Source organism: Myodes glareolus, chromosome 20 (assembly GCF_982192425.1).
Source record: "Myodes glareolus chromosome 20, mMyoGla1.1, whole genome shotgun sequence".
NCBI lineage: Eukaryota > Metazoa > Chordata > Mammalia > Rodentia > Cricetidae > Myodes > Myodes glareolus.
In genome coordinates, this window is record NC_142045.1 from 62613202 (window position 1) to 62685290 (window position 72089).

A 72089-nucleotide genomic window follows, 5' to 3' on the forward strand; every position below is an offset into this window, starting at 1 on the left:
GTTTTCTCAAACTATTATGTCCAAAGAACTACTCCCTCACACCCTCATGTCCTGGGCAACATACTCCAACTGTGTTTTGTTTTTTTTTGTTTGTTTTTGTTTTTGTTTTTTTTTACCCTAGGACATTTACCCTCTCCTCTTGGCCTCTTCCGCCTTTTCACAATCCTTTGCTTGCTCTGTACTTACTACCTGCTGTCTAACCCCACTCTGTTTACGCTTCTCCGCATTTTACATTCAGAACATTATGTCCCCTGATTGCATCACATTGTCTCTCCACAGCTTAGCCTCTTGGAATTGGGGTTTCTGCAGCTTCCATTCCTTTCATCATGTTTCTGATGCCAGTGCTCTGACTTCTCATTTATATTCATATTAATCTTGAAAATGTGACAGGTCTTTAAAAGCCATTGAAAACCATTAACAACTTTCCAGCAATCGGAAGCAAAACTCACCATTCCCTTCCAGAGAAAAACATAGTAAAAAGTCTAAAAAGTCTTGCCAACTACTACACCACACACAGACACACACCTTCTACATACACCACCATCATAACATACACACATATAACACCACATCACACACATAACCTATCACATCATATAACATACCCATCACATATAAACCATCTCACCTATTATACTATACCACACACACACATACTACCACCACAACCACCACCAGCCCACACACAGTTAGCTAAGGAACTCCAGCAGCTGCCTCCTCTAATTAGCTTAATGCACTCTCCCGGATTCTAGTGCCTTCTCTAATTGTCTTTACTATCCCTTGATGTTTCTAGTGCCAACTGATTTCATTTAATGTGTTCTTTACATTGTATTTCTAGTCTATTCCACTACATTTATTTTCTACTTACTCATTTCTGCTTACAAATATCCATATACTTACAAATATCAAATCCACTCTACACATCAGGCCCATTCTTACTGGAAAAAAAAAGTTGATTCCTAAGCATTCTTATTCTATTGATTAATGGTAAATGAGATTGTTGTCTTAATTTAATTTTTATAGGACGTGGGATTGAACGGGAGTTACACGCTAGACGGTGCTGGCCTCATTGTTTTCTTGGTCAGAATCTACCAAATATTTACTAGGGGCGGGCTTAGAGGGAAGGCAAATCCAGCCTCAGAAACAAGGGAGCGGCAACGCCCCTTTATTGTAAAATTTGAACTGTCTGGGCTTAGATTCCAGCTGCAGGCAGCCTGGTTCCCAGGCAGCTGTGACAGAGACCTGACAGGACTGCACACAGCTCTCAGCTCCCCCTCGCCGGCGCTGGAGGTGGGTGGAGAGCAGCTGAGAGCCAGAGACTTGAAAGAAGCCTGGAACTGGACACCGTGAGGGTGAGTCCTAGACAATATTCTCCCGCCTTGGAAGGATCGCTGGCAGGAAGCAACTTGATTGCAAGGGTCCTGGGAACTGAGGGACTCCAGCACATTTCTTTCGGTACCCTCCCTAGAACTTCCCTTCCTCAGAGCAGAAGAGGGATTTCGAGGATGGTGTGCGTTTCTTTAAAGTTTGTTCCAGATTGTAATGTTTAAGAAACAAGCCAGCAAGTTTTCTCCTCCACCCAAGTGAGTCTAAACTGTAACCTAAAGCTTGTGTGGACACAGGACTGCCATGTGAAAGTTAAGCTACTTTTAGGTAAAGTTAAGGAAAGCTTTGTCCTTGTCCCCTGCTTCTAAGATATGCTTCCCCTCCTCCTTAGCTCTCTGTAAACTACCAGTGGGTCCTTGGCATCAGACCCTGAAAGTGCCAGGGACAAAATTAGGCCCTCTGAAGTATTTCCAGAAGCCCTTTGATTCACTGACGGAGATGGGGAAGCACAGACACTAAATCTAACTGCTGCAAGCTTGGCCTTTACACATCTGCAATTGAGGTGAAATTTTAGTCAAGGTCCATTTCTGGGCCCTCCATTCCTCTTTATCCAGCATCCCATTTGTCTGAACAGCCAGCCAGCTGTGCTCTCCAGGCTCCAGCCGATTTTCCCCAAGGGCTTTCTTGTCTTACTGCCTTTGAACAAGTATTAGAGACCTGAACATTGACTTCTTGTTTACTAACCCCTCATTGAGTCTCAATATCCCATAAACCACACATCCCTTCTGTCCCCTACAATAATATGCAGGATGTTAACTATATTTAGCTTAATCACAGGAAGAGAAAGTAACAGCAAGGAAGGCAAGAAGCCTCCCCAACCCGTTTTATAATCTTTGAGTCACTTGTGTCACCTTTAGAAGATACTTCAGACCCCAAATAATTCTCCTCGTAGCTGCCTCTGGAGAGGCTCCTTGATGAAGGTGTTAGTTTTCCTCCCATTTTCTGGGTTTTAAAACAAACAAACAAGCAAGTAAAACAAAAAACCACTTGCCATGTCGGCCATAGTGTTTTCCTAGCTATAAATGCCTCATCCATCACCCCTTCTCAGCAGGGTAAAGCAGGGAAGTAAAGGGATGAGAGAAAGAAGTCCTCTGAACTAGCTGTGTGATGGGAAAGATGCTTTTTTCAGCAACTCAACCCCTTTCTCTGCTCTTAAGGCCGCTTTTTAATTGTTAGTAATTAATAATTTTTAATAATTAATTTTAATAATTTAATTTTTAATAATTACTGTTAGGCATTCCAGATTTGGGATCTTCAAAACTCTCTAGTTCTGCTGCTATATTGTCTACTCAGGATAAACATTCAGTTTTCTAGTAATGGGTATAAATATCCATCCCCAAATTATGAATGGTAGTTCCTATAATGCAGCTTATGGTCCAGGCAGTAACACAGACATGGAGGTGTCAGCATTGGCTAAAGTGTCATAACTTTAAGTTTTAAGTCTACAACCTTGTCGAATAAACTGTATCCTTTGATCCCTTCATGGTGGCTTGATTTCTAGTTCTGCTCACTTTAAATTGAGGAAATGCCTGATGAACTCAAACTCAGGGGACTGTCTACTCTAGGCAAGGCCGTTTAACAGTCTAAACTCTAGGTTCTAGATTGCCACTATTGCAGTCTTTTCTCTGTCTTAATCTGGATAATTGCTCAAAGAATAAACTAATTTATGAATCACACAGCTCTCTTCTTTTGCCTTTCTACTTTGGAGTCAGGCTGTATTTATGTGTCCATGTGCATTTGTGCTGCAGGGCTCACCACTCTGTTACTACTATGAACAGTTAGTAGCAATAACTTATCTGCGTTGTATTTGAGGGACAATAGAAAGGAAATGGTTAATCTGCTACTTGCCAAAGCCAGGGTGAAACATTTAGCTGAGAAGGAATCTGAATCAGTTTCATCACCACCCATTAGTCTGCTCTGTGTTCTCACCGTGTACTTTTCATGAAAACAGCTGAGAGGTACTCTGTTTTACATCCAACCTTGTATGATCAGAAATTTAACCTCTCCTTCATTTGTATTTTTTGATTGCCAAGTGCAGACTCCAATCTTCATGCCTCATGATTACCACTGAATCTAGTCCTTTTGTTGCTTAATCCCAGCTGGTGAATATCAAAGAAGTTCCCAAGTAAGCTAGTAACTTAAACGTTTTTGTTTAAGTGTAAATATTGCTGTAATTAAAAAGTGACTTCAAGGCACATAATAAGACAAAACAATAAACACAATGAAAATATCAGAGATCTGTTTAGAAGTGTCTTTTAGTTTTTAATAAATTATTAATACTATTATTAATTTTATTTACATCCCAATCATAATTTCCCCTCCCTCCTCTTCTTCCACCAACCCCCATACCCCCATCTGCCTGCTTCCCTCCCTCATCTTCCATCTTGATCCACTCCTTTGTTTCTATTCAGAAAAGGGCAGGCCTTTCATGGTTGTCAACCAAACATGGTGTTTCAAGCTGCAATGAGAATAGGCACCTTCTCTCCTATTAAGGCTAGACTAGGCAACCAGGTAGGAGGAAAGGGTCCCAGAAGCAGGCAACAGAATCAGAAACTGCCTATGCTCCCACTGTTAGGAGTCCCACAAGAAGATCAAGCTACACAAGTGTCACATATATACATAGGGCCTAGGTTAGTCTCATTCAGGCTTCCTGGTTGTTGTGTCAGTCTCTGTGAACCTTTAAGAACACAGATTAGTTGATTCTGAAGGCTTCCTTGTTGTATCCTTGAACCCTCTGGCTCCTCCCCCTTTTCTTAGTATTCCCCCAAGCTCTGCCTAATGTTTGTCTGTGGGCCTTTGCTCCTGTTTTCTTCAGTTGCTGGGTGAAGCCTCACTGATGACAGCTGGACGAGGCACCAGTCTATGAGCATAGCAGAACATCAGTAGGCATCATCACATTGACTTTTTTTTTGCCAGTGGTGTTTGATTTTATCCTTCCTACGTCTCTGGGTTGTCCATCTTCTGAATCCTGGTGCTCTAGGCAATGTCAGAGGTTGGCTCCCTCTGGTGGCATGGGTCTCAGGCTAGACCAGTCATTGTTTGACTTCTCCCAGAAATTCTGCAGTTGGTTTGCCCCAGGACTTCTTGTAGGCAGGACAAATTGTGGGTTGAAGGTTATAAGGCTAGGTTAATATCCAAATCCCTTCACTGAAAATCTTGCCTGATGACAAGAGATTGCCAGATTAGATTACATATCTCCTACTGCTAGGATTCTTAGCTAGGGTCACCCTTGTAGATTCCTAAAATTTTAAATTGCACTAGGTTTTCATTTTCATTCCCCAAATGCCCTCCTTATCCAGTCCTCTCTTCTGGTACCACCCTCCATCACTCCTGTTACCCTCCTCATTCAACTCCAGTCCACTCAAGAAATCTATCCTATTTCTCCTTCCAAGGGAGATCCAAGCATCTGCCCCTTGAGCCCTTTTGGAATGTTTTGATTCCTTGTTATTTTGCAAGATGGACACATGGGCATTTCAATGCCTCACTGCTAGAAAGCACTATCAATTTTCTTCAAAATAGTTTAAAAGGTATTCTTAAAATTACCTGAAGTCATTGGGTGAGACGGCCTGCATTTAATCTTACATAGTAAAGCAGTGCACTAAAACTCTCATAAACCAAAGTAAGCTGTGTTTAATTTCTATCATATATTTACCTATGTGTACAATTTTTATTGCATTCATGGTTCGAATATTAGCTCATTAAAATAACTTTTTAATGAATTACTATCTAACACTGCTTTAGTTCATTTCTGTCTACAAAAATCTAAAGTAATATTCAATTTGACAAATAAGTACAAATAGTTTACCATTGTTCTAAAATACATAATTCAGTTATGGTTACCCATAAAGAATCATAAACAATTCAGATATTTCATTAAAGCATTGTTCCTTTAATGCCAGTTTTGAGAGTTGAAAAAAATAAAGGAAAAAAGTGAGTTAAAAACAGTTATTGGTATGCCAAATGGATATTGCATTAAAATTACACTTTTTTATTTCTCATCAGATGTTCATAAGGGAGAATGTTCCTTTGCATATGTAAACTAAATAAAATGTTGTGTGATTGCTTATTTTAGATTACTTTTATAAGTCAATTAAGAAGAATTTACTTTTGTTTTGGTTTTATTTGCTCAGTTCCTCAGTAGACCAAATAGTCTCACAGACAGGCTACTAAATTTAGAATGTTGTTTAGTTTAATTCTAAATATCAAAGATTAAATAGGTGTCTGGAGGACAGCCTCTTGCGTCAGAGTCGATGTCAAGAATCTGCTGGTACTGGTCAAGCTTTCTTCCCATATGCAAGAAAATGTTAAGTTGCTTGTCCAGTCTGCCTTTTAAATCCCTGAGGTTGCTCCAGCTGCAGTGTGCCATTTTAGCTCTACTGGCAGTGTCTTCCAATTTTAAATTGCAGAATTAATAATTCTTCATTTTGGGTCAACTTCTTCATGATTTCTTATCCATTTTATGTACATAAAATATACTTTGATCTTTACTAAACTATTGTAGATCTTCTTTAGTTCAATCAGTTTAAGTATCGGTGACTAACTAGAAGGTAAGAATGGTTGTGCGCTCATTCAGAGTTCATGATTGCTATAGTGTCCATGCTGATTTGTATTTTCTCATTTTATATTAATCAGAGTTCCTTTTCTCTGTTTTGAAAAATTGAACAGTTATACACGTGAGATCCATGTGGTACCCGATTCTTACAAAGGGAATAGTATAGATCAGATGACAAGATGACTCTCAAAGGAGAAGAGTGATCACACAGTTGTTGGACAAGCTAATTTCTAACATTTAGAAAGAAAAGCTCTTAAAAACCACCACTTTTCTTGTCCTACCTGGCCTAAAGCCAGAATTAATGTGTACTATGGTTGTCTTGTTTAGTTCCCACCACTTTTGTAATAACCATTGCTTCTTTTATATCTAAGATTGCCACTTCTTCAGTAACAGAAAACACAGCAGTGTATCCTCATAGCACCCTCACAAAGCTGCTGCTTTGCCTTTTGTTTGTATGCTGGTTATTTTCAGTGGCAGTCTGAAAAGTGTTCAATGCATTTCCAGGAGATAAATGTTACAGTAAAACTACCTTTCTAGTGCCGTCTGGGTATATTGTCCTGTTATGAACAATAAAATTGCTTAAAGCTGATGCTTCAATTTTACCAAAAGGGAAATTAGATATTGTTTATATTTTTCAGTTTGAAGAAATAATAGCAAAAGAAAAGCAAAAAGAGTAAATTTTCAAGGGGTATACGGAATGTCTCAACAGTTAAGAGCACTAACTGAACTTCCAGATGGACTAAATTTGGTTCCCAGCACCCATGTCAGGTGGCTTCCAACTGCCTATAATCCCAGGGGATCTGGCACTCTTTTCTGGGTTCTGTGAGCACTATACTTGTATGCATATGAACACACAGGCACACACATACCTATAAATAATAATAATAAATTGTGTCTTAAAGAATAAAACCTTGAAACATAAATCAGTGATTCTTTATATTGAGGGGCAAGTGAAGCAAGAATATCAACATAGTCTGGAAAGATATTAAATCTCCACTTATCATAAACACCTTCTTTTCTATCAGGTTTTTGTTTGTTAATCATGGTACGATATCACTGTTATAAACTTTGTATTAAAAATGATTAACTATAAATGTGTGAGTATAACTCTGATCTATTGCCATATTCTTTTTAAATTTAGTGTCCATGTCTCCAGAGAGCATTTAGAATAAAATGACATTGCTTCACAAAGGAACATTCATTTTGTTCCAGTTCTGTGTGAATATTTGAAAGAATGCTAACCAAGAAAAGAATTTCCATGACAGTCATTGAAAATATCTAAACTCTATATAAGGAAAGAACATGTTCTTAGAGTGTCATCATTGGTGGTTTTATTCTTTTACAAATTGTTCTTACCATGCAGTGATAAGACATTAGAAAACCACCACTCCTCTTGTCCAATCTTTCAATCCAGATGGAATGTGTACCATGTTTGTTTTTTCAGTTCCCACCACTTTTATAATAATCACTGCTTTTTTCCATATCTCCTAAGCCATCTACTCCATCCATATTAAGGACCACAATGCAGTATTAACACAGCACAAAAGCAAATTCCTTACCTTTCTGATCTGTGGGTTGGTTGTTTTCAGTAGCAGCATGGAAAGCATTCAATACATTTTCACATCCCTGTGTTATAGAATACAAATGTGATAGTGAAACTGCATTTCACATATCATCTAGATAAATTGTCAGTCAGAATGTGTAGCTACACTTGTTGTCAACAATTTTGAGCAACCTCCAAACTCTAGGACCATCAAACAAGGTGGGAATAGGTTCACATTTTTGAACCTTCAAAATATTTTTAAGTATTTCAAAAATTTTTATGAAGTAGCAGATTTCTTTCTGGCATTTTTATATATACTTGATTTGAGACACTTGCCCCTACTTTCTCTCTGGTAATTCCCTGTCTTCTCATCCCTGATTGAGTCTTTTATGCCAGGATCTTCCTTTTCCCCTTCATATCGAATGTGTTCTAGTACCCTCCCCTCTCCTCTTCCTTTAAGTCTGTTTACTCCCTTCTTTATGGGTCCCTTTCTACTTTCTTGACCTCTGCACACACTCACTGCCACATAAATCAACAGGCATCAGAATTAAAAGCTAGGATATGCATATTTGAGAGATCATGTATGTTTGTCTTTCTAGGCCAGGGCTACTCCATATGGTACTGTATCGGGAGGCCACGTGTTCTTTTCCTGGCTGCCCAGACTCCCCAAATAATCTTACAGAAACTATATTATTTAAACTACTGCTTGGCTAATCACTTAAGTGTATTGCTAGCTAGCCCTTCTATCTTTGGTTAACCCATTTCTATTATTTTATATTTTACTACAAGGATTGTGGCCTACCAGTAAGATTCCAGCTAGCAGCTCACATATTTCCCCTCTTCCTGCTCCATGGCTTCTCTCTGACTCCACCTTCTTCTCCCAGCATTCAGTTTAGTTTTTCCCCCAGCTCTATTCCGCTAAGTCACTGGTCAAAGCAAGTTTATTTATTAACCAATAAAAGCAACACAAGGACTTCCCACATCATAGTACTTCCAGTTTCATTTATTTTCCCACAATTTGAAGTTTTATTTATCTTTATGGTTCAATAAAATCTCATTGTGTCTGTGTATTATATTTCATTATCTGTTTGTGTTTTGATGGACATCTAGGCTGATTCCATTTCCTGTCTCTTGTACATAAGAAAGCAACAAGCATGGATAAACAAGTGTTTTTGTAGAAGTATTTGTGTCTTTTGGATTATATGCTCAGGAGTGGAGTGGTTGGGTCATATGACCCTTCCACTTTTAGATTTTTGAGACACTGTCATAGTGGTTTGCATAATGTCTGTATCACTTCATATTCCTACCAACAGCAAGTAAGGGTAAAATTATTCATGGATTTAAGACACTCCTCAACAAAATCTTGATACCATTTTTCATAGAAACCAATTCATATTTTGATAAAATTAAAATTAACTGAGCTGATGTTTTTACTTAATCTTCTTGAAAACTCTCTGTCTCTACTTTGTACTCATTTTATTATCTGAATACTGAAAATAAAATAAATAGTTCTCCTATGTATAAGAACTGATAAAGTCAAAATCTAGAATTATTGTATAATAATTCTAATCCTAAACCCTGTATTCTTAACTTCAATCCACTGTCTATTCTATACTGTAGGCAACCTTTGTTTTAATGGAAGCTAAATATTTGAAAATTGAAAGTTAAAATTTGAAAACAAGTTTTATTTTACTTATTTGGAAAAAGAAAAATACAAGATCAACTCTATTTTATTTAAAATATGTGATCTTAAGTACATTAATGAAAAAAATTGTTTTATTTGGAAAAATATTAAAATTGGACAAATCCATTCAAACTCATTGGTGACTGTACAGTTAATACATGGGTCAGGTGGCGGGGAGAAGAAAGAATGTGTATTCAACTGTTTACCTTAGTTTGACTTTTTGAAAAGGAATGGTAGGTGGCCCCAGTATCACATGTCTAGCTTACCTACATGGGAAATGGAAACTGGAAGATACCTTTAGTTCAATAATTAAAGATAACCCTGGGCAACTAAGAACAATATTCCAAAGCTATAAAAGGAAAAGAAATGATGACATAGTTTAAACATTTTTATTATCTCAACTTAAATTTACTATTTAATTTTTAAGGATCTGAGGTTATAAAGTTGCCACTTGGGCAAGTCACATAATCTGTTGTCAATGCCAATTTAAATTAACAATTGATTTTTTTAGTTGTTATTATAAACACTCATTTACCTCATGCATGATTTTATAATAAATAAATAAGCCATAGTTGGTTACAGCCCCTCAAGCAAGTGAAGTCTTATTTAAATTCAAGACTTCCCAATGTTCAGTCTCTGAACTCTTTTTCCTAGTACATGCAAAGTTTCTGGAAACTTTCAGATGGGCCTGGTTAAATGGTTCTCATTTTGAAATAGACTCCTTGGTAATTGTCAAAATACTAAACTTTACATAGATTCCTTGAGGTCATTACTGAGGAGAGAAGTGTGATTTCACACTAATTACTCATAATTTTCTTAAAGATAAACTTTAGCAGCTTTTGGATCTGGGACATTGGCATTCTGAAATCACTCATAAGTATGTAACAGTTAAAACTAAAAGGACCATCATGTTTTATAGGTAAACTGGGAAGGGAAATAGCACCAAGGAGAGTCTGTGAACAACAGGCAAAATTTCTATGGTATTAAGAAAATGAAAAAGCACAAATGATCATTCCTGCTTTGGCCACTTAGAATATCACTGGACTCACCAATCCCAATTTGTCATCATAGTTAAATACAACCTGTAGCAAGTTTATTTACCCCAACCAGAATGAAAATAAATTTATGTAGAAGTGATTCTTCCAGCAACTGTCATATACTTACAATATTTTATAGTAATTTTCTTTGTTTTTCTCTCCACTACTTCTTGATATTAAATTTCAATGTGCTATTACACGCTTCTAAATCAGTGTGGTATTTCTCTAGAATAGGAGCACTCCATTAACCTGGAGTCAATAACTGTCTCTCCATTCAAGAGATATCATTGTGCCTGAGACATACCATGATGTTCCCTAGCCCTTTACCTGTTCAGAGTTCACTGCTATCTTCTGAATTGGAAAAAACTTCTAATCTTCTAATTGTTTCCAGTATGACAACTTGAATGGGGTCTTCTAAGGGAAGTCCCGTCAACTGGAATAAGCAACTACAGTAATAAGCCATACAATAGAAATGTAAGCAGTTATATTTTATATAAATAAATTGATATCTCATATGACCTAATATCTGTTGTAGCTGCTTTTCTATTTTTGAGAAGAGATCCCATAACCAAAACAACTTAGAAAACATTTAAATGGGTTCTTGGTTAGATATTTAGATGATGAGTTTATGACCATCACAGTGGGGAACATGACACCTTACAGGAAGACGTGGTTCAGGAGCAGTTGTTGAAAGATTATATTGTATTCCAAAATTGGAGGCAGAGAGATTTACTAGGTTTGTTATGCACTTATGAAACCTCAAAGCTCACACCCACTGACACATCTCCTTCAACAAGGCCACACCTCTTAATCTTTCTTAAAATAGTTCTACCAATTAGGGACCAAATCACTACAATATTAACTGGAAAGATAATCATAAGTGAATAGAGCAGCATACAAAATAGAAGTCACAAGCAACACTCTGTTTTAGTGTGTCTTATAGATTCTTATTCAAGGCCTATTAGACTCTGACTTGGTGTTCTAGTGAAAGGAACTGAAAATCTATGCAAGTCCCAAAGTGCTTATGTACAAATATGATGCAATCACTGAGACATCTTTTATGACAGCTAAAGGAGAAATTATGGGAAAAGAATGAGGCTCAATATAAGTAGGTTGATTAAATAAGTTATCATCAAGAAAATTATCAAGAAATATAATATAATGTAAGAATCACTGAGGTTGCTTTTTGTATGCCAATGTTCTGTTAGATAGAGTGATAAGTGAAATTAACAAGTGACAGAAATGAGCAGAGTATTAAAATGAATAATAAGAATGTGTTCTTTCATCTTCTCTCATGTAGCTCAGTTGTAGAATATTTGCCTAGAATGTGGGAGTTCCTGAGCTCGCAGACACTGAGGTTGGGGAGAATGGAAACAGAGAGAGAATAATATGTGCATGAATTATGCATTTTAAAGTTCTGGAAGAAAAAGCAAGAGATTGCAAGTTTAAAGACCTATGCTTGGAAAAGGGAGACATTAACTTTTATTTTAGATTCTTCTATAACAAAATGTTATCAATGTTTTAAATGTTAAAATGTTTTAAATTCTTCTATAACAAAATACCACTTGAAGTTACAACTTACATGAAAAAGTAAGATAAAAATTTTTTTCAGGGATATTTTCAAATTATATTTTGATACCACTGTTAAAAACTTTGAGCTAAAAATAAAAAGAAAGCATTTAGCAAAATTTAAAAGTAAAGTTCCAATCATTTAGAATGTTTCTTTAATAACTTAGTTTCTGTCTCTCCAGAGAGTATATAGAATAAGATTACATTGTTATACCATGAAACATTTTTTTTCTTTTTTTGTAGTATTTGGATATTTGGAAAGATGCTGAACACAAGCAGAAAAAATCTGAGAGTCCAATGACAGCCACTTAGAGCTTCCTAACTCTACATCAAGAAAAGATATATCTTCAATGAGTCAATTGAGATTTTATTCTTTTACAAAACATTCTTGTTAGGTAGGGTTAATACTTATTTTGTAAATTGATATAAACCAGACCACATTTATGAATTATTTTAAGTTTTTTTCTTTTTGATTGAATATAGAATAGATTGATATAATAGTTTATCATTTTAATCTGAATAAGTCACTGTAACCACACAAGAAAGTCAGGATTAGGTGTTTTAGCTTTAACATTGTATCTGTTAGTCATTTGCTCCAATTTTTAATAGTGAGAGTAGCTTGAGAAGACACACAACACACACACAAACATGTGTGGATACCATTAAACTTAATAAAGGTTAGATTTGAAGAGAAGAAACCTCATGGAAAGGAGAAATGACAGCATCTACAATGATGATGACCAGTGGTGTGGGAGAATTGTCTGTATCCTGTCAATCGTTTTAAATAAAACGTTTTAAATAAAACGTTGATTGGCCAGGCAGGAGGTGTAGGCAGGAAAACCAGACAGGAAGTGGAAATGATGCAAGGAGAGCAGGAGAATTTTGGGAAGGAGGAAGCTGATGCCTCCCACTCCTGCCCAGATCACCGAAGTAGCAGGATGTGATCTGCCCCACTGAAAAAGGTACTGAGCCACATGGCTAAAATAGATCAGAAAAATGGGTTAATTAAGATGTGAGAGTTAGCCAGTAAGAAGCCTGACCTAATGGGCCAATCAGCTTTATAACTTAAAGAGATCTCAGTGTGATTTTCTCTGTTACTAAACAGCTGGGGGTCCGGGCAGGACAGAAAACCCCAACAAACAGAACCCTTCATGTTACACATATGCACACACAAACGCCTATACACTTATACATATATATATACATACACACACATATACCTACACATGCATTCATACATATGTACACACATGTGCATATACACACCACATATACATGCTCTGTGAAAGAAACAGAAAATAAAAAATTAAAATTTCAATTGCACTCCATTCTCTGTGGGAGGTCCTTCTGCCTATGTGTTACTTTTATTGGTGAATGAATAAAGAAACTGCCTTGGACTGTTGATAGGGCAGAACTTAGGCAGTAAAAACTAAACTGAATGCTTGTAGAAAGGAGGTAGAGTCAAAGAGAAGCCATGTAGGCCTGCCAGAGACAGATGCTAGCTGGAACTTTGCCAATAAGCCCCTGCGATGTGGAAGTACTCAGATTAATAGAAATGGGTTATATTACTATGTAAGAGTTAGCCAATAAGAAGCTAGAGCGAATGGGCCAAGCAGCGATTTAATTAATACAGTTTCTGCGAGATTATTTTGGGGCTAAGTGGCCAGGAACTAACTAGTGGCCCTATCACAACAATTCTCTTCAATACATAGATTATACATTCAATATACATTTCAGAGCTGTGAGTCTAGTCCCAATGAATACAACTACAAAATACTCCCATACCTAAAGAATTGTTTACATTAGAGAAGAGGTAAAAGAAAGACTGTAAAAGACTGTAAAACCTGTAAAAATTGGTTGACCAGTGTTAAATATCCCTGAAAGTATAAATACAAGTAACATTATGCAGACTAAGCAGGTTATACTTAGTAATATCACTGAAAAGAGGCCATGAATTTGAAGAATAGTAAGAGAATATGGTAGGGTTTTAAAGGAGGAAAGGGAAAAGAAAAATGTTATAATCATAATCTCAAAAAAAGCTTTTATATAATGTTAAATGTATATAATGTCAGAATTTATAAGATCCATCCAAGTGTACTGATGAAAAAATATGTGAGAGATAAACAAAGCTGTAGCAAAAACTATTTCTTTCTACAGGTGAATATTCTGAGAAGCATTCTTGTCACTGTATAACACTTGTCAAAACCAGCCAGTTAATTCTCTTCAGCAACCTATGTTACTCCTGGTAAATCACAGACCTTAACAGTTGACCTGCTTCTGTTCAGAAAATCTGCATGTCTCATAACTGTAAATTTCTCCTTTACCCCATTGACAAGATATGAGGAAGGTAACATCCAGTCAAAGGGGTCCCTGAAGCCTAGTACAGATTAACTTTGTGATAGACACCAGTGGTACAAGTCACATGTGAAATTCCCATCACCTGAGAACAACAGAGTGGCCTGGGACAGCTTTGTAGTTACATCCCATCCTTCATGAGTCTCTATGATATTTTTCATTAAAGGAATTTTATCTCGATTAATAAAATCCAGAGACACATATTTAACTTCAGACTGAAGTTCAGAAAAGCAAAACAGCCAGCCATTGGTTCAAAAGGCAATCCTGCCTTTAAGAATCTTAGATTGACTATATGTCTGAGAGAGGTCTTCTCCTGTTTTACATTTCTCTCTGGGCTGGGATTAAAAGTGTGCACCATTTTCATCTGCTTTCTACAGCAAACTAGTGTTGCTACTGGGATTAAAGGCATGTATCATCCCTGCCTGCTCTGTGAGGCTGAACAGTGGTGCTCTTTTACTCTCTGATCTTCAGGCAATCTTTATTTATTAAAATCCATATAAAATATCACTACATTTCCCCATTTGCCTAAAATCAAAAAGGCTATAAATAATATAAGAAAACTATGTCCAATAAATACAAGAACTATATACAATTTGTATAGGCAATAATTATATAAACAATACCTATTCCATTCTCATTTGACAAATATAGAGAAAATGCTCCATACATTATCTTGGTGAGTCCAAAGTCTTGTATCTAATTTTCTAACTATCATAACTTGCTTTCTGCAGCAGGTAAAAAAGAACAACTATAAGTATCTAGTCTTTAACTCCCTCAAAGAGCCAAGAAGGAAATATTAATAACTGAGTAAGTAGGAAGTGCAAGCAAGCAACTTCAAAAAATGTGAGAAATGACAGAAACAGCTGACTGTCAGAACAGTCACACAAAGTTTCTCTGTAAAGTTGGGGCATCTATCTTTGGCCTACAGGCGTACCATATCCAATAGATGTTTTTGTGAAACTGAATATTCTGAAGGGCTGTCCCTCTTTCTTTTGATAATGTTTGGCAGTCACATTCTTTTTATTTTGTTTTGTTTATCCAATTAGGACAGCACACTATCAACAGTTGAGGAAAAGGCATCTTCCTGCCCAGTGGTTTAATTTGCCACAAAGAAAATGAACTCCATGTGGAATTTCTTAGATGCCCATTTTCTTCTCTGAAGTAGATTAGTGCTGCCAAGAACAGACAGGTCTCATTATTATAAAAAAGTAACCTAGGTCATGAAAACATCTTAAATGACACATTCTGTTGATATCTGAAGTATCTGAAGATGAACTGTCTATCTAAGATATATCTTTGCTTGACTTTCTTATTGTCATAAACACCTGATAATAATAACTTCAAGAAAGTAGAAAATTGTATTATATTGTCAAATAAACTGTATAGGTACAATATATTGAACAAGATTAGAAATATGTACAGTATCTTTTAACAAAATTAATCTCAAATTTGTATCAATATACAAAATTTGAATACAATATACAAAAATCCAATACAATGTAAAACAGTTAAAATCACTGGTTGCTTTTTAAAAGTAAATTCAATAATCTACTTTTTTATTTTATAATATCTATATTCTTTTTTCTTTTCAGAGTAGATTCAATAAGCTACTTTTTTATTCTGTCATCTATATCCCCTTTTCTTCTTTCAAAGCAAGACCTTTCAATCTAATTTCCTTTGTTTATATTTTTCTGGATCATTATCAATAATAACTTGTAACCAAAACACCTAAATATTGACAAATATTCTTAATTCATTGACTGACCAAACACCACCCACCCCACCTGATAGGAATGTGGATGTTGTATTATTAAATTTACTTCCTGCTGTCTGGTGGTAAAGGTATGTTTAGGGGATCCTGAAAAGAAATATTTTGAGTGAATTGCCAAGTCCTGAAACAGGTAGCTTCATCATTTGTTGTCCGGGTTTCACTAATGGGAATGTTTGGGGTTTGTCTCAAGTTCTGCTATAGGGGTCTGTTAGGCAGAATTGTTTCAGTTAGCTACCTCAAAATTGTACTAACCAGATAGTAGTTCAAAGCCAATCTTTAAGTGGTGATATCAGCTGAATAATATCACATGAACCATGTGTAATCGTTGTCTGGGCCCATCTTCTTCCTGGAGACTTCAAAGATTACTATAGGAAAATTTATTGTTCACTATGAAAAACTAAAATATCATTTATATAAAAATGGAAAGTTTGAATTTTAATAGACATATATATTCAAAGTAAGGTACCAGAGAGATAAAAATGGGTATGGGGAAAAGAAGAATATATTTTTAATTTCTTTTTATTTTTTACCTTCTTTATTTATTATTATTATTTATTTATTATTATTATTAAAAATTTCCACCTTCTCCCCTCCTTTCCTTTTCCCTCCCCTTCCTTCCCTCCCCCTCCCTCTACAGGCCAAAGAGCAGTCAGGATTTTTTGCCCTGTGGGAAGTCCAAGGTCCTCCCCACTCTATCGAGGTCTAGGAGAATGAGCATTAAAACAGACTAGGCTCCCACAAAGCCAGTACATGCAGTAGAATCAGAACCCAGTGCCAATGTCCTTGGCTTCTCAGTCAGCCATCATTGTCAGCAACATTCAGAGAGTCCAGTTTGATCACATGCTCCATCACTCCCAGTTCATCTGGCCTGAATAAACTTCCATTAGATCAGTCACACCATCTCAGTGGGTGGGTGCACCCTTCGCAGACCTGATTTCCTTACTCATGTTTTCCTTCCTTCTGCTCCTCATTTGGACCTTGGGAGCTCAGTCCAGTCCTCCGATGTAGGTCTCTGCCTCTATCTCCATCCACCAACAGATGAAAGTTTTATGGTGATATGCAAGATATTCATCAGTGTGGCCAGAGGATAAGGCCAGTTCAGGTACCCTCTCCTCAGCTGCCCAAAGAACAAGCTGGGGACATCTCCTTAGACACCTGGGAACCCCTCTAGAGTCAAGTCTCTTGCAAACCCTAAAATGGCTACCTTAATTAAGATATCTACTTCCCTGCTCCCATGTCCAACCTTCCTTCATCCCACCCATTCCATTCCTCCAAGCTCTCCCCATCCTCCCCTTCTCCCTTCTCTCTCTCCATCTCTCCTTACACCCACCCCACCCACACCTTCAGGCTCCAAATTCTTGCCTTGCAATCTTGTCTACTTCCAATATTCAGGAGGATAACTACATAATTTTCTTTAGGTTCACCTTCTTATTTAGCTTCTCTAGGATCACGAATTATAGGCTCAAAGACCTTTAATTAAGGCTAGAATCCACTTATGAGTGAGTACATACCATATTCATCTTTTTGGGTCGGGGTTATCTCACTCAGGATAGTGTTGTCTATTTCCATCCATTTCCATGCAAAATTCAAGATGTCATTGTTTTTACTGTTGATTGGCACTCTAATGCATATATATTCCACACTTTCTTTATCCATTCTTCCATTGAGGGACATCTCGGTTGTTTCCAGGTTCTGGCTATTACAAATAATGCTGCTATGACCATACTTGAACAATGCTTTTGTAGTATGATAGGGAATCTCTTAGGTATATTCCCAAGAGTAGTATTGCTGGATCCTGGGGTAGGTTGATCTTAAATTTCCTGAGAAAATGCCACAGTGATTTCCAACGTGGTTGCACAAGTTTGCATTACCACCAGCAATGGATGAGTGTTCCCCTTACTCCACATCCTTTCCAGCAAAGGCTATCTTTGGTATTTTTGATTTCAGCCATTCTGACAGGTGTAAGAAGGCATCTCAAAGTTGTTTTAATTTGCATTTCCCTGATTGCTAAGGAGGTTGAGCATGACCTTAAGTGTCTTTTGGCCATTTGAATATCTTCTGTTGAGAATTCTCTGTTCAGTTCAGTGCCCCATTTTTTAATTAGATTAATTAGCATTTTAAGACTAATTTCTTGAGTTCTTTACATATTTTGGAGATCAGACTTTTGTCTGTTGGTGAAGATCTTCTCCCAATCAGTAGGATGCCTTTTTGTTTTAATGACAGTGTCATTTGCTTTACAGAAGCTTTTCAGTTTCAGGAGGTTCCATTGTTGCTCTTATTGTCTGTGTTACTGTGGTTCTATGTAGGAAGTGGTCTCCTGTACCCATGTATTGTAGACTACTTCGCACTTTCTCTTCTATCAGCTTTGGTGTGTTGAGATTAATATTGAGGTCTTTAATCCATTTGGACTTGAGTTTTTTGCATGGTAATAGATATGATTCTATTTTCCTTCTTCTACAGGTTGACATACAGTTATGACAGAACCAATTGTTGAAGATGCTTTCTTTCTTCCATTGTATACTTTTAGCTCCTTTGTTGAAAATCAGGTGTTCAAAAGTTTGTGTAATAATATCCGCGTCTTCTATTTGATTCCATTGGTTAATTTCTCTGCTTTTATGCCAATACCAAGCTGTTTTCAATACTGTAGCTCTATAATAAGAGTTTGAAGTCAGGGATGGTAATGCCTCCAGAAGTTCCTTTATTATATAAGATTGTTTTGGCTACACTGGGATTTTTGTTTTTCCATATAATGTTGATTATTGTTCTCTCAAGGTCAGTGAAGAATTTTGTTGGGACTTTAATGGGGATTGCATTGAATTTATAAATTGCCTTTGGTGGAATTGCCTTTTTTGCTATATTGATCCTACCCATCCAAGAGCATGGGAGATCCTTCCATTTTCTGGTGTCCTCTTCAGTTTCTTTCGTCAATGCCTTAAAGTTCTTGTCAAACAGATATTTCACTTGCTTGGTTAGAGTTACCCCCAAGATACTTTATGCTATTTGTGGCTATCGTAAAAGGTGATGTTTCTCTGATTTCTGTCTCTGCTTCTCTATCCTTTGTGTTTAGGAGGGCTACTGATTTTTTTGAGTTTATCTTGTAACCTGCCATATCAATGAAAGTATTTATCCACTGTAGGAGTTCTTTGGTAGAGTTTTTGGAGTCACTAATGTATATTACCATATCATTTACAAATAACAATAGTTTGACTTCTTCCTTTCTGATTTAAATCCCATTGATCTCCTTATGTTGTCTTATTGCTATTGCTAGAACTTCAAGAACTATGTTGAAGAGATATGGTGAGAGTGGACAGCCTTGTCTTTTTCCTGATTCTAGCGGAATGGCTTTGAGTTTCTCTCCATTTAATTTGACATTAGCTGTTGGCTTGCTATATATTGCTTTTATTATACTTAGGTATGAACCTTGTATCCCTAACATCTCCAAAACATTTATCATAAAGGGTGTTGAATTTTGTCAAATGCTTTTTGCACATTTAATGAAATGATCATGTATTTTTTTCTTTCAGTTTATTTATATGATAGATTACATTGATAGATTTCCGTATATTGAACAAGGCCTGCATCTCTGGGATGAAGCCTACTTTATTGCAATGGATATTTTTAATGTGTTCTTGGATTCTGTTTGCCAGAAATTTACTGAGAATTTTTGCATCTATGTTCATGAATGAGACTGGTCTATAATTCTCTTTCTTGGTTGTGTCTTTGTGTGGTTTTGGAATCAGGCTGACTGTAGCTTCATAAAGAGAGTTTGGCAATGACTCTTCTGATTCTATTATGTGAAACACATTAAGGAGTATGGATATCAGCTCTTCTTGGATGTTCTGATAAAATTCTCCATTAATACCATCAGGTCCTGTACTTTTCTTGGTTAGGGTGTTTTTTATGACAGCTTCTAATTCCTCATGACTTGTAGGTCTATTTAAATTGTTCACCTGGTCTTGATTTAATTTTGGTAAATGGTACTTATCTAAAAACAAGTCCATTTCTTTACATTTTCCAACTTTGTTGCATATAAGCTTTTGTAGTAAGACCTAATGATTCTCTGAATTTCCTCAGTGTCTGTTGTTATTTCCCTCTTTTCATTTCTGATCTTATTAATTTGCATGTTCTCTTTCTGCCTTTTGATAAGGTTGGATAAAGGTTTTGTCAATTTTGTTGACTTTTTTAAAGAACCAGCTCTTTGTTTCATTGACTCTTTGAATTGTTTTCTGTGTTTCTATTTTGTTGATTTCAGCCCTCAGTTTGATTATTTCCAGTCTTCTATTTCTCCTGGGTGAGTCTGCTTCATTTTCTAGATCTTTCAGCTGTGCTGCTAAGTCTCTAATGTGAGCTTTCTCCTTTTCTTAGTGTGGGCACTTAGAGCTATGAACTTTCCTCTTAGCACTGCTTTCATAGTGTCCCAAAGGTTGGGGTATGTGGTGTCTTTATTTTCATTGAATCCAAGGAAGACTTTAATTTCTTTCTTTATTTCTTCCCTGTCTCAAGGGTGGTTCAGTAGTTGACTACTCAGCTTCCATGAGTTTGTTCACTTTCTGGGAGTAGAATTATTGTTAAATTCTAACTTTATTCCATGGTGATCCGATAAGACAGTTGGTTACTAATATTTTTTGTGTCTGTGGAAGTTTGCTTTGTTACCGGGTATGTGTTCCACTTTTGAGAAGGTTCCATGAGCTACTGAGAAGAAGGTATATTCTTTCCTATTTGGGTGGAATGTTCTATAGATATATGTTAAGTCGATTTGATTGATTACCTCCATTAATTCTCTTAATTTTTTGTTAAGTTTCTGTCTGATTGAGCTGTCCATTGGTGAGAGAGGAGTGTTGAAGTCTCCTACTATTAGTGTGTGGGATTTGATGTCTGCCTTGAGTTCTAGTAATGTTTCTTTTATATAAGTGGATGCTTTTATATTAGGGGCATAGATATTCAGAATCGAGACTTTATCCTGATGAATTGTTCCTGTTATGAGTATAAAGTGTCCATCTCCATCGCTTCTGATTGATTTTAGTATGAAGTCAATTTTGTTAAAAATTAGTATAGCCTCACTCGCTTGTTTCTCAGGTCCATTTGATTGAAAAACCTTTTCCCAACCCTTTACTCTGAGTAGATGTTTATCTTTGTGGTTGAGGTGTTTTTCTTGTAAACAGCAGAATGTTGGATCCTGTTTTTGCATCCAATCCCTTAGACTGTGCTTTTATATAGGTGAATTGAATCCATTGATATTAAGTGATATTAATGACCAGTGGTTGTTAACTCTCGTTATTTATTTATTTATTTATTTATTTGGTGGTAGAGATTGTGTATTTCCCTTCTTTGAGTTGTGCTGGTGAAGTGTCTTTAGATATCTAAAGTTATTAAGAGTTATTGTGAGCATTGTTGGATTCCTTGGGTTGTGATTTTCCTTCTATTACTTTCTGTAAGACTGGATTTGTGGTTATGTATTAATTAAAATTGTTTTATCCTGGAATAATTTCTTTTCTCCATTGATGTTGAATAAGAACTTAGCTGGGTATAGTAGTCTGGGCTTGCATCCATGGTCTCTTACTTTCTGCAGCACATCTATCCAAGACCTTCTGGCTTTCATGGTTTCCATAGAGAAGTCAGGTATAAGTCTGATAGGTTTACTTTTATTAGTTATTTGACATTTTTCTTTTGCAGCTCTTAATATTTGTTCTTTATTCTGTATATTTTGTGTTTTGATTATTATATGGAGAGGGGATTTTTTTTTGATCCAGCCTATTCGGTGCTCTGCATGCTTCTTGAATCTTCATAGGAATATCCTTCTTTAGGTTGGAAAAGTTTCCTTCTATAATTTTGTTGAATATATATTCTGGGTCTTTGAGGTATAATTCTCCTTCTTCTACCCTTATTATTCTTAGGTTTGATCCTTTTATTGTGTTCCAGATTTCCTGGATGTTTTGTGATGAGAATTTGTTGAATTTGCTGTTTTCTTTGATCAGTGTGTTTATTTTCTCTATAGTGTATTCAGCATCTGAGATTCTTTCTTCAATCTCTTGTATTCTGTTGGTTATGCTTGTCTCTGTAGTCTCTGTTCATTTACCTAGATTTTCCATATCTAGCCAGCCGTCAGTTTGTGTTTTCTTAATTGCCTCCATTTCAGTTTTCAAGTCTTGAACTGTTTCCATTATCTCTTTGATTGTTTTTTCTTGGTTTCCAAGGGATTTTTAGGGATTTATTCATTTCTTCAAACTTTTTGTTATTCTTCTCATCCATTTCTTTAAGGGAGTTTTTCACATCCTGTTTAAGGGACTCTATTCCTTTCATAATGTCTATTTTTTCTATTTCTTCTGGATGAGAGTGTTCAAGTCTTCTTGTCATATGTTCGTTGGTTTCTGGTGTTATCATGTTGTTTTTCAAATTGGTGGATGAATTCGTGTATTGACGCCTGACCATCTCTTCCTTCAAATTCTCTTGGATGGATCTTCTGGTACAGGATCAGGGCCACTTGCTCTCCAGGGACCTTGCAGACAAAAGGACTAGCTTGCTGCTTGCAGACTTGGTGAAACAAAGGAACTCCTGCCCGATTGCACTCACCGCCCCATCCCAGCCCCAAAACAGGCTGATCTGGGGGATCTTATGACCCCAAAGAAGGGAAGGGGTGCCTGGGAGCAAGCTGGGATGGGATAGGAAGAGAGAGGCAGTAGCCAGGGAGAGAAGCCCCTGCAGAATGACCAGAACTTTGAGGGGTTTGAGGAATGTCTTTGCCCCGTTTCCCAGGCTTCTACCGGCCGGTCAAGAAAACACTCACCCCTCCGACGGATCTTCTGGTACAGGATCACGGCCCCTTGCTGGAAAGGTGCCTCACAGACAAAAGGCAAAAAGAAGAATTTTGAAAACAGAATTTTGGTAACCCTAGTCCCTAGGCCTGTATTTTCCTTCTATCCCATGACAGATGGCTCTCCTGATATGAGATAGAGACTCTGAATTTTTCTTTTAACATGATTTGATTTAGAGAAAGAAATTCACATTCCAGCTCCAAAGTCTGCTTTGATTTTTAAGCAGGTTGGGACTGCCATTATATTGAGAAGTTAGGAGATATGTACGTTTAAGTATTGAGAGTTTATCCTACAGAGGATATTTATATCATAAATCATACTTTGCTTGGTGATTCTTCCTGTATAGCTATTATTTCTTCTTTAAGTATCTAGATTTCCGAGGTCTCTTGATTTTTCAAAGATGAATATTTTCTATTTTCCTGATAAGGCAAGAACAGAACCCTATTCCAACCTTTGTGAGGTCTCCCTACGCCTTGTAGGATTGTCACCTCTGTGGGTTATCTCTCGTTTCTCTTTATCAAGATGTTTCTCCTTTTCAAACCAAATCTTCATTATTTTTGATAGTGTCTATAGATTTTTTTTCTCCTGTCGAAACAAAAGCAAAACCCCTTTCCTAGTGAAGCATGTCTCCTGGTTTCCATGCTGAGATCAACACTTCCTTGAAGTACTCCAGCTGATTTAATTCAGAAGGATTTTTTTTCTATTGGCTGAAGTCTCTCTGCAGCTGTTGTTGTTTCTTTCTCATTAGCATGAAGAAAATTCAAGACTAAAAAAGCATTTTGTGAGATCCAATCTAAAAGTATTTTATTTATTTATTTCTGTTTATAATGTATCCTTTGTAGTTCAATTTGATCTGTCTATAACTGTCTGACCTGTAGGATTGTTTGGTATACTTGAAATATACTTTATGTTATGATAAGCAAAAAACTGCTTCATTTTAAAGAGACATTTGCTGGAGCATTGTCTGTTTTTTTGTGCAGATATAACCAGGATGACCATAACTTTTAGCAAATGTGTTATTACTTTATCAGCCTTTCCCAAACTCAAAGAAGTTTCCCATTGAAAACCTGAATAAGTGTCAATGGTGTGGTGTACATATTTTAATTTTCCAAATTATACAAAATGAAACACACCCATCTGTCAGATTCCATTCATTTAAGTATCTTTTTGGATACTTCCTGCAGGTAGTCATGTTTAGTTGTATAAAGAACAAGTAGGACATCTCCTTATAGCTTCTTTGGCTTGTTGCCACATGCTTGAAAAGTTCATTTTAAAACTTAACTATTGACATGAGTTTTTTAGAAAATTCTGAGGCTTCCAGCACACTTCCAGTCAATAACCAATCTATTTCTGCATTACATTGTGCTACAGTATCTGGTAGACTCAAATGGGATCAGATATTTGTTATGTATATGTAATCAGATATGTGTTATGTACATTGGAAGATGCCTATAAATCTTGTACTTGAATAAATAATAAAGTCAATTCTATTTCAACTCATATAAATTCAGCAGCTTTAATACCCAAAATGTATAGTGAAGAAAGAGTCTTTTTATTCAATAGCTATAAGAGGTCATCATTTAGGCAATAGGAAAGGCAAAGGAATTCCAGATTATAGAGAACCATTCGTTGAATCACCTTACTAAAAGCTCTTAGATCTGTTACCTTTTGAATTTACAGATTTCTTTTCAACAATAAATACAGGAGAATTCGAGGACTGGCTAATTCTTCAATGTGTTTTGCATCTAGTCCCTCCTGTACCAGCTGTTCTAGAGTCTTTAATCTATCTTTTGTTAAAGGGCATTTCTTAACCCATTTAGGTTTTGTAGTTAACCATTTTAAAAGCAGGGCTGTTGGTACTTTGAGAGTTTGTCAGTTGTTATTCTGTGTTTTTGTACAGCCTGAATGGTCAGTTACTATTTTTAATAGTACCCTATAATATCCTTCCTAGAAACATGAGCTGTGGTATTGTCAGTTTTTGAGACTGAAGGCTTGTTAATCTGTGTTTTCCATTGTTGTAACAGAAGGAAACTCCATAGATTCACTGATATCCTAGCCAAATATGGCCTCAGGCTTCCTCTCCATCTTTCTTGTCCTATACATTTAACCCAAGTTTTTCTTTGTTGAACCTAAGGAATGGTTCCAAGTCCTAGCAATTGTACATCTGCATTTGAAGAGGCCAATTCAGGTGTCAAGATTCTGGAGTAATAGTAGTCACATGTGCAATTGTGTCTAATAATCCTTCAATTTCAATAATATTTATTTGGACTCTGAGCTTTAGTCTTTGATCATTTATAGAAATCTGCCAAAATATACATTTTCTATTTTCTACTAGAATTTTTGATTCATCCTCCATGGTTCCTCTATCATTCAGAGCAGTATGGTTTTCCACCACAGGCACTGGATTTTCCTGGAGACCTATGTCCTCCAGAGTAACCCAGAATGACTAGACCATTTTTGACCTAGAGACGTGCAACAGACTCCCAAGGAATTTTCCAATAGTAATGGGTTGCATTGTTTTCTTCTTTTTGATCTACATTCATTGGAAAATGTTGACATTTACCACATCTTTTGCATAATCCATAAGATTGGGGTATTCTATTTGGGTCATTCCCAGAAGAAATATTATATGGGGCAACACAACAACAACTCCACCTGGTAGATATGATGTAATGATGCTGATAGCACTACTATAAGACATATTTTGGGTACCAGCTGCTCAAGATGGTTCCATCTTGGTTTGCTGAAATGATGCACTTCTTTACAATGTTCTGGCCAGAACCCTAAATAGGAACCTCATAAAAACCCTACCAAATACTCAGAGATTATTTGCAATTATACCAAACTTTAATCTTGGAACTTAACCATCATTTTACTTTCACAGGATTCCATAGAAAAAAACATCATCCTCATGACAGCTGAATGTAATTCTAGAAAATGATGTCCTCTCTCACAACAAAGCTTGTCCTCAGGTTTAGGGATATCATTTAGGAGTTAATTAAAAATGGTAATTGTTAGTCTTGCAGGAACTAACCGAAAGAGTGCTCAAAGGAATGAAATCAAGCAAATGAATGTGTTTCACTTTGTAGAATTTGGGAAATTAAAATATGTACACCACACCATTGGCATTTATTCAGGTTTTCAGTGGGCAACTGCTTTCACCTCAAAAAAGCTGATTCAGTAATCACACATTCATTAGAAGTTATGGGCATCATGGGTAAACCTGCACAAATAAAGGCAGATAATGGTCCATCATATGTCTCTAAGAAAATTAGACAGTTTTTTGCTTATTATAATATTCAGCATATTACAGGTATACCACACAATTCTACAGGTCAGGCATTTAGAGAAAGATCAAAACAAACTATAAATGATATGCTAAACAAACAGAAAGGGGTGGAAAATACCCTCAGAAATAAATTACATAATGTTTTATTGACATTGAATTTTATTAATGCTAGAAGAGAAAGGGACAACAGAAGCAAAGAGACATTGGATAATAGAAAAGACTTCTGAATTAAATCAGCCGGTGTATTTCAAAGTTTGATTGACCTCACATGGAAGCCAGGAGATGTCCTACATTAAGGAAGGAGTTTTGCTCTTGTTTACACAGAAGAGCAAAAACTGTGGATACCATCAAAATTAATAAAGATTCTGTTTGAAAAAGAGAAAACTCTTGAGAAAGAGAAATGACACCCTATTCACAGGGATGACAATAATACAGGTGGTAAGGAAATCTCATAGGCGTTGGGGCAAGGTTTTGTTCTTGTCAAACAATATTCATCTTCAAAAGGTCAAAAGACTGGACATCTAGCTATTCTAAAGAGGAAAATATAATTATCCAGATAGGATCACCAAGCAAAGAGAATTTTAACTTATGAGGACAGGTCATCTGAGGGTAAGAATCTCAAAAACACAAGGAAAAATATTAAACATGATTCATTTAAAAATCAAAGCAACTTTGGAGTTGGGAACTGGCTCTGTCCTTCTCTAAATCCAAGCATGCTGTTAAAAAAATTCAGAGTTTCTGTTTCATGTGAGGAGCTATAATATGGGACAGAAAAATAATTTAGAAAAAAAATTCTTTCTTCATACCTATTTTTGTTTCTATCATACTTTCATTGAATATGTATTTTTGTATATGTTTATATAAATAATGTTTAAGTTTTCCACAATGAACAATGAATTTTCTTGCAGTAATCTTTGAAGTCTACAGGAAGAGGATGGGGCCCCTGGTTGACAAGATGTCATGATGTTGATAGCTCTACTATAAGACCCGTTTTGGGTACCAGCTGCTCAAGATGGTTCTAAATTGGTTAGCTGAAATGGTGCACTTTTTTACAACTTCCTGGTCAGAACTTCACATAGGAACTTCAGAAAAAACCCTACCAAACACTCAAAGACTATTTGCAATTATTCCAGACAGTAATTTTGGAACTTAATCATCATTTTATTTTCACAGGACCCAATAGAAAGAACATTGCCCATATGACATCTGGAGGTAATTCTAGAAGACAATATGCCCTCTCCTAACAATGTTTGTCCTCAGGGTTAGAGACATCATTTAGGGGTTGATTATAATTGGTATAGGGTTGAGGATTGGGGGAAAATTATGTAGGATCAGGATCTCTTTGAAATAAAAAGGGGAGATTGGATGAGATAATAAATTAGTGTAAGCTTACTCACACAAATAATAATAATGAGTAATAGAGTGAATACTTGTGAGCTATTATTTATAGGTAGTTTACACTGATAGAGATTCTTATATACTGATACAAACTTAAATTATATTGAGTGTGTTTCTCTTTTTGTCTACAATATTTGTATAGCTAGACAAAGTTATTTTGTCATATTATATACATGCTTCTACCTCTGCTTAAGACATTTTTGTATATTGATATAATTTTGCAGTATATTTATCATATTGCAATGTACATTTCTACTTCTGATCAAGATCCTTATACATTGTTTACATTTTGAGGTCATTGTCCTCATTTGTTGCACAGTTGTTTTCTGTATAATATTCTAATATGAAATCTTAGTCATTAAGTTATATCGGTATTAAGAATTTTAGATCAACAGTCATCTATGCTTGTCATACTTAGACTAATCAGGTTCTTTAGATACATAGAGTTTGTATCCTGCATAGGTAGGTAATCTTCAATCACTTCAATGACTTATAGAATATGGCATTTAAATAACTTAGGATTCTGTTGACATGACACATGATTGCTCCTGATAACTCCAATCTATTCCCAAGAGAATGTTGAACACCAAAGACACTCCAGTCAGAGTTTGTTTTCTTCTTGGTACAATTAGCCTCTGGGAATGGAACTGCCCATGCCTCAACCACTAACAAGGTATCCAGAAATAGATAAGCAGGACACAAGGAAAACAGACTGTCAAATCTTGCCAAGACAGGGTAAGATGTTTTTGAAAATTTTTCCTGCCTCTGAAAATGGTCTGTCAGTTATACTAGGTCTTAGCCAAAGTTGGTTGCTTCAACATTGCAAATGAGACTTTGGGTGATTGCCCAGATAGCCAATTGTCTTTGTCATTTGTTGTACATATTTCGAAGTTGCTTGATTGCACTTCTTGCTTACTCAAGTAATATTATTTCCCTTTTTAGATTTTCAATGGTGTTGAATACTAGATAGTTGTTACTATCTTCTCATGATTTGTCTAAGTTATTTGTTATACAAGACTTAAACTAGTTAGGATTGGTTAATTATTGAATATATTTGTTCTTATTGTTTATGATTTTATATTAGGCTTAGAACTCTTATTTAAAGAAAGGAGCAAGGTACTGTAGGAAATCCTACAGTCAGTAGTTACCTGCCCACTGGAGAATGGCCTCTTATACTATTTATGCTTATGTAAACCATGCATACAGCCTTTTTTTCCTACTGTGGGATTCAGTTTCTGTTCTCCGTTTCAACAGAGGATTCTAATTTGTGAGTCTACTCCTAAATAAATAGCCATCTATTATTCTCAATTCTGAGCTAGTGTGGGATTTCTTTTAAGCATCCTTCTTCACCTAGATATGCCCTCTCTATGGTCCCTCTCAGATAACCTATTCTACCACAATAAAACATTTGTTATTTGGTGTCCTTTTATACCTTTGGAAATCACATCTCCTACCAATTCATCAGTATTATAGTCAAAAGACTCAACATTGGCTGTGTGTAGAATCCATTTGTCTGTTGCTGCTGATCTTACCTCTAAGGGCCCAAGTATCTCTTTTGCATTCTAAATTAGCATTTTCAAAAGCCAGAGATTCAATGAGTACTTGTCTCGCTTATGGTTCTGCTACTCCCTTTTGCACATCTTTAGTTAATCTTTTTTTGAAAAGTTACCAAATGCTTCGCTTGGGCCTTGTATAACCTTAGAATACAATTCTTTTTTCTTTTTTCTAGTTCTTGAATCTTGTCCCAAGCATTCAAGTCTGCTATGTAGCATAGGGACAAAATGTGTTCATTGTATATAGCTTTGCTAACCATATCAACATAACAGTGCTCACCAAGGAATTGATCTTGAGAGGCCTCAAAACCTTTAATTCTACCTTGATGTTCAAGTAAAGTAATCTTATTTCTTGAAGTTCATGTTTTTGCCAACTGCCTTGTGTATGGTGAATGCATGCCATAAGATACTACTGCTTTTTAAAAACCTTTGAGATCTGTCATATGTATAGGCTCCCATTTACATGCTGTATATGCTTTTGAGTATGTACTGTTTGTTAGCTTTTCAGAAATAGTAGCAGGGTAAGTAACTAAAACCCTTGGCAAGTCATCTCTGACTCTGAGAGGTACTGTTGATGTTATGTCTTTACTATTGTCTTTTGTATGTACCTCTTCTCCTTGCTTATCAGTTTTGACAAGTTCTTAAAAGGTTTTAAATCTATGTATCCCTCTCTATTGTACAGTCTAAATTCCTTGACCTGTGAATATTTCTAACAAGTTCAACAAATCAATTAATTTCTGGGTCTCATCATATGTGTGTGTGTGTATATATATATATATATATATATATATATATATATATATATATATGATTCCAAGTATTCAAGTTTTTAATTAATGAAGTCTTCTCATTCTTAGAGAACATTTTAGTGGTATGTAGATTGAGGAAGTTCTATCTGCTAGCTTGTCATAGCTTTTAAAAAACTTTTGACTATCAATTTCAACAGTATGAATCCTTTCAAATAACATCTCATTGCCATTCTGTAAGATTTCATAACCCTTACATGGAGTGAATTTTGCTATCAAATTATGATTATCATTTTCATTGATATGAATCCTTTCAGTTAACTTCTCATTACTTACTGTAAAGTCTGTATCATTTCTAAAAGTTTCTATTTCTTGACTTTGTTATCAAACTATTTCTTTAAGGATATAATATAAGCATCAAACTAATAGCAGTTATGACCAAGAATGTATACACCCCAAGTAGGTCCTATACCTCTTTAGAATTCTCTCCTTGGTAGAAATAAAAAGGTTTTTAAATTCCTAGAAGGTGATATTGTCTAAAATTATCAGATGGCCTATTTAAATTAAGATCCTGGTTCAAATGAGAATGTTAAGATATAATAAAGATCTGGGTCAGCAGGTGTGGTAGTTATACCACTAAAAGAGTCCAGAGGCACTGAAGCTCTGGTCTTATTTGTACCATTGTTGCTAACCTTTGGATTTTCTCAGAAGAACTCAAAACCAAACTGGATTTATTCTTGTTAAGGAAATCCTGGTCAGAGCAGCCATGCGGGTGGGGGGGGGGTATGTGTGCTGCCGAAGCCATGGGAAGCTGTGGTAACCATGTATGAGCAGAATTAGTGGAAAGCCATGGAGACTGAGGGAGCTACAGGAAGCTGCAGGGGCAACAGGAAGCTATATGGGTACAGTGCAGGGTGGTGGCAGCAAGTCACAAGTGCTACAGGAAGCTTCAGACAGGAGAGGAAGCTAAGCTAGGGTGGCACTAGTTTTATTCTAATCCCAGGTGGGTATGCTTGGGTCTAACTCTGCCCTGTGCCGGTGGCTAAAAACCCTCAGGCAAATGGCCTTTTTTAGTAAGTTCATACTACCAATGTTGGGCACTAGTTGTATCTCGATTAATAAAAACCCAGAGACACATATTGAGACACATGTCTAACCTGAAGGGTTAGAATAACAAAACAACCAGTCACTGGCTCTTACCTCTACTCAGTTTAAAAAGGCTATCTTGCCACCAGGAATCTCAGGATGAGACTGTGTCTGAAAGCTGTCTCCTCCTGTCTTATATTTCTCTCCAGGGCTTGGGCTAAAGGTATGTACCACTACTGCCTGGTTTCTACCGTAAAGTAATGTTGTTATTGGGATTAAAGGCATGTGTCACCCCTACCTGGTCTGTAAGGCTGTTTTACTCTCTGATCTTCAGGAAGCTTTATTTATTAAAAGACACATGAAATATCACTAAAAGAAATCTTTGATGTTCCTGACCAGACGATTTAAGGGACCTTCAAAGATCAAGCCTTCAAGTCTTCATTGTCCTCAGAGACAGAGAACGTGGTGCATCTCACTGTGTATATTTTAATTTCCTTCTACTGAAGTTGAGGCTGGGCAGTGCTAGATAAGCTTGGAAGTATCACAGATGACTCTGTCCCTTGTTTGTCAGGATGTTTTTTCTATGGCCCTCTATAGTAGTGGTGAGAAGAAGCTAAAAATTAGTTTTTAAAAAAGGTAAAATTCCTTTAATATTGGCGATTAAAAAAATAGGTCATATTTTACAGGGTTCTGTCACTGGATAATTTTGGGTTTTGTTTTGGTTTTTATCTTGATGTGTGCATATGTTTTTGTGTTTTAAGGTATAGAAATGCTTGGAGGTCCTGTCATTGCATGTTTTAAATTTTAAAAATTTCAGTTCTGGCATCAATTGCAATAAATATATCAAGCATGCCTTAAAGTTAGAAAGGTGGTAAGAAAAAATGCATTATTTTTTAAATTCTGGTCCTTGAACCTAGGGCAATTGCCAAACCCCTAATTCTTCTCTTTTGTTTTTGATTTTGAAGCACACATATGATAAATGGGGTTATTCTGAGTAATCTTGTATGAGAACTGCTTGGACTTTAATTACTTCCAGATATTATCAGGCTGACAATCAATAAAGCCATCCCACTATCTCAAGCATAAGGTGAAAAAAGTGCAGCATCCAACGCTGGGAGAAAATGGTGACAGCTCTGTGCCTGGGGAGCTCTGCAAAGGAAGATTTGAAAATAGCATCACTTCTTGATTTTAAACTATTGTATGATATTCCTTTCTGTAAGAAATTCTTCCTTACTGTATTTTTTGAATAAGGACATTTTAAATAATTCTAAACTTAGGTAAGTTAAGAATCTAAAACTATTGTTTGGAAGCATTTCACATCAGAATAAATGGGTCACTTGAAACACTTTTTCTTCTTGTGTTTTCCACACACATGTTTCCTTCTCACCACAAGGTGACTATTAGTGTATAACTTACCTATATTCAATATTCACATATCTGAGCCTTAGAATATATGTGATTTGGATGATTTGGAACCAACTAGTTTCAAAATTTGAATACAGATTTTTTTTCTGGAAATAATATCTTGTTATGTATCCCAGGTAAACCTGGAACTCTCTATCCCCCCGTCTTAACACACTGGGTGCTGGAATGGTTGATATGCATCATAATATGTGGCTGAATCCAGAACTTTTAAAATCCAATAACCACTATAAGTTTAACCAATATTCAATAATATTTCTTAACTCCAAACTGTCTTATATTGAATACATTTAATAAAATTTAACCAAATTGTGTTCAGAGATCCATCAGCTGTAAATGAAGCCAAAGAAGGAGTCCTCTGGGGAGCCCAGGTCCCTTTACAACACTTTTCTATCCATAGACTTTGATCTTTCAAGAACTCCATTTACTACTCACTTTCTTCTGACATTTTTCCACTGTGCAATCATATTTACCTGATTCCACAAAATGAAAAAGAAGCTCTGGACATAAAATTGGGTTAATTTGATGGAAATGGGGAGGGTTAATTTCTGATTGCTGTGCTGATTTGTTTTATGTCAACTTGACACAAGGTAGAGTCATTTTGTAAGAATGAACTTTAATTGAGAAAATGGTCGCCACAAATTAACCTGTGGGCAAGCCTATGGTGCATTTTTGATTAATGGTTTATATAGGAGGGCTCACCTCATGTGAGTGATGCCTTCTCTGAACTGGTCATCTTGGAAGCTATAAGAAAACAGGCTGAGTAAACCATGGGGAGAAAGCTAATAAGTAGTACTGTCCCATGGCCTCTACATCATCTCCTATCTCCAGGTTTCTACCTTGAGTTCCTGCCCTGACTTCTCTCAGTAATGGACCTAGAAGCTGTAACCTGAAGTAAATGTTTCCCACCCAAGTTGCTTTTCATCATGGTGTTATTTTTAAAGCAATAGAAACTTAACTAAGGCAACTACCAGAATGTGGCTAGCTCGCTAAAATAAAATCTGAATTAAAAGGAGCATTTCTGGCAGAATTTCCATTTCTGCAATGAATAATTGTACAAATACAGTCATTTATTTATAAATATTCTGGGATTGATTCCTCAGTACCACACATAATACTGACATCAAATAAAGGCAGTCTTTTAAGACCGTAGAAAGTTTTGTGAATATAGTATATATTGTCGCGACCCCCCTCGACCAGCAAGGAAGACGCAACACTTGACTCTTCTTTCTGCAGTTTATTCATGAACCTTAAACTATCTCTGACCCCAGGGAAAGCCAACCCACAGCTTAAATAACTGTGGGCAGCCTCTGGGTAGCCAACCTCAACATGCTATGTGGGAAATGCAGATAGGTCCAGAAACGCGGAAGCAAGCCAGATCCTTAGCCTTAGCCATATATGGAGTTGTTTGTGACCAAGAGCACTCACCATTGGGGAGGTGGAAGGTGGAAACTAGCGCCATCTTTAAGGCATGGCCCTACACAACTCTCTACAGTTCCCCCTTTTTGTTTTAGATGCAACAGGCAAGAGTAGAGGCCTGATTTCTGAATATAGAAAGACATTGGGACCTTGTACTGATCCTCATTCAGGTGTCACCCACCTGAAGAGTATCAGACCAGTCTGACACCCTTTTTCAGAGGTGGGATAGAGGGTATCAACCCACATACAATCAGGCATGCTCTTCTCTGGGCCCAAAGCAGCTGACCCCGAGTGCAGTGCTTAGCCTTGTATCCTGAGCATAACAATCTAACCTTTCATGATCGCATGGGGAGACTGTCCTGCTTCAATGGCCGTAAAGGCTTGAATAATTATGGCTGCATCGCGTTGTTGAGAAAACCTGATCTTGCATATACACCACAGGCAAACCAGGGAGACCAACACCAAGAGGCCTGCTAACGTTCCCATGCTCGCCCACTCCTTTAGATGATTCATGGCAGCAGTAATCAACGATGACAATCCTGTGGCAAGTCCAGCATCCACTCGGGTAGAGTTCACCATAACAATGGCCACCCCCAGCTGCTCCATCATGGTATCAGATTCTCCAGTCCTGTTACTTAGGAGATAACTAGACAACTGTTTAGACAAATTTGCAGCATGGGTAATGTCCTCATATTGTATGCTAGTCACACAAAGTCCAGCACATTTCCATCAACAGTCAAGTTGAGCGATTTGCCAAAGGGTATTGATCTGCTCCTGCACGAGGTCAGTCCTCTGAGTGACCACCATCAAACCTCCTTTCAGTTGCTGAGAGGTTATTTAGGGTCTGAGCAGTCTGCACGGTATGGCTCATGGCTTTAGCTGCAACCGCCAATTATATCAAGGCATGGGGAGCATCAACAGGCACAGGCATGATTCTCCTCATGTTGAACTCTTCTAATCAAATGCTCCGGCACCCACACCAGATCTTGTTGGTCCTGTGGGAAAACACAAACAGACCCTCAAGCCCATGATTGGGCCCATGCCAGAGCCCTGTCAGGATATCCTTCCATTTGACCATCCCATTAGCAGGGCCATGGGGGTCCTGATGTCTATCAGCTGCAGAACGACCTTGAGCATCCAAATTTATAAAATTTAAAGTAAATAAAGCAAGGAAAAGTCTCTCTTTTGGGGTACAGCTATGGCCTATTCCCCCTTTTTGTTTTTGTAGGCATTCTTTTAAAGTGCGATGAGCACACTCTACAATACCTTGTCCTTGAGGATTGTATGGCAATCCATGAATAAGCTGCACCTCCATTTGTAGACAAAAGGAGGCAAAGATTTGACCTGCGTAAGCTGGTCCATTGTCAGTCTTTAATTGTTTAGGCTTGTCCCAAGCAGCCCAAGCTTCCAGGCAATGGGCAATGACATTGCATGCCTGTATTCAACAGGCCAAGAATGCATTTTCCATCTACCCTAAGCATTAAAACTGGCCGTTGGTCCAAGTCAAGGAACAAAAAGGTTAAGTCCATGTCTGAGGAGCCAAAACCTCTATTTCCCCTTTCTGCAGGGCATGCTTCAAACCACCCATGAAGACTGGGAAGGAGTACGAGCTGAGCAATCCGATCTCCAGGAGAAATTGCAGAAATGCCTTTAGGTGACTCTACCATAATTTTGACTATTCTAATATATTCTGGATCTATAATTCCAGGATGAACTCTTAGATCCCTCAATGTTGTGGAAGACCTTCCTATAAGTAACCCTACTGTTCCTGGATCAAGAGGCCCCTTAAAGTCTGATTCTATAAGCTGGACCCCCATTTGGGGCGTTAATATGAGTCTGGTGGTGGCACGGAGGTCCAGCCCTGCTGAGCCCGCAGTGGCTCTCTGCAGTCCCTCGGATGTCAGAGAGTAGGCCACACCACCTGACATGTGTCCTCATTCTGACTCTTGACTGCCCAATATATTTGTGGGCTCTAGGGGTGGGGGCCCCGCTGTCCATTTTTTGGACAGAAGCCCGCAGGCATCTGAAGCAAAGGCCGGCCATTTATATCCTTTACAGACTGGCACTCATTTGCCAAATGTTTCCGCTTTTTGAATCTTGGACACACGTCTGGCTGAGCTAAACGTTGGCCATCAGGCCCTTGAAGGGTACTTCCTCTTTCTGGACACTGCCGTTTTAAATGTACAATTTTGCCACACTTGAAGCAGGCACCTGAAGCTGCTCTTTTCCCTTGTGTAAGCTGAACCACTTCTGCCACTAGGCTGGAATTTGTAAGCAGCCCTCCCAGTTCTCTACACAACTTCATCCATGCCTCAAGGCCTCGGATTTTGTAAGGGGTTATAGCATTTCTGCATTCCTTCGTGCATTGTTCATATACCAGCTGTTTTATCAGTGGCATAGCCTTATCTGGATTCCCAAAACGTCTGCCTGTAGCCTCAACCATGCGAGCGACAAAATCTGAGAATGGCTCAGTGGGGCCCTGCAGGATCTTAGTAAGATTGCCACTCACTTTCCCCTGGTTGGGCAAGGCCTTCTAGGCACTAATACCAATTCTATTAACCTGTTCAAAGACTTGAACTGGGTACCCGGTCTGCTGATTGGCAAAGCGACCCTGGCCAATTAGCATGTCCCTGTCCCAAGCATGGTTTCCTGCTGCTTGATTGGCAGCTGCTTCCTCATTTGCAAACTCTATCAAAAAGGTTCTCCAGTCTAAATATTGTCCTGGGCTTAAACATGCACAAGCAAGCCCACTTCAATCACTGGGCATCATGCAATATCAGTTCAGGGCTTCTACTTGTGTCACCATGAAGGAAGCATGAGTCCCATAAGTTCTTACAGACTCAGCCAGAGATTTAATAATCTTAAAATCTAAAGGTTGCTCATATCTGTTCCCCTGTGGATCCTGAAACACTGGATAAGCCAAGCATAATTCTGTCCTTACTGTACTCCAGACTCCTGGGCAAAAAGAGCACCCCAAGCTGCCATTCCCTCCTTCTGCATAAAGAGGGGGTACTGACAGCATTGCTTGGCATGAGGAAAGCTCGCAGCACTCCTCCCCCTGAGGCTCCCCCTTCTCTCTTCCCTTTTCTCTCTTTCTTATTCTTGTTCTCTCCATCTGTTCTACAAGTGCCTGTAGTTCTCCTTCTAAATCTACGGACTCTGAATTTTCTATGTCCTTCTCACTGTCTGCTTGTTCTGACTTTTCCTCCTGTAACATCTCTAAAGCCACCTGTCCATTCTCTACTGCCTCACTACATCATTGGTCCTCAAGACAGCCTCTAACTAATTTCCAAACTGGCCTGACTCCACTCTTAAGGGTCCCTTGTTCAAAAGCAAAGTCTAGGTCTCTCCCTAACTTCTCCCATGATGATATTGAGAGACTTCCTGAAATGGTGAACCAAGGGGCAATGCTATTGCACTCATTCAGAAACCTCTCCAGAGTACTTCATCTTATCTTTAATTTCTTTGAACGTAGCAACTCATTTAGAGCCAAAAAATTGAGTGCAATTGAGAAACACCCATAACCAAATTATCTCCCTTTTTTTCTTTTTATTCAACAACTTGCAGAACCACTCTTTTGGTTTGACAACTTGCGAAACCGCTACTTTTGGTTCGTCAACTTGCAGAACCACTCTTCGCTCTCTCTCTACCTACAGAGTAGAGCGATTATCCCTGCTCTTATTGCGGATTCCCACCTTACCTGGGAACTTACCAGTGCACTGCCCTGACTGCAGAAAGTTCTGAGTCCTTGATGCAAGGGTTCTCTGTACAGGCCATCAATAGTGGCAACCGCCTCGACCAGCAAGGAAGACACAACACTTGACTCTTCTTTCTGCAGTTTGTTCAGGAACCTTGAACAATCTTCTGACCCCAGGGAAAGCCAGCCCACAGCTTAAATAGTCTCTGGGTAGCCAACCCCAGCATGCTACGTGGGAAATGCAGATAGGTCCAGAAAAGCAGAAGCAAGCCAGAACCTTAGCCTTAGCCATATATGGAGTTGTTTGCGACCGAGAGCACTTACCATCGGGGAGTTGGAAGGCGGAAACCAGTGCCATCTTTAATGTGTGGCACTGTGCAGCTTTCTACAATATATTACCTTAAATGATGAGCTTTCTCCTGACACTGACATGTAAAATGTCTTCACTTGACTTCTTATAGTGTGTGAACATCTCTGGTTACAGGAGACTCCTATCTCTTTTGCAAATAAAGTGCATCTTTGAAAATTGTTGTATAGGGACCAAATTGTCAACATTTAGTCCATGACCACTGAACGTCAGTATCTTGTCACTGTTCTCAGTGCTCATTGAAACAATAAGGCAGTTCTTATTCTAAACCCCAATAGTATGAGAAAGGCAAGGGGACTTCAAAAAATGCCTATAATTTAGGGCTAGAGATGGTTCAGTCATTAAAGACACATGCTACTAAGCCTGAGGGCAAGAGTTTAATCCCAGGAACCCATATGTGCAAAAAGAGAACTAACTTCTCCATGTTGACCTTTACACATGCACAAACCACACATATGCACAAAATAAATAAATAAATGTATAAAAATGCCTGCAATTCTATCAATATCACTCCTCTCATAAAAACTTTCTGGAAAAAAAATACTATACAACATTTTAAAGTAAACGAAATTCTATAAATCATGAGGAGTGGAATACTGAAAGGGTTTCAAATACGCATGTTCACAGTGTTTTCTTTCTGTTTCTTGGATCTGAGTTGATTTTCAACTTCACTTTTAAAAAATTCCTCTGAAAATGTCTTGTTTCTAGTTTAACTCTCATATCAATCACTATTTCTTTTGATTGAATAAAAACGTAAGTTAATATCATATTAAAGACAAAGATAAAATTTAAAAGAGTTTCTATAGTAAAGCTTCCTCACCAAAAATAAATAAATAAGAATAAAAATCTCCAACCCAGGAATGAATTGACTTTGATATCCTCCCAACTTGTGATCTAGTTTTTTATGATGAATGCTTTGGGAGAATAGTTAGAAAGGCAACTAGAACCAGGGACTGTCTTACATGCAAACTAGTATGTGATCATGGTGATTCCCACTGTATCAAAAAAGAAAATTTGACAAAAGAAATAGAAGAATCAAAATATAATAACTAGCAACATGAATTGGACACTTACTGGTGATCAGCATTGTATCTGTTCTGCCAATTCATTTTTGGCTCAACATTAGACACACAGGCTAAATTCTCTTATCATCTCCACTTTGAACAGAAACTGCACCTAAGTTGCATCTATTGTTAATCACATAGGTGTTCAGATTTGTGAAATGAACTTGGACTGATCCCAGAATCTTATTTCTAGTTACTTTTCTCATAGTAGAAATCCACCAAAGTCTGCAGTGCCCAAAATCTTGCTGTTACCTCAGCAGTTACTATCAGCAGCATTTGCTCCAAACAAGTAAATATTGTACTACTGTCTAAACATAGTTTATACTTATGGTGAGTGCAAACACACACCAACATCATTTGAACAATAGAACAGTCAAGGGCACAGAAAACAACACTGAGGCTAGTGCACACACACAAACTTAGAACTCTCTGAAACAGATCTTCCTGTAAATAGGACATCAGCTTCATCACACTTCTTTCTGCTTCCTACCAGTAGATGCAATGCTGCCAGTTGTCTTACACTCCCATCATCACAATTCTCTCACCATAATTAATTGCAAAATTTAGTCAAAATAATTCTTCCTTTCTTCATTTGTTTTTGTTTAGTATTTTGACATAACAAATAAGAAAGTAACTAATATGGAAAATTGTTATTGAGGTATGCTGCGGTAGTACCTTCTGCTGCTTCAGCCAATAGTCACTGAAGCACGAGCCCACAGTGCTGCGGGAGTACCTTCCACTCCATCAGCCAATAGCTGCTGAAATACCAGCCCACTGGGGCGTGGTATATTTCTCTTTTAAAAAGAGCCGCAAGTCTCGGCTCGGGCCTCTCTTGGTTCCGGCGCTTGGTTCTGGCTCCTGCACCCGGCTCCTGCTTCAGTGACTAGGCTCCCTTCCTGATGGTTTATGGTGTATGTAAGTTTAAACCCCCCAAAAAAATACCCCCTTAAAACATAACTGGTGTGGGATTGATTCGCCATTATCTGGTACCTGAACGTGTGGGTTTTCCCCCCTCGTGGCGGTGTGGGCCAAGCAACCAGAGCCGCACACCGCTACTGGCTCCCGACTGGCCCCGACCTCGGGCAGATAGGGGAAGGAACTTTTTGGCTTCTGCTACCCCTATCAGGCACTGTCTTCCCGCCGCCCAGCTGAGTCCAGCGCTTGACCTGCGCTGGAGCACACGATCTGTGAATTTAACCTCTGAATTTGAGTGTATATATTCTAGAGTTTACTTCCTGGATTAACGCATTGCCACGTGGGTTCAGGTGCACCGCTGCCACCTACTGGCAGGCACCAGTCATTACAGGTAAGATTTTTCTTTTCAGTTGAAAATACATGCATGCATACATACATACATACATACATACATACAAGTACAATTTCTTTTGATTGAAAATGTCAGAAAATATTACTATCCAAAAGTTCAATGGTTTTTTTTTTAATTGTGCTATGGAGGATATTCTGAAGGATGTCTCTGATATTCCTCTTTCTTAGTTATTCCTGGGATCTGTCAGTTTTCTGGTGTTTGGCTATTTTATAATAGGATGATACAGTCCTTACAGATAGAATCCACAATGCTGAGGGCAGAGATTAAAACTTTAAGAACAATTCAGACTGACACCAACCTCCTCAAAAAAGAGTTTGGAGTTTTCAAGCAGGAGACTAGATCAGAGTTTGGAGTTCTCAAGGAGACTAGATCTTTGTCTGATATGACTTGGTTGACTGACTTTGTCTGATATGACTCAAGACTGTATCAAGAAGAAACAATCTGATATAGCTTCTTTAGAAGGGAGCTCCATTGCTCTGGAGGAGGGGACAACCAAAATGACTCGTAACCTCCAGTCCATGACTGTAAGTGCTGAAACATTAGCTAAGAGGATTATAACCATTGAATGTGAAAATCGGACTTTATCAAAAGGGTATGATAGATTAATTGACAGGATTTCCATACAAGAAGGCACAGTACATGCCATGAGGATTATATCCAAGGAGGATATGGTATCTCTAATGGACAAGCTCCATGCCTTAGAATTATCAATGAAGGCGATTGTGAGCAGATTTAATAAGGTTGAAGAAATCATAGACTCTGATGAACAGGAGCAAAAGGTAGAAAGGCAACATTCACCTCAAAAAACTCTCAGTCTACATGTTATTTAGGTTATAAAATAGGTTTCCAAAGAATTAAGACTCAAAAGACACAAGCCTGGCGGTGGTGGCACACACCTTTAATCTCAGCACTCGGGAGGCAGAGGCAGGCGAATCCCTGTGAGTTCGAGGCCAGCCTGGTCTACAAGAGCTAGTTCCAGGACAGGCACCAAAAACTACAGAGAAACCCTGTCTCGAAAAATCAAAAAAAAAAAGGCACAAATCAGGAGAGATTGGTTACGAACTCTTAAAGACTTTCAAAGATAATTAGGAGACATCTCCAGCCTATGACCAGCTGTTGAGATAACACCTGATCTAATAATTCATTTAAACAAGACCTTGGATGGTGATAAAGACTTAAACAGCCGAAGCAAAAAAAGAACTGACAATGGTTGAAAAAAAATTACAGGAGGCTCATGTGGACAGGGTAAATCCAAAGCTTAGTTGCATTCTCATCATATTGCCTTCCAGAATTTCTCCTACAGGAATCTTGATGCAAAGAGATGATATTATCTTGGAATGGATCTTTTTACCACACAAACCAAGTAAAAAATTAAAAACTTATGTGGAAAAAGTCTCTGAATTGATTATAAAAGAAAAATTGAGACTTCGTCAATTAGCAGGTATAGACCCAGCAGAAATTATAGTGCCTTTCACTGCTGATGAGATAAAAAAAAAAGTTGTGGGAAGACAATGAACCATGGCAAAGAGCTTGTGCTAATTTTTTGGGAAAAATCAATAACAATTACCCAAAAAACAAGAGACTTAACTTTATAAAGAGAACTTCTTGGATCCTTCCTCGAATTGTCCATGATGCTCCAATAACCGGAGCCCATACATTTTATACTGATGCTAATAAATCAGGGAAAGCAGGTTACAAATCAGAAGAATTGAGTAAAGTGGAACAAAGTCCTTATGATTCTGTCCAGAAGGCAGAATTATATGCCATCCTTATGGTCCTTAGGGATTTTAAAGAACCTCTTACTATAATTACTAACTCACAATATGCAGAAAGAGTTATTTTGCATATTGAAACTGCTGAATTTATACCTGATGATACTGAACTGACCTCATTGTTTATCCAGGTACAAGACATGATCAGGAACAGGCTCTGCCCTATGTATATAACTCATATCCGATCCCATACGGGTCTACCAGGTCCTCTAGCACAAGGTAATGCAGATATTGATCACTTATTGATTGGTAGTATGCTGCAGGCATCTGAATTTCATAAAAAAACATCATGTCAATACCAAAGGCTTGAAAAAAGAGTTTTCTATTACATGGCAACAAGCTAAGGAGATTGTAAAGAAATGCCCTACTTGCTCTTTTTATAACCAAACACCACTGCCTGCAGGGACTAATCCAAAGGGTATTAAAAGGAATGAAATCTGGCAGATGGATGTGTTCCACTTTGCAGAATTTGGAAAATTAAAATATGTACATCACACCATTGACACTTATTCAGGCTTTCAGTGGGCAACTGCTTTAAGCTCAGAAAAAGCTGACTCAGTAATCACACATTTATTAGAAGTTATGGCCATTATGGGTATACCTGCACAAATAAAAACAGATAATGGCCCTAAGAAAATGAAACGATTTTTTGCTTATTATAATATTAAGCATGTTACAGGTATACCATACAATCCTACAGGTCAAGCAGTCATAGAAAGATCAAATCAAACTATAAAGGATATGTTAAATAAACAGAAAGGGGTGGAAAATGGCCCCTGTAATATATTACATAATGCCTTATTAACCTTGAATTTTATTAACACTAATGAGAAGGGAACAACAGCGGCAGAAAGACATTGGATAATGGAAAAGTCTGCTGAACTAAATCAACCGGTTTATATCAAGGATGTGCTGACCTCTCAATGGAAGCCAGGAGATGGGCTACATTGGAGAAGGGGTTTTGCTCTTGTTTCCACAGGAGAAGAAAAATTGTGGATACCATCAAAATTAATAAAGGTTAGATCTGAAGAGAAGAAACCTCTTGGAACGGAGAAATGACAGCATCTACAATGATGATGACCATACAGGTGGAAAGAAAAACATAAAATGGGGGCAGGGTTCTGTTCTTATCGCCACAGGAAAACACTCGCCTTTGAAAAATTCAAAGGACCCTGGATGTTTGAATATTGACAGATGGGAAATAACTACCCAATATGGATTATCAAGAAAACTGAATAGGTTCTGTGAGTATGAAGCTCTGGAATATACTAAATCATATTTCTGAATTTATAAAGCTGGTTTTTGAGTTGGACTCTTGGCTTGGTCCCTCTCTAATTCCAAGCCTGTTGTTAGGAGAAAAACCCAGAGTTTCTGGAGTTTCTGTCTTATGTCAAGAGCCATTATATGAGACAGAAAGAAATATGAGTTTAGAAAACATCTTTGCTTCTCTTCATATCTATCATACTTTTCTTTGAATATGTCTATCATACCTTTCATTGAATATATGTTTGTATATGTCTATATAATTAATGTTTAAGTTTTCCACAATGAACAATGAGTTTTTCGTGCACTGATTTTGAAGTTTCCAGGAAGAAGATGGGACCCCCATAACAACAACTCCACTCGGTTGATATGATGTCATGATACTGATAGTGCTACTACAAGTCCTGTTCCGGGTATCAGCTGCACAGATGATTCCAACTTGGTTAGCTGAAATGGTGCACATCTTGAACAACATTCTGGCCAGACCTCCACAAAATACTCAGAGTCTGTTTGTGATTTTAAAAGACATTAATCTTGAAATTTAACCATCATTTTACTTTCACAGGATCCTCCAGAAAGAACCTCACCCCCATGACAGCTGGAAGTAATTCTAGAGGACGATGTCCCCTCTTTCAGCAAAGTTTGTCCTCAGGTTTAGGAACAATATTTAGGGATTGATTATAATTAGTATACAGTTGAGAGTTGGGAAAGGAATTTTATAAGCTCAGGGATCTTTTGAAAAAAAGGGGGAATAATTGGATAGATAATAATGGTATTTGTGAGTTATTGTTTATAGATAATTACATTGGCATATATTGTCAGATAAATTCTTAATGAATATTTAAATGACTTCTTTTGTCTATCATGCATGAGTTGTATGTCCTGATTTCAAATGCCTTACCAAATGCTACCCATTTGGCTCCAGTATACAGAAGAAGCTGCATTCTGGTAGAAGTTCTGTGACCTTTTCATTTTAAAAACATGGAGGTTTCCTTACCACCACCCAGACCTCAGGCATGCTGGGCAACAACTTTATCACTGGACTATCTGTCTAACCCTGAGAGAACAGTAAAGATGGGACTGTATAATTCCTCCCAACTTACTGGTTTAAAAGGAGTAAACCATTATAACTACAGCCATAGATGTCTATTCTAATGATACTGCTATTTGGAATGTTTTCCTTAGTAATGCTCTTTGGAGAAAAAAATTATTACTGGATCAGAAAAGCAGTTCTCCATAGTAGATGCTAGCAACAGAAAATCAAGGTAACTAATTAAACTATGCTTGGCCAATAGACAATTTGTTACTTGGTATGTTTAATTTTCTCTTCCTCAATTTTCTCTAATTAGTTTCACTACAATTAGACATTACTGACATGTTATATTTAACAAGCTATTTTACATAAAATAACTTAAAAGTAAATAGGAGCCTGAATTTATATGTGAATATTTCAACAGTCGTTCTGACCTGACAGGTGCAAGACTCTGTGACCTGGAGTCACACTGTCAGGTGACATGGTGCCAGCAGAGGGCAGGATTTGACCTCCCGTCACACCATCCTTGTGGCAAACTTGGATCAGCACAAGACTTATCAAGACCCTTGAAGCACCTGCAAGCAAGTTGCTCAGGTCCCTCTGCCCATGTTTGAACACAGTATCACTGAGAATGCAATTTCTAGAATTATTTTGTGAGTAGGTACTTAGTCAATGCCTACAGAGTTCCTACTGTAAGTACCACAACTTCACCTCTGACTTTTGAGGAGTTATTCTAAAGGATCCGATCCCTTGGAGGAAATGTGTAATATTCCTGGGCAAATACAATATTGAAGTAAATGATTCTAAGAAATCATAGATAGCTTATTCAGTAAAAGAAAAAATAAGGACCATAACAGTGCTTCTCAGATTGGCATGGGGGGCACATATTTCTTTATGATAGGTGTATCCATCATCATAAAATAATTGATTAATGTAATATAATCATCTAGCCTCTAATTACTAAATTCTAAGTTCTAAATGTTTTCCTCCTTCAACTATTCTGATGTAAAAATGTGTGCCCCTATTACCAAATGCCCTAAAGGGCAAAATTATCCCCTGAGTACAAGCTCTAGATTAGTTATAAAATGATGATTTAACTGATATTGCAAAAATGATGTTATACTTGAAGTACTACTTTTAGAATAGCAAAATATAAGTACCTGCTCTGGGGACTTATTTATTCACGAGAAATATGGAGACTGCCATATTTTCCTCATAGGACTTACAATAATTGGGACATAATAAATGCTCATCTAATCAGAAATAATATGCTACTTTTAATAGGTTCCACTATTCCTATTAATTGTTCCTTGGAGCTTTTTAATCGAAATCAGATTCCTGAAGATGTTCATAATAGAATAAAGTAATTACAACATAAATAAACTTGATTGGATCCTTGTACATCCCTTTCTGCTGAAGTCATGTAGCTGACAAGATTAAACTGACCTATCTCATAGTACCATGGCTAGTCATCTTAAGGATACTCTGTCTTCCTTCATGTGAATGCCAAAAGACAGAAGCTTGTCCACCAGGAAGTATGAAGAATATCTAATGATCTGGGTATAACCTTTTACATGCTTTCAGAGCTTTCTACCTACAGATAAGTTTGTTGTAAATATTTCCCTACAAGGAGTTGTGATGATCATTTCCTCTCATCCTCTTAATTTTTACTTGTAACTTCACCCATCTTGCAGGCTGCAAAAAAATGAAATTAATTGGAGAGAAAAACATATAGATGATTCTAAACTGCCATGATATTCACCTGGAAGTGAGCAACTGCAGATGTTTCAAAATTGTCAAAGAACACGAGTTGAATATATACAAACACATATTTTTTGTTGGAAATGAGTTCTTTATTTTTATTTTAGTTTTTAAAATGTTTTTATTCATTTTAATAACAACCACAGTTTCTCCTTCCTCCCCTACTCCCTCACTCCACTTTCCTCTAACCCACTCCCCATTTACTCCTCAGAAAGGGTAAGACCTCCAATGGGGAGTCAACAAAGCCTGGCACATTCAGTTGAGATAGGACCAAGAAACTCCCCCTGCATTGAGGCTGAGCAAGGCATCCCACTTTCTCTTGTATGAAGTTTAGTGGGGTTGGTTTTCTATTGAGGCCTTTGATCCATTTTGAATTAAAGTTTTATGCATGGCCATAGATATGGATCTATTTTCATTCATGTTGATATCCAGTAATGCCAGCACCTTTTGTTGAATATGTTTCCTTTATTATTTAATATTTTTTGCTTCTTTGTCAAAAATCAGGTGTAGTAGGTGTGTGGATTGATATCCTTGTCTTTGGTTTGATTCCATTGGTCCTCCTGTCTGTTCTTATGCCAATACCAGGCTGTTTTCAGGACTGTACCTCTGTAGTAGAGTTTGAAGACAGGGATTGTGATTCCTCCAGAAGTTTCCTTATTGTACAGGATTGTTTTGACTATCCTGGATTTTTTGCTTTTCCATATGAAGTTGAGTACTGTTCTTCAACAGAAGATTCATTCCCACCTCCTCAAAAAATCCCTCACTTTTCAGTGGGGTTGGGAAAGAAGAGAAATGCTATCTGTTGATTTAGATTTTTCCTAAAGGTACCAGTTTGTACCTCAGCATTTGTCACAGTTTTTTAGAACAAATTATACAATTTTCATCATCCACATGTCACTCATCTTTAATTAAAAATCTTATTATAATTCTTACATCTCAGTCTGGTGAGATGTCTTAGTTAGTAAAAGTACTTACTGCCAAGCTTGATTATATGAGTTCAGTTCCTGGAGCCCACACGGTGGAAGGAGAAAACTGACTCCTGTAAAATGTTCTCTGACCATTACACGCAAGTGTTATGAACACAAAAATTTAATATAGGTAATATAAACACTAATAAATCAATAAATAATAAGATAATAATTATTAAGAGACTTAAAATTATAATAACAAATTCTACTGAGTTTAAAAATTAAAAATTTCCCCAACCTTTAAAGGCAAAACTGACTTTTCTTCAATTGACATGACATGCCCTTGAACAACCTTATAAAGGGTTGTATTTTCAATGTGTATTTGTCTTCCATCCTTCTCACTTTTTACCTGAAGGAAATATGAAACAGAAGTGAGAACAGGTGGTGACATTCCCAACTGTCTCAGCACCTTGTAATGATTAAGGAATGACAAAGCAGGAGATTGAATTGCTGCTTAGAGGTGGCTGAAGAGTAAGTAAAAGAACAGACTCTTTTCTGGAACTCCAGTCTGGTCAGACTTTACTTGGGCCTTACAACTTCCACACCATTTTAATATCTAAAAACAAAAGCAAAAGTTGGAACTAGAGAGAAGTCTCAGCAGTTAAGAGTACTTGCTACTCTTGCAGAGGACTGGTTCAATTCTGAACCATGTCAGCTCACAAACCTCAATAACTCCAGTCTAGTCGATATAACTCCCTCATTTGACTACAAGGGCTTGCACACATGTGATGCAAGTATATTTGTGCAGGCAAAGCACTCATACAATAAAATAAATAAAATAAGTCTAAAAGTTTAAAAGTTTATAAAAAGAACAATGTATACAAGAGCTTGGTTCCAAAACATGTACCTAGGATAAAATCATATAAGCTGAATGTCCTTCATTGCATTCATTCTTTCAGGACAGCAGGTCATGAAGTTCTCAAAATGCCATTGATTGAGTCCTTCAGAAGCCTCATCTTGTTGTGAAGATCCTTACTCATCACTCACCTCTGTTTTCAACGATGCAACTGAGACATATTAACTCACTGTAAAACTAAGAAGTTGTGCTTTGCCACAAAGAAGCCATGACTGTGCTCCTTTTCCTATGAGTTATTTTAATATCATAATGTGCCCAGCTTTGTGGGATAATATAATCTTGACTCTCTCTTGCAGTCCATTCTTTTAATCTTCTTTATCAATCAAAAACCATTATTTTCACACCCTTTCACCTTGTAGCAATATTAAATAAACAGGGGCTCCAGAAAGGCTCCAAGCTTTTAGCTATAAATGAAATGAAACAAGCTAATCCAGGTTGGACATACTTGTCACCTCAACTTCATTATCTTAAGACCTCAACATAGAAAGAGCTTTTTTTTAGTATAACATTATAAAAAAAGGAATGAAACTATTACTATATAGATTATATGTAGAACTTCGTTATTTATCTTGAAAGTCTTTTGATGTTTTTAATTAAAAGATGTCTTGTCTTCAAGTACAAGTTAGAATGTAAAATTATAAATGAAGAACTGACTTGATAATGTATTCTGCTTTCCAAGCCAAGCTGATTTCATTTTCAAAAGATGCATATCCTTTAAAAACAAATCCAAGGAATCTCTTAAGTGTATTATCTTCCTTGAGGATGCAGAAGCCTAAAGAATTGAATTCTGAATTAAATTCAGCCAGCTATCAAACAGAAAAGTCACAATCTGAACTTCCCCTTTGTCCAGAGTTGGTCTGCAAACTGTGGTTAAATGAATATTCCTATTGTAATTTTAAAAAAATTGTACAATTTGGGGAAAAGGATGCAGTATATTATATATTTTCTGCTTTTAGACTTAAGTGTTATAGCTATGTTGTTTGTGTGTTGAAAGCATTAACCTAAAGTTATTGTCATGCAGACAATAAAATGTCTAGCAGAAAACTCATGATGCATATACATTCTATAGTTTCAGCAGGGTCTAAATCATCACTGTCTTGCCTGACTGGTGATCTGGTGATGTTGAATCCTGTCCTTGTACCTTCTTTCCCTGTTCATCAGCTCCAATAATTTCCTCAATCATTTCAAAACTTTTTACTACTGTCTTTTGTAAAGACTGAATCTCCTGGCATATATGATATATGCATATATTTGTGTGTGTGTGTGTGTGTGTGTGTGTGTGTGTGTGTGTGTGTGTATCCATCCTCTGGTCCTCATTCTGCACATGTGATTCAAAAGTCTGAAGTTTCTCCTTTAAAGATAACACCTCATCCTTAGACATTATTTGGATAGTGTGCAGATTGCCCTCTGGGAGAGATCTTCTATCTGTTAACTTATCATAACTATTTAACAAGTTTTGATTATCAAATTAATCAGTTTGAATTCTTTCAGATAATTTCTCAGTACCCGTAGACATAGATTCAATTTTGTCTATCAAATTAATATTACTCTTTTCAACAGTATTATTTTTTTCAGGTAATTTTTTATTTTCGATGGTATCAATCCTGTCAACTAGTTGTACATTTTTAGTCTGTAAAGACTGTATTATTTCTAAAAGTTCTACATTCTTTCTTAAGGTTATAATATGAACTAAGAAACTGAGTCCCAATATTCAATAAATGGATGTATAACCATATAAGCCTTTCAGAATATAATCCATAGTATTAGCAAAAAATTCATTAACAGTTTCAATATTAACGTAGTCTGCCCTATTGATTTATTAATTACCTGTTATGAGATCTGGTAAATTGTTTAAGGTATAATAATCTTTATTGTTAAGCAGGTTTCATGGTTGCAGAGTTGCTACTAGTAGTGATGCAACTGGTGACGACCTGAATGGTCCTGAGCCGCTTTAGTTTTTCACCTTGGTACATGTTAAATACTGAGAAATATGTTTTGATTGACAAATTAAAAGCACTTAAATCAATTTCACACACAAAGCAAGAAACCCAGAACTCACAGGGCGGGGAGCACAGATGGGAAGCTGCGGCAAGGAATGAGGTAGTGGGGGTGGGGGACGTGCATGTGCTTGGGAAGTTTCCAAGTCACCACATGCAGTTAGCACCGCTGTGGCAGGGGTTCCACAAAAGACCACTTAGGTAAAAACAAGCTAAGTGGGCAGGGTTGGAAAACTTTCTGGGCCGAGACCCGTTTAGGTCTTTAGTCTGTCCAGGTAGTAGGTGTGAAGTCTGAATCCACATGGGGTGCCAGATGAAGAAGGATGCTTAAAATAAATCCCACACTAGCTCAGAATTGAGAATAATAGAGAGTTATTTATTTAGGGGTAGACGCACAAGTCACAATCCTCTGCTGGAACATAGAACAGCAACCGAATCCCACACAAAAAAGTCGCTGGATGTGTGCTTTACATTTGCATAAATAGTATAAGAGGCCACTCCCAAGAGGGCGGGTAACTTTTAGGCTACTGGTTATAGAAATTCCCACTTTCTCTTTAGTGAGGTTTGGTGTAGCTGGATTTATGCTGAAATCTTTTACCCATTCTGAACTCTCACTTCTGCTCACTCCTTAACATACAGACACTATTTTACGTAAAAAATAGTGTGACAAAGGGAGAGTTTCTTTAAGCACAATATTTAGACTTCATCACATATATTTGATCCCTAACAGTATCTTTGTCTTTTTGAAATAAAAGACAAGCTAAATGCAACCAAGAGTGTGGAATATGCTGTGTGGTAGTGGTGCATCCCTTTAATATCAGCACTCAGGAGGAAGAGACAGATGGATATCTGTGAGTTCAAGACCAGTTTGGTCTACAAGAGCTAGTTCTGAAGGGGAAAAAAGGCTGTTACACAGACAAACCCTGTCTCGAGAAACAAGAACAAAGAAAGAAAGAAACAAAAAAAGGGGGTTGGATAATTGTGAGGAGGCACTTGGGACACGTTTTCTTTTGACTATAATTCAAAGTAACTAGGCTTTTCCAGATAAAGGGATTTATCTTATTTCTGAGAAACTGAGATATGGGATTAATATTTTACTGTTATCAATATTCATATCCCAGATTGAAAGTCACTTCTGCATTTCCTTCCGTAGAGTCTGAGCCAGTGAGATAGTTAAGTGGATAAAGGCTGTTGGCACCAAGCCCAATGACCCAAGTTAGATCATCAGGATTTACCTAGAATGGTCTTTCTTAAGTTGTCCTCTGACCTCCACTTGTATGCATGTACACACAACACACACACACACACACACACACACACACACACACAAACACATACACACACAAATGCAAAGCTTGAAGCATTCAGACAGGTATTCTTAATACCCAGTCAGCATGCTTGAGGTCTCTCTCTCTCCCCACTCCCCACACACACATAAAGCTTGGGGCATTCAGACATACACACTCAGCATGATTGAGAAAATAATGAAGGCACAGCAGCATTATTGTGCTTTTCTTTTTTCAATTTTGCTTTTGCTTGAGACAATGTTTCTCTGTAGCTTTGGAGCATGTCCTAGAACTAACCCTTGCAGACCACGCTGGCCTCAAACTCAGAGATCTGCCAGTCTCTGCTCCTGAGTGCTGGGATTAAAGGTATGTGCCACTGCCACCCAGGTTTGTTTTCTTTTTTAAAGAAACTAGTAGAGACAAAGTTTTAGTGCCAACTTCTATGAGTTAGTTAACTCACAAAGAATAATTACTGGCAGTTGTTCCTTGAAATGTTGCTGGAGAAGACGGACACATAGAAAAAGAAAGGTCTGCCTTCTGATGTCTGATTTGTAAAACAGACACAGGACAGAAACTGGGTTTGAGTAGGATGGTTTATTGAGCTGTCTAAACTGCAAATTACTTGTAAACAGCTATATTTCTTTTATATATGAGCTATTCCAAAAGAAGAAGAATCGAAAATCCAACTGTTTGATCTTTAACCTCAATCATTATTAGCATAGGGAACTGTGGAGGATGTTTTCTCTTTAGAATGTAAACTCAATAAAATTAAAGCAGCACACTATTTAGACAGGTGTTGGATTGCCTAAAAATTTAAAATATTAACAGTCTTATCAGAAGTATTAGAGACTTTTTTATATTAAAATGAAAAAATTATCTTTTGTCATCTGCTTGCTTAAGAGAAGCAAGGAAAATGTGAAGAAATACAAATACATACAAGAGCAAGCTGACTGAAGGTCCCATCTGACTCATGGCAAATTTGTTCAGCTGCTTCCAGTTACATTTTACCCATACTCCTTGAAAAACAGCTTGGAGTTTTTAAACCTTTTACAGGAAACATGAGAAATTTACTACTGATAAACCTCTTTTGTGTTCTCTCATGTTTTCCTTACTGATAGGTGTTCTGATTCAATGCTTGCCTTGCATTAAAAAAAACAGTATATAGTTTCAAGTAAAATATTTATTAAACATTATTTGAAATTAATGCCCAGTACTTTCACACAATCTCATTTAATTGTATGTTTTCTGTTCAGAGAGGATCATTTTCTATCTTACAGAGGATGAGATGAAAGCTAACATTCAGAGAAATTGTATGACATAATCAGAGTCTCACTGTTCTTGAAGAAACAAAGGTTTATCTATTTCTGCTCCAAACCTTTCTTCCCCAGACTACTGAAAAATGGCACATAAAATTCTTGTATACATCAAAGGCAATAAAATGACCTAAAATTAAACAGGCTTTCCTTTGACTCTTTAATCCTTATTGAAAAATTTAGCTGACACATAAATCCAAAAAATATACATATGATGGTATCCATGGTGCCATGGTATTTCAATATGTGTGTCTATCATGTATTGATTAAATGGGGTTAAATGTTTCTACCTCCTCAAATATTTTTCATTCTTATTTCTGTATGAGAAAAATCTTCAGAGTCCTTTCTTCCTGCTTTATGGATGTACCATACTCAATCATCACCCAAGTGACCCTACTATGTCATAGATCAATAGTTTCTTACTTCTGCCTGACTGTCCCTTAATCCCAGTTGGTTATTACTATTGTCAGCATTCTTAATTTTCAGAAGCCAGCTCAGAGGATGAGAACAGAAATGTAGCTGTTTTCTGTGTCTTACAGTTTTCATTTTCTTAATAATATCTTTGCTCCTTGAGATTCTTGCTCAAATAGCTTCCTTTTCGCTTCAAAGTAAAAAGAGCCTAACACTGCTCTAGGTAATGATCACATGAGTTCCATATAAACTGTTGTTCTACGACATGGTTAACAGAAGGTTTTTATTGTGGACAATGAAAGAGACAATAACCAGAGGTATACAGGAGAGTCCAGAGCAGAGAGAGACAGAGAGGCAGAGAAACAGAGAGACAGAGAAAGACTGAACATGGCCAGCAGACTGGCCCTGGTCATGAAAGAAGCAGGAGAAAAGCAGAAGAGTATAAAGAGTAATAGAGAAATGAGGGAGAGACAAAAAGAGGGAAGAGATAGGGAAAAGAAGAAAGAGAGGTGTAGACAAAAAAGGTGTAGAAAGGAGACAGAGAGAGCATATCTAAAATAGCAGGATTTTAATGGTTATGAGTAGCTAAGGAAAATCCATGAGCTGGACAGAGTTTAAGGTAGGGGAGGTGAAGAGAAGGGCTAGGATCCCAGTATGGCCACTGCAATGTGTAATGGATTCTTGAAGTATCCTGAAGGAGCCTGGAGGCCAACATGCACTTTGGTACATAAATAGTACCACAGAAAATCATTTGTCCCTTCTGTCTTTTGGAATTTTGGAAAACAGAGTTTCCTTTAGACCTGACAGTTTGATTTTTCATTCATCTTAAAACTCCATGTTACTCTAGGAAGGTTTACTATGAATGCAAAGCAGAGAACCTCATTGCACCTTCCCATTCAGAAAGACAGTGCATATTTGGAACAACATTTTGAAGAAGTTATTCAGCATCTGTAAATTCACAGAAGCCAGTTCCCATAGATGTGTTGTAGGCATCCATAAAGAGGAAAAAGCACAAGCTGGAGCTTCGTCTCTACTACCTTTTGACTGGCCAGATTGCTACTTTTAAGTTTTTACTATTCTCTTTTTTCCATGCCTTCTGTAATATAAATGCTTTCTCTAACTTCCTCTCTCCTGCTGTGACCTACACTTTTCACCAACCTGGGTCAACTATGAACAGAGAACTTCTCACATGACCTGGAACACAATGAAGATGATTGGATCTTGAGGGCTTGTTTCCCCTGCTAGAAGTGAACACTGTAAAGGCAGAAGACTCTGCTGTGCCTTTTGCATACTCAACAAGATGTGTGAACATAGCTAGTGTTGGGGAATGTGGTAGATAAGTGAGAGCTTGCAGAATATATCTATTCATGTTTATGTTCTCTTTTTCTTGTCACCTAAAGTTCTTCTTCTCTCCTTGTATTCTAGCCTCAAGTATAAGAGATGTGTTTTCTTTGTTAGGTAATAAGTCTTAGTCATTATTCAAATATTCGTGTATATGTTCTGATTAGTATATATTGTCCTGTTTCTAGAGTCTCTCAAGTAATACACTCATTAATTAATCAACACCTCAATAAATTTCCAAGGATGCTCTCTGTTTTAGTCTGAAGGACCCCAACTCGTTTTAACCACAATTATACCGTTTTGCAAAGGTTCACAGATAACAAGCTCAGCTCAGGACCTCCAGAATGCTGAGCAAATAACAAGCTTAGTTCAGGGCCTCCAGAATGCTGAGCAAAGATACCTGAGGTTAGAGCAAGGACAGCCTTATCTGGATGCAAGACAGGGGATTTATGGACTGGCCATAGAAACAAAGAAAGAGAGGATTGTGAGGCCTGTGTCACGTATAAAGCGGGATTCGTCACGAGTCAGGGGCTGTGCAATCAGACATCTGGTCGCCAGCCAGGAAAAGGGGGGCAGGATAGGAGGAACAGTAAACCGCTGAGTAAATCCCCTCATTGTTATTTAGGTTAAGAATTTACCACCCTGCATCTTGCTTCTGTAAACCTCGCTTTTTGCTCTCCTATAAGAACCCCTCACCCCCAACCTGCGAGCGTGCAAGTCCTTCGAGAGACTTCGTCGCCCCAGGTACCTGCGTATCCAATAAACCTCTTGCTGTTTGCATCCGGCTGCGTGTTTTCAAATGATCTTTGGGCACGGGGTCTCTCCCGAAGGAAGACGCCCACGGGAGTCTTTCAAGTCAAAGTTTCTATTGCTCAGATGTGAAATGAGCCAAAGCAGCTGGTGAGAAAGGTTCATCTCATCTCACAGCTTGTGAGAAAGGTTCATCTCATCTTACAGCTTGTGAGAAAGGTTCATTTCATCTCACAGCTTGAGCCCATGTTCCAGGGGAAGTCAGAGCAGGAAACTGGAGACAGGAACTGATTTTTAGATATTAGAGGGGTACTGCTTACCGCTTGACCACCACAGGTTGTTAATCCTTAAAGAGTTAGGGCCATCTGCCCAGGACTACACCACCCACAATGGGTCACATCAATCACTAATTAAGAAAAATGCCCTACAGTCTTGCCTACAGGCCAACATTATAGAGACATTTTCTCACTTCATCTCAGATAACCCAATGTAAACCAACTGAAGTGCAGGAGAAGCAGCTCATAAATTGGATTCCAAATTCATGCAAATAAATTTGTCCTTTTAAATGCAGATGTTTTCCCTTTATGTTCTAAACTGAGTAACTCAGACTAGTCAGTACAATTTTACTTACTCCAAACAAAATTAATGGAACTGACTGACTTATGTGACATCAAAGCAGGGTCAAGAGGGTAAGAGGGAGGATGGGAGAGTGTTTTCCTTGTTCTAGAAACTAAGGGCACCCAAGGGATTGTCATACTTCAAGTGAATTTCTTCCTGTTTTTTTGTTGTCCTTATCTTTAGGCCAAATCAAATATTCCAACTCTTGATATAGAGTTCACTTTGACCTCTTTCATTTTTTAAACATATTTTAACTTTGACATTTCTAATTATTTTCCTGAACAAAATCCAGCTATTTCCAACTACATATGAGAGTAAAAACCAACAAGCAAATTAATCCCTACTAAAGTATGAATGACTACTAGTACATAAAGGTTTTATTAAATAATCAACTTTTATAAAGCATATTTATCTAATGAAATTATACTTTTAGATTGGCATAAGTTCCAGAACTATAATGAAAGCAAAACAAAGGGAAGTCCTCCTGACTGAGAAATGATTATGCTTATCTCCCTCAGAGTCATGGGTTCTGTCAAATAATTTTTTCTTACAACTTGTACTGTTTTGTAAACCACACATCTATGGCTTTCCTGCCCATTGTTTTTGTTTTCCTGTAAATATTGTCAAGTTGACATTGTATTTTTCTATGAGACTGATAAAGCTATAAAACACTAATATGTTCAGAATATCTAGACCATTTGCTATTTGATCACGCATTGTCTAATAACCCAACCTTCATTAGCCAAGTGGGAAGAATATGCCAAGATCCTTAAAGTGTCAAAACACGTGTCCAAAGTTCCAAGATCACTTGGAGAAGTTGAGAAGACTTCACAGAAAATATGACACATGGAGTAGGATATGCTTTTATGTCATTGATAAAATAAGTTAAAGGAGGAAGAGGTTTAAATTATATAAAGCTGAATGCAAAGGGAAAGATAATGGGGGTGGAACTAGACACATAAAGAGGAACAATAGCTTTAACTACCAGAAATATAAGAAGATCTCTTTTCCTCTAGACTATTATCCCCTCAAATCCAGCCACTGAAGTTTCCTGCTTTGTACTTTGATAGACAAGAGTGTGGATGCCAAGCACATCTAGAATGGGAAGAACAATAGAACCATATCCCCATTCTTTTTCTTCCCCAGGTACACTGTCATATCACAATGCTTGTAGGAATCTGATTATACCTTCATAATAGAACCTGTGTAATTAACACCATTGCCTGCCAGGTTACCCTCATCTCAGAAAACTCCTGTTCCACACCTTGCCATGCTCCTCTTACGGAGGATCAGTGTTCCTGGTGGATTTACATAAAACAGAATGTATGGAATTTTATAATCACATAAGTAAACAGCTTGAGTTTTGATCATGTGAAATGTTGAGAAAATATCCACAAAAGTCTCTTGGAACTCCTTCCCAAGCATCTAAATATCTTATTACAATAAACAACTGTTCTCCAATTCTTACTAGAGATATGTCTTGGAAATAATCCTAGCCTAACTTGTTCATTTGACACTCTTACTACCCAGATAGCAAATTAAATAGTTAACTTAAGCATGAAGTCAAGAAAAAGACACTAGGAATGAAAGTCCAAAAAGGTATTTTGGTAGATTGAATTCGGAATTTAAAAAATAAATAGTTTCATCCTGAAGCAGCCTGGAAAACAATGGAAGAAATTCTATTTCCCAAAACACTGAACCCTTCTTACTACTTGTTTTAAATCTATTCCCACAGTGAGCAACAACAGCTGACTACATAAGGAAGAATGCCAAGCAAAGACTGAGAGATGAGATAAATTAGTTAAAGAATAAGATATGCATGCACCACACTCTTAAGGTAAAAGATCTGTTAATCAGTCCTGCTCAGCCCAGTAACAGCTTTTAAGTCATTCAGAATAGTTAATTTAGTTTGGTAGTTATTTACAATGCTTAGATTGTTATAAGGCAACTTGGAAACTAGAATTTACTAACCTACAGAGATTTATGATCTAATATTTTTTCAAAGACTAAATGTGAATTACTGGAGTTGTGATTGATAATTAAAATTGTTTATTTGCAACAGAAACTTCAATTTTTAAAAATAAATCTTTGTTTTTTCCAGGTGTGTCTCAAATAGTGTCTGAGAACAACTCACCCCAAACGAGCAACATGATCCTTAACTCCTCTAACGAAGATGGAATTAAGAGAATCCAAGATGACTGTCCCAAGGCTGGCAGGCACAACTACATTTTTGTCATGATCCCTACTCTCTACAGCATAATCTTTGTGGTGGGAATATTTGGAAACAGCTTGGTGGTGATTGTCATTTACTTTTACATGAAGCTGAAGAATGTGGCCAGTGTTTTTCTTCTGAATCTTGCCCTGGCTGATTTATGCTTTTTATTGTCTTTGCCACTGTGGGCTGTCTATACCGCTATGGAATATCGCTGGCCCTTTGGCAATCACCTATGTAAGATCGCTTCAGCCAGTGTCAGTTTCAACCTCTATGCCAGTGTGTTCCTGCTCACCTGTCTCAGCATTGATCGCTACCTGGCTATTGTCCACCCAATGAAGTCTCGTCTCCGCCGCACAATGCTGGTGGCCAAAGTTACCTGCATCATCATTTGGCTTCTGGCTGGCTTGGCCAGCTTGCCTGTAGTCATTCACCGAAATGTATTTTTTATTGAGAACACCAATATCACAGTTTGTGCTTTCCATTATGAATCTCAGAACTCAACACTCCCCATTGGGCTGGGCCTGACCAAGAACATTCTGGGCTTCCTGTTACCTTTTCTGATCATTCTCACCAGCTATACTCTAATTTGGAAAGCCCTAAAGAAGGCTTACGACATTCAGAAGAACAAGCCAAGAAATGATGACATCTTCAGGATAATTATGGCGATCGTGCTTTTCTTTTTCTTTTCCTGGGTTCCCCACCAAATATTCACTTTTCTGGATGTGCTCATTCAGCTGGGTGTCATCCGCAACTGTAAAATCGCTGACATCGTGGATACTGCCATGCCTATCACCATCTGCCTAGCTTATTTTAACAATTGCCTGAATCCTTTGTTTTATGGCTTTCTGGGGAAGAAATTTAAAAACTATTTCCTCCAGCTTCTGAAATATATTCCCCCGAAGACCAAGTCCCAGTCAAGCCTGTCGACAAAAGTGAGCACTCTTTCCTACCACCCTTCGGATAACATGAGCTCATCAGGCAAGAAGCCTGTGTCTTGTTTTGATGTGGAGTTTCAAAGCTTGCCAGTAAAGTGATTCCCTGAGAGAAGAAGCCAGAGCAGCGTTTGGTTAGACAGCTCACTACAGAAGGAATCCCCAGCCCTTTCAACATTAAAGCAGATAAGTCCAGATTTGGTGGACTGTACATGTTCTCTGAAGTGCTAAACAAAAGTTTTCTTTCCCTTTAAGACAAATAGGAGCAAAATCACTGTTTACCACCTTTCTCATGAACTGGATAATAACTGCTCTAAAGACATTTCAGAAACTAAGTGACTATTGATTTTGAAAAAATGTATTGGCAGAAGAGAAATGTTCCCTGTCTCCCCTCATTCTGTTACTTTTGATTCCACACAAAAGTATTTAGAATATGTTAAATCTGTAGACAGATAAAAAAAGGAGATGGGAGGTCAGTAGTTCCAAGGGACAGAAAAACTTTCCATCTGTCTAGCTACACCATTGTTCCTAAGATTTGCTAGGCCGTAGTCACCAAGTTGCAAAACTTTTTGTGGAGTTCAACTAGTAGTTTGAGAATCCATACTGCCCAAACAGTGCCCACAAAACAGCTTACCTATATAATGGTGTTATAGCAGTCATACACCAAAGATGAACCATGTGTGATTCTGTCTCAGGTGTTTGTGTTCCCTAGGCAGACCAGTTTCATTTCATATCTAAGAATTGTATAGTCTTTGTTAAGCAGATTTGTTATAAAATATGTCTTACTGTTCTAAAAATGTACATATTCTATGTGTATATGTAAAACTATATTTCTAAGCTGTTATTTGATTAACATCTAGCAAACATTTATCTTGAAATAAATTTATCAGAATGGATTTAATCTCCACTACTTAAAATTTACATTGATATTTTAATTAGATCATGAATAAAAATGAATATTATTTTAAGTTTGATTTAATTATAACTTAATATGTGTAGCTATAAATTTTAAACATTTTTATCACATTTATTTATTGTAGGCACACACACACCACAGAACACATGTGGACTTCAGAGGATAACTTGGAGAAATCAGTTCTGACTGTCTGCCATGTGGGTTCCCTGGACTCAGCTTAAATGATCAGTGTTGGAGACAAGAACTTTTAACTTTTAACCACTGAGCCATTTCAGTGGACACTATATATTTTTAAATCTCACTTTAGAAAAGATCTAGAAGAAAATAGTTCATTATAATCAATAACATGAAATAAACACATCCTTTGGAAATTTTCAGTTATTCTATATAACAGAATATTTTATGTTCTTTATAATATAAAATAATACATTATTTTACCTACAATTTTTAATATTGGGATATTAATATTAGGAAATTTAGGAGAGATATAAAATAATAAAATAAAAGTCTTATTCAGTGCTCTAATGCAAACAAAAAAAATTAAATATGTTAACATTTCAATTCTCTTACTTTTGATATTCTATGTTCAGGTACATACATAAATTATTAAATTGAATCATAATAAGCATAGATCTTTATGTATTTTACTCAGGATTATAGCACAGTTGCTTTCTACCCTAATATATTTTTCTCAGTCATTGTATATTTGATTGTTATCAAATAAAGACATACTTTCATGTTGTGAGTTAATCACCAATTTGGAACCTTTTTTCAGTATTTTAAGTTTAACTAATATGAACTTTCAAAAACATGGATATGCCAGATTTCTCATCCTCTAGTGTAAATTAGTATAAAGAATATCTAGTTGTAGACGCTACTCAGTGTATTCACTTCCTCAGCCAATAGCCTTTAAGACTCCAGCCTACTTTGAGTGTGGTCTCATGTACTATAAATGCAGACAAAAAGTGTCTTGGCTACTGGATTCAGTTCTAGTTCCCGTGAATGCAGAGGGCTGCAAATTGCTACCCTTTCTGTAAGCTTATTCCCAAATAATAAACCTTTGCTATACTCCACTCCAGGCTATTGTGGAACTCTTCTGGAAGACATCAAATTGGAGCCCACATGGCCAGAGTCCATGTCATTGCTAGGCCCTGCCTAGAACTCCACAACCCCTTTCCCCACCATCTATGGCCTATTCCAATCCATGCAGTTGAATGACCCCTCTGGTGCACAGCTACACATTATTTTGCTGGCCAGTCATGTGGTGACTTAGCATTTGCCACTGACCATGCCCCCATGTGGCTTGGTTCTGCCTATTATGCAACTGACTTACTGCAGCACACAGTTTTTAGCCAAAACTCCTCCATCGCTTCTCTGGCTTCTACAAGGCCTGCTCTGATCAGTCTTAGCTCTGACTCCAGGAGGAGGGGCTACTCTGGCTTGTGTTCCCAATTCAGATCTGTGTCATTGACCTGGTCAGTAATAACCCCATGAATCACTATTGCCTTTGAGCTCTGTGTTCCTTGATATTTAGCCCAACTCAAACCTTCTCCATATAAGGATGTGCTGCTCTTAAGTAATTAAATTTGTTTCTAAATAAGTCTTATGTAACTCAGGTAACAGATCTAAGACCTACCTGACTTACAGCTGCAACTCTGACACCTCTGGCCAATCAAGGTTATTTCACCTATAACATTTTTCTGAAAATTATAATTGAGGTAAGTTAGTCTGGTTAATAAATAAATTTGAAAATTGTAAAGCAACCCCAAGATAATGGCAGACAACATCACCACCTAGGAATTTAACAATCTTTTTTGTTCTTACTATGGATGGAATTCTGTAAGAGCTATATAAACTACCTTGTACATATACATTTGTGATCATGTTGGCTATTAGCTTTCTTCTTCATATGTCCTTAAAGAAATGGTTTGATGACAGAGTCATGAATAAGAAACTTTGAGGAAGAATACAGTCTTTAGCTGAAAGGATTCATACTATTGAAAGTGATAACCTTAATTTGACAGGTAAAATTCAATCTATGTCAATGGGTTATGAAAAATTAAAAAGAATACTGAGAAATTATCTGAAAGGATTCATACTGCTGAAATTGACAATAAAAATCAGTTAAAAAGTTATGATGAGATAACAGAACATCCTTACAGGAGGGGAATCTACACACTATCCAAATAATGTCTAAAGATGAGAAGATATCATTAATGGAAAAATTTAAAACCTTGGAATCACATATGCAGAATGAGAATCAGAAGTTAATTGATTCGACAAAATCATTAGAAATATTCACAGGTCAGGAGTTTCAGGCTTTACAAAAGACAGTGGTGAAAAGATTTGAATCATTTAAGGAACTTGTCAGAACTAATAAGCAAGGAGAGGAGGTACAGGCAAAGAATTTAGCATTGCCAGTACCTTTCAGAGTCAGAAATGACCTACCAAGAGTTTTAGCTGCTTATCCTGTTATTACCTCTGAAAAGCCAGCAAATATTCAATACCCAAATGAATACAAAGAATATAAAAGGAAGCTTATAGGTCTGAAAGATCTAAAAGAAATTAAGCAAGCAGTAGAATCTTAAGGTATTCATTCACCATTTGTTAGGGAAATAGTAAAGAGATGGATTCAAGCAATAGAATTTTTCAACATGATTGACTTCAATTAGTCTCAGCAGTGCTAGAAGATGGGCCATGGTTACAGTGGAAGTGCTACTGGAGCAAGGATGCTAAAGCCCTAGAACAGTAAGATAGAGTCAAATGATTTGAGGCTTCCCAAGATCAAATTCTTGGTGAGGGCCATTATGCTTATCCACAGAATCAAGTTATTTACAATTAACACATCTTGGCCCTATGCCATAGCAGCCTTGAATGCTTGGGATAGGATTCAAGAATCAGGAATAAGATTGAATCATATCCTAAGGTCATGCAAAGTCCAAGAGAACCCTTTAGTTACTTTTTACAAAGGTTATCTAAAACTGTACGAATAGGGGAAGCAGATCAAAGAGCTAGATGAGTATTTATTGAATCTCTGGCATTTGAAAATGCCAACTTAGAATGAAAAAAAATACTTGGGCCTTTAAAGGTCAGATGAGCAGCAATGGATGAATGGATCCTACACAATAAATGTTGAATCATTTGACTATAATACTGAGGTATGGGTAGGAGAAACAAATTCCAAATATATACAGAGATATCAAAATACCAAATGTTTTAATTGTGGTAGAATAGGATATCTGAGAATGGATTGTAGACAGGTCTTTCCTAGAACTAATGTTTCTTCTGAATATGACAAAAACAGATGGTCTCAAACTTCTGGATAATGTATAAGATGCGGCAAAGGCCAATATTGGACCAATGAATGTAGATCAATAAGAGATAAACAATGCAACCTGTTATCGTTGGGAAATTCCTTGGGGAGGCCTCTCGCAGGACTCCAGGTCAAACATGGTCCAGTAATTTTCAGTCACTGTACAGAACACATCTCCCCAGGAAAATGAAATTATCCAGTGACTGTGCTTAAAAAACAGCGACACTGCTTTGGATGATAAAATAAACAAGGAGGATAAATCAAAAAATTCCAATAAAAAATAGAAAACATATATTTTGACATACTTATATAAATATTCAAAGACCAAAGCTGAGAGTATGAATAAACAAAAATGAAATTGTAGAATTACTGGACATATCTAGTACAGATATGACTATTATTACTCTATAATAGTGGCATCTGAATTGGCATCTTTCAGGAGGCAAATGTTCAATTTCTAGTAATTAGAACCCTATCTCAAGTAAACATGAAATAGGTTGACTGCATAGGACAAAAAGGACAAAGAAGAAGGCTGAGGCCATATGTGGTTAATATACCAGTGAAACTATGAGGTTATGATCTGCTGCATCAATGAAGTACCCAGATTAACATTCCTGCAGTCTGAGAAATAGATCATAAACCAGCTCATGTTTCTGGGAAGAATATAATAAGGTACTATTAAAAAAAATCACCAACCATTCAGGCTGTACAAAAACACAAAACAGCTAGCAAACCTTCAGAGGTACCAATGGTCCTAACTTTAAAATTGTTAACTAGGGAACCAATATGGAGTAAACAATGGCCTTTAACAGAGGAGAACAGCTGGTGCAGGAGCAACTAGATGCTCAGAATATTGAATAATCAACCAGCCCTTGGAATTATCCTGCATTTGTTGTTAAAAAGAAATCTGGAAAATGGAGAATAGTAACAGATCTAAAAGCTGTTAATAAGGTGATTCAGCCAGTGGACTCTCTATAATCTGAAATTCTTTTGTCTTTCCTATTGATGGACTCTTACAGTTATTAATTTAAAAAATTGCATCTTCATTACATATTTACATGAAAAACACAGAAAAATTTGCCTTCATAGTGCCTAATTATAGTAGTTCTCAGCCTGCTAAAAATATCAATTAAAGATTCTCCTATACGGAATTTAAATAGCCCCATCCTGTGCCAATATTTTATTGTAAGTCAGTCATTAGAAATGATACAAAAGCAGTTTCCTAAATCTATGGATTACCATCATATGGATGAAATTTGTTATCTGATTTAAATGTAGTTATTTAGAAGGAATGTTCAATAAAAGAAAGAAAAAAAGAAAGAAAGAAAGAAAGAAAGAAAGGAAGGAAGGAAGGAAGGAAGGAAGGAAGGAAGGAAGGAAGAAAGAAAGAAAGGAAGGAAGGAAGATGTTTAAAGAAGTAAAAAAAAGTTTTACTTTGTTGGGGATTACAAACTTCTCCTGAAAAAATACAAAGAGGAGATTCTATCAAGTATCTAGTTTATAAAATAGGTTTACAGAGAATTAGAATATAAAAAGCACAAATTAGGAGAGATAGATTGTGGACACTTAAGGACTTTCAAAGATTACTAGGAGACATTTCCAGTCTATGGTCCATGTCTGAGATAACACCATATCTAATAATTCATTAAACAAAACATTAAATGATCACAAAGACTTGAAGAGTTCCAGGGAGTTAACAACTGAAGCTGAGAAATAGTCAACTTTCATTGAAGAAAAATTGCAGGAAACACATTTGGCTCACGTGGCACTGAATCTTAAGGGCATTTTGGTCATATTATCCTTCAAATATTTCCCTACATGAATTTTAATGCAGAAAAAAGATATTATCTTTGAATGGATCTTTTTGTCATATAAACCAAGTAAATTAAGATTGTATTTGGAAAAAGTCTCTGAATTAAATATAAAAGGAAAATTAAGACTCTGTCAATTATCAGAAATAGACCCAGAAGAAATTATGGTACCTTTTACTAAAATAAAATTTAAAAATTATGGGAAGACAATGAATCCTGGTGAAGAGGTTATGATGTGGGATTCCACTCTATGTTCTGTGATTACCATTAATGTATAAAGAAAACTGCCATGGCCTGTTAATAGGACAGATAGGCTGGTTGATGTTAGGTAGTCAGGGAAGACAGAACTGAATGCTGGGAGAAAGAAGGGCAGAGTCCAAGAGATGCTATGGAGTCCTTGCCAGAGTCAGACATGCTGTAACTTTGCTGGTAGGCCACAACCTTGTGGTGATATATATATATTAATTGAAATGGGTTAAGTTAAGATGTAAGAGTTAGGCAATAAGAAACTAAAGGTAATGGGCCAAGCAGTAATTTAATTGTGTCATTATTTCAGTTCTGGGAGGCCAGGATGAACAAGCAGAGAATCATTGCAAAAATGTTGTACTAATTTTTGTAGAGAGATTAATAGCAACTATCCCAAAAGTGATAGAATTAACCTTATAGACAGAGTGAATTGGATCCTTCCCCACTTTGCATAAGACACACAGATAACTGGAGCCCCTACATTCTATACTGATACAAATAAATATAGAAAGGAAGGTTACAAATCAGAAGATTTAAGTAAAGTATAACAAAGTCTTATCATTCTGTCCAAAAGTCAGGATTATATGCTATTTTCATTGTTCTAAGGGATTTTTAAAGAGCATCTCAATATAGTTACTGATTCAAAATATGGAGAAAGAGTTGTTTGGCATGTTGAAACAGCTGAATTCATACCAGATAATACAGAATTTGTTTCATTATTTCATTATTTATTCAGAAATAGGCATTGTTCCATATATACAACACATCTCTGTCCCATGTGGGTCCTCGAAAACAAGGTAATGCAGAAATCAATCAATTATTGATTGGCAAATTGCAGAAGGTCTCAGAATTTCATTAAAAGCATCATGTCTATAGCAAAGGTTTATAAAAGGAGTTTTCTATTTATTGGCAACAAACTAAGGAGATTATAAGGATATATCCTACTTGTTTTTTATATAACCAAACACCACCACTTGCAGGAAGTAACCTAAAGGGTACTTAAAGGAATAAATTTTGTCATAGGGATGTGTTCCATTTTGTAGAATTTGTAAAATTATTAAATACCACACCATTGGCACCTATTCAGGTTTTCAATGGGAAGCTGTTTTGGGTTTGGAAAATGTTGATTTGGTAATAACTCATTTATTAGAAGTTATGCCTGTCATGGGTATACCTGCACAAATAAAGACAGATAAAGATATAGATAGAGATATAAAGCATATGTCTCTAAGAAAATTAAACAGTTTTTTTTGCTTATATAGTATAAAGTATATTACTGGTTTACCACACAATTATACTGGTTAGGCAGTTATAGAAATATCAAAATAAACTATAAAAGATATGTTAAACAAAAGAAAAGGGATGAAATATACCCACAGAAATAGATTTCATAATGCTTTATTAACCTTGAAATTTCTTAATGCTAATGAACAAGGAACAATGGCAGCAGAGTGAGATTGGATAATAGAAAAAACTTCTGAATTATATCAGCGGGTGTATTTCAAGGATATTTTGACCTCAGAAAAGAAACCAGGAGATGTGCTACATTGGAAAAGGGGTTTCACTCTTGTTTCCACAGGAGAAGAAAAGCTATGGATACCATCAAAATTAATAAAGATTCAGTTTGAAAAAGAGAAACTTCTTTATTAAGTAAAATCATAGCTCAAATGCAGAGGTAACAAACTTACAGATGGTAAAGAAACCTCATAAGTGTTGAGGCAGGGATCTGATCTGTTCTTGTCTTTGTAAGTAAATATCCATCTTCAAAAAGTGGCGAGACCTTGGACATCTAGATGCTTAAAGAGGAAAAGATAACTATCCAGAAAGAATCATCAAGAAAAAAGAAATCTGACTTAGGATATCCATATCCCTGCAGAGTAAGATCTTATTGCCGTACATGTAGTAGTTATCATTTACTAAAATTCAGCTGGCTTTGGAGTTGGATGGTGGCTATCCTTCTCTAAATCCAAGCAAGTTGTTAAAAAATCCAGAATTTCTGTATCATATCAGGAACTAAATGGTATAAGATATAAAGAAGAAAAAAATCTAGGAATACTAGTATCAAAATTCTGTTTTCACAAAAGTTTGCTTTCTGTCATATCTATTTTTGTCTCTTTGGTACCTTTCATTGAGTGTATGTCTATATGACTAATGTTTAAGTTTTCCACAATGAACAATAAATTTTCTTTCAGTAGTCTTTGAAGTTTTCAGGAGGAAGATGGGGCCCTACAATGATTCCACCTAGTTGATAAGATGCCATTATGTTGTCAGTATCACTCAGTTTTGAGTTGCAAACTTCTCAAGATGTTTCCACCATGGCTAAATAAGATGGTGCACATTTTTACAATATTCTAGCCAGAACTTCAAATGAGAATTTCAGAAAAGCCCTACTGACTACTCAGAGACTATTTGCAATTATACCAAATAGTAATCTTGAAACTTAACCATCATTTTAGTTTTTATAGGATCCTATAAAAATAAAATTGCCCCCATGACAGCTGGAAGTAATTCCAGAATAATGTCTACTCTCCCAACAAAGTTTATCCTCAGGGTTAGTGATATCTATTAGACGTTGGTTATAAGTGGTATAGGGTTGGGGGTAGAAATTAAGTAATCTCAGGAATTTTTTTGATAAAGAAAAGAAGGGGATTGCATGGGATGGGGTAGTAGGTAGGTTAGGTTATTACTTGTGAACTATTATTTATAAGCAATTTATATTTGTATATATTCTTGTATATTGATATAAATTCAAATTATATTTGTTATATTGTGCCAGGCCTCCTTAGCCTTAGTGCCTAGAGTTGTAGGAGATTGTTTGTTGGTTTCCAGCTGCTCAGCCCTGAAATAATCACACAGAAACCATATTATTTAAATCACTGCTTGGCCCATTAGCTCTAGTTTCTTATTTGCTAACTCTTAGATCTTAATTTAACCCATCTACATTATTCTGTGAATCACCATCAGGTCATGGCCTACAGGGCAATGGTTCAGCATATCTGTCTCCAGCAGTGGCTCCATGGCTTCTCCCTGACTCTGCTCCCTACTCCAGCATTCAGATTAGTTCCCCCCCCCAGCTCTGTTCCCCTGTAGCTCTGCTATAGGCCCAAAGAAGTTCCTGTATTAACCAATAATATTCACAACATACAGAGGGGAATCCTACATCACCTCTCCTTTTCTGTTTAAATGAAAAGGAAGGTTTTAACTTAAACATAGTAAAATTATATATAACAAGACAGGTATCAAACAAGAATCATAGTTACAAAATTTATATCTATTTTATCTTTTATCATTACTAAGGAAAACTATAATTATAACATATATTCTTCAACTTCATCAAAGACTCATGAATGATATAATATTACCAAAGTAAACAGGAAGTACCTTGTAAGCAACTTCCAAAACTCTAGAAATGAGAGAGACATCTCACTGCCTGGACAGTCATCCAAAGTTCTTCTGTACTGTTGGGACATCCAATTTTCAGCCCACAGGCCCATAGAATCCAGCAGACTTTTCCATGAATCTGAAATTTCAAAGACACTTCCACCTATTTTGGTAGTTTGTCAGTCACTTTCTTCTGTGTCCTGCAGAATGTTTAGCAGACTCTTTCATGAAGCAGGAACCCCAAAGGATTGTTTCACCTTTAGGCAAGATCAGCAGTCATTTCACTGTGGGTCTTGCATGTCCAATTCAGCAAGAGCAGTTTCTTGCCAAAATAGCTAACCAATTCCATGAGGAGCCTCTTTGGTATACATCTTCCCTTGAAGTAATTGGTGCTGCCAAAAACAGATGCGTCTCACTGTCATGGAAAGTCCTAAGATCTTAAAACATTTTAAATGCCATATTCTCAAGGTCTCTATGCATCTGAAATATATCTCTATATATCTAGGAAACCTACCTAACATGACTACAAGCTTGATTTTTATAGATAATTCTCTATTAGCCTATATTTCTTAATTATACATTACATAATACCTCAATCAAAAGCAGAAATATGTATAAAACATTGACCTTAAATTTGTATCAATAAACCAAGATCCATAGCAATGCAAATCTCTATAGAATTTTAAATGTAAACAAATATTTATAAACAATATATGGGAATATAGGCATAGTTCTCTCCAAGCTGCTTCCTGTTGTTTATTAGACAAAGTAATTTTGAGGGGTGCTCAAGGCATTCATTCAGCAGGTCTTGGTCCATCAAACCACATTAGTCTGGAAGTATTCCACAGGTTCTCATTCTCTGTGTAATCAAAAGAAGAATCTCTTTTCCAAAGAAACATATCCATAGACCCATATTCTGAAGTCAATATACATTTAAGATATATATGCTGGTAACTTAACTCCTTCACAGTCAAAAACTTCAAAGAAAACACAATATTTATTTATTATCCAGACTCTCTGTGCATCATACATCTTTCTGTGGCTTATTTACCTTTACTTCTTTGAATCTATGACTATCTGTACTCTGCCTCTTTAAAGACTTTATTTTTTAAGTGTCAATATGTATATTTATTCAAAACTGTGACGTATTTAGAGGTCTTTTCCATCTGAATTTGTCTTTTTATTTATTTATTTTTATTTATTTATTTATTTATTAAAAATTTCCACCTCCTCCTCACCTCCCTTTTCCCTCCCCCTCCCCATCTCTCCCTCCCCACCTCCCCCTCCCTCTCTAGTCCAAAGATCAGTCAGGTACCCTGCCTCATGGGAAGTCCAAGATCCTCCCCCCTCCAACCAGGTCTATAAAGGTGAGCATCCAAACAAGCCAGGCTCCCACAAAGTCAGTCCATGCAGTAGAATAAAAATCCACTGCCATTGTCCTTGGGTTCTCGGTCAGCCTTCAATACCAGCCACGTTCAGAGTGTCCATTTTGTTCACATGCTCCAACACTCCCAATCCAGCTGGCCTTGGAGAGCTCCCATTAGATCAGTCCCACTGTCTCAGTGGGTGGACGCACCCTTCGTGATCCTGACTTCCTTCATGTTCTCCCTCCTTCTGCTCCTCATTTGGACCTTGGGAGTTAAGTCCAGTGCTCCAAAGTGGGTCTCTGTCTCCATCTCCATCCATCGTGAGATGAAGGTTCTATGGTGATATGCAAGATATTCATTAGTGTGACTATGGGACAAGGCCAATTCAGGCACCCTCTCATCTGCTGCCCAAGGAACGATCTGGGGACCTCTCCTTGGACCTGGGAACCCCTCTAGAGAGAAGTCCCTAGCAAACCCTAAAATGGCTCCCTTAATTAAGATATTTACTTACCTGCTCCCATATCCACCCTTCCTCCATCCCACCCATCCAATTCCCCCAAGATTTCCCCAATCCTGCTCTTCTCCTTTCTCTCTACCCATCTCCCCTTACATCCACCCTCACCCTCCCACCCCTGTGCACACAAGTTTTGCCTGAAAATCTTGTCTACTTCCAATATCCAGGAGAATAATTACATGATTTTCTTTAGGTTCACCTTCTTATTTAGCTTCTCTAGAATCACAAATTATAGGCTCAAAGTCCTTAAAATATGGCTAGAATCCACTTATGAGTGAGTACATACCATATTCCTCTTTTTGGGTCTGGGATACCTCATTCAGTAAAGCCTTTTCTATTTCTATCCATTTGCATTCAAAATTCAAAATGTCATTGTCTTTTACCACTGAGTAAAACTCTAACGTGTATATGTTCCACACCTTCTTTGACCATTCCTCTGTTGAGGGGAACCTAGGTTGTTTCCAGGTTCTGGCTATTACAAATAGTGTTGCTATGAACATAGTTGAACAAATGCTTTTGTAGTATGATAGGGTTTCTCTTGGGTATATTCCCAAGAGGGGAATTGCTGGGTCCTGAGGGAGGTTGACTCCCAGTTACCTGAGAAACCACCACACTGATTTCCACAGTGGCTGCACAAGCTTGCATTCCCACCAACAATGGATGAGTGTTCCCCTCACTCCACATCCTCTCCAGCATAGACTATCATTGGTGTTTTTGAGTTTAGCTATTCTTATAGGTGTAAGATGGTATGTCACAATTGTTTTGATTTACATTTCCCTGATCGTTAAGGAGGTTGAGCATGACCTTAAGTGTCTTTTGGCCATTCGAACTTCTTCTGTTGAGTATTCTCTGTTCAGTTCAGTACCCCATTTTTTAATTGGGTTATTTAGAGTTTTAGTTTCTAGTTTCTTGAGTTCTTTGTACATTTTGGAGATCAGACCTTTGTCTGATGAGGGGTTGGTGAAGATCTTCTCCCAATCAGTAGGTTGCCTTTTGGTCTTAATGACAGTGTCCTTTGCTTTACAGAAGCTTCTCAGTTTCAGGAGGTCCCATTTATTCATTGTTTCTCTTATTGTCAGTGCTACTAGGGTTCTACCTAGGAAGTGGTCTCCTGTGCCCATGTCTTGAAGACTACTTCCCACTTTCTCTTCTATCACGTTCAGTGTGGTCAGATTAATGTTAAGGTCTTTAATCCATTTGGACTTGAGTTTTGGGCATGGTGATAGATATGGATCTATTTTCATTCTTCTACAGGTTGACATCCAGTTATGCCAGCACCATTTGTTAAAGATGCTTTCTTTCTTCCATTGTATACTTTTAGCTCCTTTGTTGAAAATCAGGTGTTCATAGGTTTGTGGATTAAGGTCTGGGTCTTCGAATCGATTCCATTGGTCAACATCTCTGTTTTTGTGCCAATACCAAGCAGTTTTCAATACTGTAGCTCTGTAATAGAGTTTGAAGTCAGGGATGGTAATGCCTCCCAAAGTACTTTTATTGTATAGGATTGTTTTGGCTATCCTGGGTTTTTTGTTTTGCCATATAAACTTGATTACTGTTCTCTCAAGGTCTGTGAAGAATTTCGCTGAGATTTTGATGGGGATTGCATTGAATCTACAGACTGCTTTAGGTAAAATTGCCATTTTTACTATGTTGATCCTCCCAATCCAAGAGCATGGGAGATTCTTCCATTTTCTGGTATCCTTTTCAATTTCTTTCTTCAAAACCTTAAAGTTCTTGTCAAATAGATTTTTCACTTCCTTGGTTAGAGTTACCCCAAGATACTTTATGCTATTTGTGGCTATCGTGAAAGGTGAAGTTTCTCTGATTTCCCTCCCTGCTTCTTTATCCTTTGTGTATAGGAGGGCAACTGATTTTTCGGAGTTTATCTTGTATCCTGCCACATTACTAAAGGTGTTTATCAGCTGTAGGAGTTCTTTGGTAGAGTTTT

General features: G+C 37.1%; 1 protein-coding gene across 2 annotated transcripts; it reads left to right on the plus strand.

Annotated features, from left to right (window-relative positions):
• Window positions 1-1197: 1197 nt before the first annotated feature.
• Agtr1 (angiotensin II receptor type 1) lies at window positions 1198-60266 on the plus strand. Of its 2 annotated transcripts, XM_085682284.2 has the most exons (3): window positions 1198-1352; window positions 57182-57283; window positions 57548-60266. In XM_085682284.2, exon 3 carries the CDS (start codon window positions 57595-57597, stop codon window positions 58693-58695), a length of 1101 nt encoding a protein of 366 aa, XP_085538410.1. In that variant the 5' UTR covers window positions 1198-1352; window positions 57182-57283; window positions 57548-57594; the 3' UTR covers window positions 58696-60266. The 2 variants fall into 2 exon arrangements, with proteins under 2 accessions (XP_085538410.1, XP_048308634.1); XM_048452677.3 differs by lacking the exon at window positions 57182-57283.
• Window positions 60267-72089: the final 11823 nt, after the last annotated feature.

Coding starts and splice junctions, on each gene's coding strand:
- Agtr1 (XM_085682284.2), top strand. CDS start 57,595: ATGATCCTTAACTCCTCTAACGAAGATGGAATTAAGAGAATCCAAGAT.